General features: G+C 49.9%; 3 protein-coding genes and 1 pseudogene across 3 annotated transcripts in view; 2 read left to right on the top strand and 2 right to left on the bottom strand.

The window, feature by feature from the left end:
- Nucleotides 1-1,662, bottom strand: part of LOC106732546 (killer cell lectin-like receptor subfamily B member 1B allele B) — a 17,429-nt gene extending 15,767 nt beyond the window's left edge. The window contains exon 1 of the mRNA XM_089770606.1: nucleotides 1,578-1,662. Coding sequence (XP_089626732.1) covers nucleotides 1,578-1,662 — 85 coding nt within the window. The remainder of the gene's footprint in view (nucleotides 1-1,577) is intronic.
- A 12,238-nt stretch (nucleotides 1,663-13,900) lies between these two features.
- On the bottom strand, nucleotides 13,901-26,815 carry LOC142823290 (uncharacterized). The gene is made up of 7 exons (XM_089770605.1): nucleotides 26,341-26,815; nucleotides 22,842-22,870; nucleotides 21,413-21,489; nucleotides 17,325-17,420; nucleotides 16,797-16,966; nucleotides 15,026-15,129; nucleotides 13,901-14,802 (listed from the first exon to the last, which is right to left on the bottom strand). Exons 1-7 carry the CDS (start codon nucleotides 26,761-26,763, stop codon nucleotides 14,658-14,660), a joined length of 1,044 nt encoding a protein of 347 aa, XP_089626731.1. The 5' UTR covers nucleotides 26,764-26,815; the 3' UTR covers nucleotides 13,901-14,657.
- Nucleotides 26,816-29,429: 2,614 nt separating this feature from the next.
- On the top strand, nucleotides 29,430-29,548 carry LOC149522201 (5S ribosomal RNA; annotated as a pseudogene).
- Nucleotides 29,549-32,161: 2,613 nt separating this feature from the next.
- Nucleotides 32,162-63,439, top strand: LOC142823289 (E3 ubiquitin-protein ligase TRIM10-like). Its single transcript, XM_089770603.1, has 7 exons — nucleotides 32,162-32,945; nucleotides 39,111-39,194; nucleotides 53,625-53,858; nucleotides 54,179-54,201; nucleotides 54,878-54,993; nucleotides 56,471-56,530; nucleotides 60,176-63,439. Exons 1-7 carry the CDS (start codon nucleotides 32,409-32,411, stop codon nucleotides 60,679-60,681), a joined length of 1,560 nt encoding a protein of 519 aa, XP_089626729.1. The 5' UTR covers nucleotides 32,162-32,408; the 3' UTR covers nucleotides 60,682-63,439.
- Nucleotides 63,440-70,002: the final 6,563 nt, after the last annotated feature.

Raw genomic sequence — 70,002 nt, 5'->3', positions numbered from 1 at the left:
GGTGGAGGCTGGGTCACGTGATGAGCAACAGGGGAAGGATTCAGCATTGTTAGTGTTATTTTTGCTTTCCGAGATTTGAATTTCCCAAAGGGTTCCCATTTGCAATATTACTGTCTGGAAATGTTTTCCCATTTGTAAACACCTTGGCTGTGTCTACATTACACACAGACATTCTTGCACAAAAGCTTGCTGGCTGTCTACACTGCACGCACATTCTTGTGCAAGTAAATTTAGAGTAAAGTGTCGGAAAACAGGGCTTCTTCCAAAAGAGTTATTTTTCTCCCCATGAGGAATAAGCCCTCTTGCACAAGAGCTCTTCCACAAGAGGCCAGTGTAGAAAGGCAACATGAATCTCTTGAGCAATAAGCCCCTATGGTTAAAATGGCCATCAGAGCTTTCTTGCCATGTATGCCATGTCCACACTGCCATGTATGCTCTTCCACAAAAGCACATGGCACTGTGGATGCACTCTTGTGCAAAAAATCTTCCACAAGAGCTCTTCCGCAAAACGGTTCTTGCGCAAGAAGGCTGCAGTGTAGACGTAGCCCTTTGGTTTGGTGCTTGCTGTTTCCATTGTCAAAGTTTAATTGTGATGTTGCACAGCTGAGTTTGATTGGTCAGCTTAGTCACATGGTATTCTATTATTTCTAACTGACCTTCTTTCAGTCTTGAAGTCACAGACTCACAGAAGCGTGGGGCTGGAAGGGATTTCAAGAACTCATCCAGTCCATCTTCTCCTCCCTCACTCTGTGCTGAGCCAGGAGCAAGTTTGCCTCGGCCTTTATTAAACTAGTCTTTATTTAACCTAGTCTTGAAATCCTCCAGTGACTGAGAGTCTACAACCTCTCTAGCTGACCTGTTTCAATGCATAACTCTCTTCACAGTTAGAAAGTTTCCCCTAAAATCTCACCTACATTTCCCCTGCTGCAAATTAAGTAGGTTACTGTTTATCCCTCCTCCAGTGGCCACAGAGAGCATTTGTTCAACATTTCCTTTGTAACAACCTTTTCCATATTGGAAAACTGGTATCACAGCCCCTTGCCCCGGCCATCTCTTCTCTAGCTGGAACACATCCGCTTCTTTCAACCTGTCCTCACACGTCATGTTTTCAAAGCTTCTTCTAGACTTTTTTTTCTGTCTTGAGAACAAGACAGTTCCCTCTTTCAAAAACATCTCACTAACCTCAACTTCATACAGTGCCTGCAGGGTGGTGTCTGGGTAGGTTTTTATTCTTGTCAGGGCCCCAGGAGCCTGAGTCCATCCTGTGACTGTCTACAACTCCACAAGCCACCAGCCAGAGCTGTGGGATGTTGTTGGAGAAGGGCCGTCTGATGCACTCTCCCGACTGATGAATGGTGCCTGGACTTCCCTCTCTCCAGGCTCCTGCACCAACAGACTCCCACACAACAGTGAGCTGTGACTAGAAATGGATCCGAAGTATCCCAGCTACTCCCCAGAGGCCAGAGGGTCTCCCTGGCACACTCCTGTTCTGGGGCAGGCACTTAGAGCAACAGGCTGCCAAGCAAAATCCACCCTTGTGGTTAACAGGAATCCCTCAGGAAATAAAAGCCACTTACCGAAGGGCTGAGCTGAAAGGGAAGCCCTGGAGCCAGGAAAGCTGGGGGAGAGGTTCAGATCTGCATAGACGGTCTCCCCTGCCATGGTGCAAGCAGCTGAGAAGAGCTCACTCACCTGGCTCTGTTTGTAGGACAGACTGCAGCGCGTATATGCATGAGATTGACCTCACTCCCACACCAGGAAATGTCGCCTCTCAGAGAGCGGAATTCCACACCTCACATGTGACTGCAAAGGGTCGCTTCAGAGCGCAGATTAAGTTGTGCAGCCCTAAACCCATGTTACCACCCTTAAAATGCTAAGACTGATGCAATCTTGGACCAGAACTTTTGGATGCACCATAGCTATTTTAAACTCTAGTCACAGGGGCTAAACTGGCCTGGGAATGAAAAAACCTGGTTTTAAATCTATGTTCTGACCTGCTGTGTGAATTTCCATAGGTCACTTCTTTTCTCTACACATTTCTCCTCCTGCTTCATTTCTATTTAGACTGTGAACTATTTGTGATACAGACTTCTTGTGTGTCTGTGCTGTATCCAGCACAATGGGGCCCTGATCTCAGCTGGGGCAGAGACTGTCTCTCACTGTGTGTCTGTGCAGCACCCGGCACAACAGGGCCCCGATCCCCGCTGTGAATCATCTTCATTTCATAGAATCATAGAATCCTAGGGCTGGAAGAGACCTCAGGAGGGATTGAGTCCAGCCCCCTGCCCAAAGCAGGATTATCCCAGCCAGGGCTTTGTCAAGATGGGACTTAAACACCTCTAGGGATGGAGATTCCACCGCTTCCCTAGGAAACCCATCCCTGTGCTTCCCCACCCTCCTCGGGAAATAGTTTTTCCTAATATGCAACCTCAACCTCCCACCCCTCAACTTGAGCCCATTGCTCTGTCATTACTGAGAACAGCCTCTCTCCATCCTCTTTAAAACTTCCTTTCAGGAAGTTAAAAGACTGCTTTCAAATCCCCCCTCACTCTACGCTTCTGCAGACTAAATAAGCCCAAATCCCTCAGCCTCTCCTCGTAGGTCAAGTGCTCCAGCCCCCTAATCATTCTGGTTGCCCTCGGCTGGACCCTTTCCAACGTGTCCACATCCTTTCTGTAATTGGGGCCCCAGAACTGGATGCAATACTCCAGATGTGGCCTCACTAGTGGCGAATAAAGGGAAAATCACTTCTCTAACAGTTTGTAATTGGGTTCCTAAATACCTCCAAAGGTCTGGCTCTAAGTAACTTGCTGAGGCCACACACTAAGTTAGAGGCATAATTTTGTGACCCAGGTCTCCCAGGTCCCATTTCTGATTGTTAACTAGAAACCATCTTCAGTCTCGTTATCACATCATGGGAGGACATTCATTCCACCCCGGAATTATTTGCCCGGAGCTGCTGTTGTGCCCGGCATGTTGCTGAGGAAAGGGTTACTGAGATGTAGGATGACAGATCCACAGCACTGCCCTGGTTCCAAGAGTTCAGCAGAGGAGCTGATTTGGAGGAACCAACTAGCCAGACTAGTTACTGACTGACGTCTTGGATTATCTGTTTTGCAACCATGGCCTGAGCTTGCATCGGAAAATGTCACTGTCAAACCACAATGAACTAGGTGAGAAGGCTGCCTTGTGACAGTGGCTAACAAGCATTCAGAAGGTGCTTGGGCTTGATGCCCAGCTTCTGAGAATTGGCCCTGTTTCCGGTTGCATCAATCGGGCTGCAGCCCTAGCCTGTGCAAAGCAGTTTGTCGTGCAATGTGCAAAGTGATGCACACTGGGAAAAGCAATCCCAGCTACACAGACGCAACGATGGGGTTAGCACTGGCTTCTGCCACCCCAGAGTGAGATTTTGGCATCTCCACAGATTGTTCTCTGAAAATGTCCACTCAATGCCCAGCAGCTGTCCCAGAGGTTAACAGAGGGTGAGGAGCGGTGAGAGTTTCCTGGAATCCAGTTCCTTACCAGGCCTCATACTTACCAGGCAACTTGGCTGTAGGCAGGACAAAAGAGTCAGCCTTGAAAGGTTGAATGGTTCCTTGGGCCACTGGGTTGATGAGTTCGGGATCCACTAAGGCAGTAGTCTCCAACCTTTTTACACCCAAGATCACATTTTAAATCTCAGAACAAGCAAAGATCTACCACCCCATCCTTCTCCCAAGGCCCCACCCCTTCCTTGAAGCCCCACCCTCTCTATTCCCCTGCTCTCCATCACTTGCTATCCCTACCCCTTATACTCTCTACACTGCCACTTTTTTTTCCAATTCTCCTGGAAGAGGTTTTTCCAACATTTGGCCTGTCTAGACTGGACCAAATATCAGAAAAAACCCTTTTTTCAGAATACCTTATTCCTTGTGGATTGAGGAATATAGGGGTTACCGAAAGAGCATGGTTGCTCTTACACTAAAAAAAGTGGAAGAACAAACTCATACCTGGATGCGGAAGAGTTTTTCCTGGATATCTCTGGAATCCTGGAAAAACTCCTGCAATCTAGCTGTACCCTTGCTGGGTTGAGACAGGATGTGTGGACTCCGGGGTGGGAATGAGGGTGGGAATGAGGGTGGGAATGTGTGGGAAGAGGTGAGAGGTGCAAGCTCTGGGAGGAAATGTGGATGTAGGAGGAGGAGGAGAAGAGGATGCTGGCTCAGGGAAGGGGGTCCAGGATGGGGAGTGTTAGGGTCAGATGGAGGGTTGCGATACTAAGCAAGCCACAGGCTTATGGCTGTGAGGGTTCAGGAATTTGGGTTGGGGTACGTGAAGAGCTCAGGGCAGGGGGTTCCAGTGTATGATAGGCTCAGATCTAGGGGGTGCAGGAGTGTTATAATTCTGTGGCCAGATGGGAGCTTGACCCCAATTGGGAGTTTGTTGGCCAGGCTTCATTTTTAAATAAAATACTATGTCAAACACAAAGGCTACGTCTAGACGGGCATGATTTTCTGCAAATGCTTTTAATGGAAATGTTTTTCCATTAAAAGCATTTGTGGGAAAGAGCATCTAGATTGGCATGGATGCTTTTGCGCAAAAGCTCTTTTTGCGGAAAAGCGTCCGTGCCAATCTAGACGCTCTTTTCCGCAAGAAAGCCCTGATCGCCATTTTCGCCATCGGGGCTTTTTTGCGCAAAACACTTTTTAGCTATCTACACTGGCCCTCTTGCGCAAATACATTTGCGCAAGAGGGCTTTTGCCTGAACGGGAGCGTCATTGTATTTGCGCAAGAAGCGTCCGTGCACTACAAAGTCAGTGTTCTTGCGCAAATTCAAGCAGCCAGTGTAGACAGCTGGCAAGTTTTTGCGCAAAAACTTGCCAGTCTAAACGCAGCCTATATGTGTCTGAGCTGCCCTCCCCTGGGCACTGCCAGTGGGAACCCAGCTGCTGGGCCAGGCCCTGGAGATCCTGCAGGGCAGGGACATGCCGCCCCCTGCTGGCTGCACCAATCTAGCCCCCAGTCCTGCTCAGTGCCAGGCCTGGGACTGGGGCCTCTGATAAGTCTGTGGGGCAGCGACATTTAGGGGCTATTCTGGGTAATACCTGGCCTTGAAGATTTTCATAAGAATGTACAGCAATACAAAGCTGTCCATTTTTTCTCAGTGTGGGGGGGAGGGGAGAAGGGGGTATCACATCTCAATACACAGATTGTCCTATTCCTCAATATCTATGTTCTATTTCCATCCTCCTTGCCCCATAACAGGCTCCCATCACCCCCCCCTCCTCCCCCGGTTTCCTCTCACTGCTGGGTCCCAGGCTCCCCTCCTGTTCCAAATTTAATACCACCTCTTCCTCTACAAAACGCAGAGTCACAGCAGTCCTGGAGCCACCACAGAATCATAACATCACAGGTTGGAAGAGACCACAGGAGGTCTTCAAATCCAGCCCCCTACCCAAAGCAGGACCAACCCCAACTAGATCATCCCAGCCAGGGTGGGGGGAGAGGGAGCCCAGGGACCGTGCACCTGGGCCTTGCCCACCATGAGCAGCAGCTGGGTGTCAGGCAGGGGCCCTGACCTGTTCCCCACATGCCGACCTCACCTTGCAGTGGGGGCTGGGTTTCACCCTCTGTGTCCCCAGGGAGAATTGACCACTGCTCTTGTTTCACCACAGCCGCAGCACCTGGGACTGCAGGGCGCACCACCCCGCCTGCAACAGCCACCCGCACCTGGGCCAGCAGGCGCGCCAAGAACCAGGACTACCACCAGCGGCAGCACCTGTGGCTACTGGAGCACCAGCTCCACACCCAGGACCACTGGGTCTGGGAGGACCTGTGGCTGCGGCAGCGGAGCTTAAAGGTGCTGGAGGTTCAGGGCCATGCCCTCAGAGGTCACCTCCAGATCCAGGTGGACAGGTTCCTGCCTCCTCCTACTCCAGCCCCTGAGGCCACCCCAGCTCTCGCTCCTCCTCCCACCCTTGCTCCCCCTCCCACTTCCTCTGCACCCCCTGTTCCTCCTACCCCACCCTCCACACCCACTTCCCCCCCCGACGCCTCCGCACCTGCAGTGCTGTGAGATGGAAGAGCCAGCAGGACCCCCAACCCTGAGCTTTCCCTTCCCTTCATCCCCTTCCTCCCCCTTCCAGCTCCCTCCTCTCAGGTTTCCCCCTCCCCTCTCACACCCTCATTCCTCTCTCCCCCTACCCCAGTTATGTACAATAAAGAGAGGGGGTATGTGTGACGGACCAGGCCGTGTCTGGGCACAGCTGAGGGCGTCCGCTTAGGGCGAATTGCTCAAATCCGGGGCTCCTTACAGTCCCCCTGACTGGCGACCTCTCCAAACAGGCCACAAACCAGTCTCACAGAGCGCTTCAGCAGCCTGCCTGAAGCCTCCCGAGCAAAACCCCTCCGACACCCCAGCAATATCCGTGCCCCAGATGGCCCCGGGCCTATACACAGGTGGGGGGTCCTAGCACCCAATCCCACCTACCCCGAACAAGTTCTGTCCGGTTCCAAGAAACCAGCCACAGATCCCTGGTCAATTTACCCTCTGGACCTTACCACAAATCACGCTGGGCCAATCCTTTAGAATCTATAACTAAAGGTTTATTATTACAAGAAAGAAAAGCACGAGAGTAAGGTTATTAAAGTACAGTACGTTACATGCACCGAATCTCCCAGTCCTCGATGCAGGCTCTAGCAGAGATGTTGCAGCTGCTGGTTTAAAAGTCCTTATTGCACATCCTACGATCAGGATGGGTTCACAGGTCTTCCGGGCTCTTCAGTCCCTGCAGTGCTGCCTCTGGGATGAAGTGCTGAGCTGAGAACAAAATGGCACCGACCACATGGCCTCTTTATACCCCATCCCTGGCCTCTTCTGGTATGTAGCAGGTCACCTGGTCCTCAGCCTCTCTGTGTTCCCTTTCAGGTGACAGCCCCCATTCTTTGGGTGTGTCCATAGCCCATTGAGAGCCATTGTTCCACAGGTAATTAGCATGTCCACAGGCTCGGCCCTGCCCAATGCTTAACCACATGCAGGGAAATCTTCAGTGTCCACACAAGTACATGCTAATAATTGCACACACACACACATTATACAAACACAAGAACAGCATACATAGGATTATCAAATAATAAGCTTCTATTCAATACCTCACATGGCCCCCTTCTATACCATTTTTGGGGCCAACACCCCCACCGATGGGTGCATCAGGGATCAGTTCGAACTAGCGGGGTAGTGTAGACATACCCAGGGTTTTCTGGCAAAACAGGTATTTTTATTTTACATTAGGAAGGGGGATTAGGGAGGGGAAAGGGGAAGGAGGGGAGGGTGGAAGAAGTCCCCAGTGGGGCATGCAGGGAGAGTTCAGTCCTCCTCCTCCACCCAGAAGCTCTCCCGCAGGGCTTCCCGGATCTGGATGGCCTCCCGCTGGGCCTCCCAGACGGCAGCGGTGCAGGGCTGCAAGTACTGGCCAGCCATGCACTCAGCCTCAGCCATCCAGGCTGGCAGGAAAGCCTCCCCCTTCTGCTCACGTAAATTGTGCAGCACACAACATGCTGCCACCATGGGAGGGATATTGTGCTCGGCGAGGTCGAGGTGGGTGAGGAGGCACCTAAATCATGCTGTCAGTTGGCCGAAGGCCCCCTCAACCACAATGTGGGCCCTGGTGAGCCTGGCGTTGAAGGCCTGCTGGGAGGGGTTGAGGTGTCCCATGTAGGGCTTCATGAGGCAGGGCTGTAGGGGGTAGGCCGCATCCCCCACCATGTCCACGTCCCCGACCCTGATGTGGCGGTCAGGGAAGAAGGTCCCAGCGTGCAGCCTCCAGCACATGGAGGAGTTGCGGAACACCCTGGTGTCGTGTGCCTTGCCGGACCAGCCCACATTAATGTCCGTGAACTGGCCTGCACAATCACAGAGAAGTACCCCTTGCAGTTGATATACATGGAGGTCTGGTGTTCTAGGGCACGGATGGGGATGTGCATCCCATCGATGGCCCCCCCGCAGTTGGGGAAGCCGATGCCGCTGAACCCCTGGATGACCGTGTCTGGGTCGGCGAGGCGGACCACCCTGCAGAGCAGCACCTGGTTGATGGCCTTGACCACCTGCAGAGAGACACAGCAAAGCACGAATCACTGGGGCGCCCGGGTGGCTGGGAGTGTTCGTTCCCTGCACTGCCCCGCGCCCCACTCCCAGAAGCGACCCCCGCTGTGATCCTGGCTGCCGCAGGCAGCTTGTAGTACGGCCAGGACAGACCGAACCCTCCCGTGCGGGGCACTTTTGCCTCCTCCCCCCCCATTTTCCCTGGGGCGGCCCATTCCCTCCTTGCAGTCCCCCTACCCCCTAGCCCAGTGGTCGTACCTGCATGAGCACTGCTCTGATGGTGGATTTCCCAATGCCAAACTGGTTTCCGATGGATCGGTAGCTGTCCGGCTTGGAGAGTTTCCAAAGGGCGATGGCCACACACTTCTGGAGGGGGATGGCGGGCCTCATGCGAGTGTCCCGTCTCCACAGAGCAGGGGCGAGCCACTCGCAGAGCTCCAGGAAGGTGTCCTTCTTCATCCTGAGGTTTGGGGTCCACTGTTGGTCTTCCCAGCGCTCCAGGATGATGCGGTCCCACCAGTCGCTGCTGGTGTCCAGACACCAGATGTGGGGGGGCACGCTGGTGTGGGGGCACTGCTGCGGCTTCTCCACAACCTCCAGGGAGACCAGGGGGAGAGGCAGGGGGCTGATGTGCACCAGATGGTGCCAGGCAGCCTCTAGCCATTGCTGGCAGGCTTGCAGCAGCAAGTCCAAAAACTGGATCAGCATGCCCAGGGCGAGCTCTAGCTCCATGGTGCCAACTGCGGTGGCCCCCCCGAAGGGAAGCACCGACACAGACGGGTGCAGAGTAAAACGCTTTGCTGTCCCTCGGCGAGGTTGGCAAGCAAGTGGAAAAGCTGAGAACCGGCTGTCCAGGGGGGTCCCTTTAAGCACAAGTCTCAGATAGCCTCAGACAGCAGCTACACAAATCAACTACTGATCTGATGCCCTGCCGGAACCAGTTTGAGCTGCCCTTAAATGTGACCCAGTGTCCAATCAGTGTGGATGCGCTAATTTGAATTAGCAAAACGCTAATTCGAATTAGTTTTTGGGTCTAGATGCATTATTTCGAATTAGCTTATTTCGAATTAACTAATTCAAAGTAAGTTAGTTTGAATTAGCGCTGTAGTGTAGACATACCCTTTCAGATTATGCATATGCATGTGGTGACTAATGGTGGAGAGCTGCATTAGGGAAGACACTAAACATCTAAGGCATCTTGCAGTCAACATGGGAGCATAGATCTGGCTCCAACCCTCCTGCACCTAACTCACTGGCCACTACAGTTAGGGGAAGCAACAGCAACTGCTGGTAACAAGAAGACAGGATGGCTGTGTCTACACTACACCCCTTTTCCAGAAAAGGAATTCAGATGAGACAAGTCGGAATTGCAAATGAAGCGGGGGATTTAAATATCCCCCGTTTCATTTGTATAAACATGGCTGCCACTTTTTTCCAGCTCGGGATTTTGCCGGAGAAAAGCACCAGTCTAGACGGGATCTTTCGGAAAATAAAGCCTTTTCAAGAAGATCCCTTATTCCTGATTTTGAGAGGAATAAGGGATCTTCCGGAAAAGGCTTTATTTTCCGAAAGATCCCGTCTAGACTGGCGCTATTCTCCAGCAAAATCCCGAGCCGTAAAAAAGCGGCAGCCATGTTCATGCAAATGCCGTGGGGGATATTTAAATCCCCCACGGCATTTGCAATTCCGACTGGTCTCATTAGCATCCCTTTTACAGAAAAGGGTGCCAATATAGACACAGCCATGGTGAGGCAAGAAAATTGGGTGGTGCAAAAACCAGGTGTTTCTGGATCGGTTGTGGACACACCAGTAAGAAGATGGGGGTGTCACTATTGGACATCACTCCTCCTGGACTGTGTGCAACCCATGGATGGCATCTCACCGGACTGGCCCCTGACGAGCGGATATACCACACCATTTTGCCCCACGAATTGGAGTCCATTGATATTGAGGTGACCTGCATGTTGGACTTCTGCCTCAATCAAATTAACCAAAATTACCTAGGGTCTGGCCAGCCCCAGAGGGTGAGTGTGTGTGTGTTAAATTGGGTTAAGAATTAGATTTAGATGACGTGTTCAGTTTAATTATTGCTTGCAATGCCTTTTAATGTCTTTCACTGTTTTAATTGCTGAAAGTAGGAATAAGAGATCCTCCGGAAAAGGGCTTTATTCTGGAGGATCGCGCCAGTCTAGATGCTTTTTTCCGGCTTTTCCCCAAGCCGGAAAAAAAGCGGCGGACATGTTTATTTAAATCCCACGGGGGATATTTAAATCCCCCACGGATTTCCCTATTCTGACTTACCTGCTTTGCATGACTTTTCCGGCTTATGGGACCAGTCTAGACGTAGCCATAGTGTTTTAAAACTTGTTCCTGAATTGCTTGAAATAAAACTTGTTAAAGGTACAGATTGTTAATTGTGGGTCTCTTGTTCTGTGAGCTGGTTATAATACATGGTCAGGAGCTCTGCTTGGTTGGCAGCAGCAGTTAAGAATTAGATTTAGATGAAGTGACAAAAGCGTCACATGGGCTAGAACAGAGCGCGCTCTGGTCCCACCACAGCCCAGTGGCCCCCTAACAACTCCGCCCCCTTGACACCTTCCACCCCGCCTTCACTACGCCTCTGCAATCACTTCCCATTCTGTGTATGTGAAACGGAATGTTCCTTCCTAAGTGGAGCACTTTGCATTTGTCCTTATTAAACACCATGGCTGCGTCTAGACTGGCAAGTTTTTGCGCAAAAGCAATTGCTTTTGCGCAAAAACTTGCCAGCTGTCTACACTGGCCGCTCGAATTTGCGCAAGAACACTGACTTTGTAATGTACAAAATCAGTGCTTCTTGCACAAATACAATGACGCTCCCGCTCGGACAAAAGCCCTCTTGTGCAAGAATACTTGTGCAAGAGGGCCAGTGTAGACAGCGAAGAACTGTTTTGCGCAAAAAAGCCCTGATGGCTAAAATAGCGATCGGGGCTTTCTTGCGCAAACCCGCGTCTAGATTGGAACGGACACTTTTCCGCATGTAGCGCCCCCTCTCCACCTGGTTACCTTCTTTTAGAGCCAATCTCCTTTCAGGTTCGGATGGATAGGTCTGGGTTCTTCTGGATCCCGCCACCTACTCAATTTTATTCTTTCTGATTGATGTACTTGGCGGTGCCTCCACCCCCCTCACTCCTTCCTAGCAGGGTTGCCAGGGCAGCTTGGGAGGAAAATTCTAGCTCAGGATAATCCCCACGTATTCGCCAGATAGTTGGAGACTCCCAGAAAATAACACAAACACATACACTATAATAAACACAATTATATTAAACAGGAGACAATTATAACAGAACAGGGTAAAACATTATTTTTAGGGTCACCGGTGCCCTGCAACTGTGAAGTTAGTGTCCCGTTGGTACGCGTACTTTGTTGGGGCCCTTGATGACTGTTGACCACACAATCCTTCTCTGCAGAGGTTTAGCAGTGGGGCTGACTAGGTCCAGTACAGCCCAAAGGACTCACAAATGGGAGAAGGCAGTAAATCCCTCCACAGTTTAATATGCTGCAGGTAATAAAATCCCCAAACAAATTCCCTGCCTGACTAACTAACAATTGGTGCACTCACACACTCCATGGATGAGCCTCAGGTTGAGAGATGACTCAGTCTCTGCAGAGGGGCTGCTCTCTTCTCACAGGGGTCCTCTTCAAGCAGGAACCAGGCTGCTTCGGTCCCAGAATTTCCCCTCACCGCGAAGGGGTGCAGGGCTCAAGATGCAGACCCCACAACTGCACCAAAATTCAAACTACAGCCTCCCAGCCCAGCATTCAGACCCACACAGCAGGCAGCAGCCCTGAACTTGCTGCTAGAGCCCAGCTGACCATGCAGTGACTCTCTCACCCAGGGAGCTGGAGCCAACTCAGCCTGGCTGGGGAAGCCTCCCAGCAAACTCCACAACTGGGAATCACCAGTGGAGACATAAACCCAGCTGAGGGATCCTGCCTTCTGGTCCCTAGAGGCTAGTTCTCAGGGGGAACCCTGCATGCAGGCCTGGGGTTCACTAGCTCCCACACAGCCAGCTTCCCCTTCCCTGGCTGGCTCCAGACTCCCCTCAACAATGGTCTCTCCTTCCCCCTGGGAGGGGCATCTCACTCCCTATGGGTTGCCGGGCAGACTCTGGCCCTGGTAGGGAGGGGGAGCCAAGGCAAACTCAGAGCCTCTCCCTGAGCTGCCAGCAGACAGAGCCCCAGGAATTCAAGTAATCTCCTTGGGGGTTACACGCAAAAAGTGCTTTTGCGCAAAAGCGTCCTGCCAATCTAGACGCTCTTTTCCGCAAATGCTCTTTTCCAAAAATCATGCCAATCTAGATGCAGCCCTTTATTTTTCCTGGCACAGAAGTTAAACTGACTGGTCTGTAGTGTCTGAGTTGTTCTCATTTCCCTTTTTATAGATGGACCCTAGATTTGCCCTTCTCCAGTCTTCTGAAATCTCTCCCAACTTTCCTGACTTTTCAAAGATGAGAGCTAAAGGCTCAGATAGCTCCTTGATCAGCTCCATGAGTAGTCCAAGCCAGTGTTTCTAAACTATTTTTTTTAAAGTACCCCTTTTTCAAAAAAAAAACCCAGACCTCTCCGCTCTAACCCAATGCCCTTCCCCTCCCCTCCCCCAGAACCAGGCACCGGACGTATGCTAACCCTACCTTTGAAGCACCTGCTCCTGCTGCCCAGCCCTGCCTTGGTGGCTTGCCTGCAGGGAGCAAATGTCCTACCAGTGCTGGGCTCACTGCATGGGGCTGTGCATTTCCACCCCAGCCCAGTGTCCCCCTAGCATGGTGCTTGGGGTCAACCACCCACCCAACCCCGCCCCCCTTACTATGCCACTAATGTGGAGCAAAGCTTATTGTGCTGCTTCACCATCTTTGAGCTCCTACACGGGGAAAGGGCCATGAGGATGCATTTTACTGAGCTGCTAGTGGGGGTGGGGGTAGGGGTAACCTGTTTCTCCAGGTTCAGCCACCCTTGCTGCTGAAACACCCTGGGGAGGCTGCCAGAGAGGAAACCAACTAGGAGAGGTGGCTGTGGAAGTGATTTTTTTCTTCCTGCCCCCCCAACTTGAAACTTACTTGAGTCTCACCGGAGCCACCACCACTGTAGCCATGTGCTTTTTCCACCAGGCGCTGGGGCGCATGCGCAGAGCAGCTGTTAGTGTCCAGCCATGCAGCTCCAAATGTTCAATTTTACAGGCACGTGTTGCCGCCCTCTCCCTAATCCCTTTTGCAGGGCAAAATCCCAGACATTTTTTGCCAAATTTCACTTGTGTTGAGGTACCCCCCAGACTTCTCTCATGTACCCCTAAGAATACTTGTACCACTAGCCGAGAAATACTGGTCTAGGATGCATTTCATCAGGCCCTGGTGACCTGCAGACATCTCATTTTTCTAAGGGTATGTCTACACTACCCCCCTAGTTCGAACTAGGGGGGTAATGTATGCATACCGAACTTGCTAATGAAGCCCGGGATTTGAATTTCCCGGGCTTCATTAGCATAAAGCCGGCGCCGCCATTTTTAAAAACCGGCTAGTGCGAACCCCGTGCCGCGCGGCTACACGCGGCACGGACTAGATAGTTCGGATTAGGCTTCCTAATCCGAACTATCTGTACGCCTCGTTCCACGTTCAAATCCCGGGCTTCATTAGCAAGTTCGGTATGCATACATTACCCCCCTAGTTCGAACTAGGGGGGTAGTGTAGACATACCCTAAGTGATTTTTAACTTGTTTTCCTATTATAATTACTTTCTGTCTAAACCTACCCCGTTTCCACTGGCATTCATTAGAAGGACTTAAGGTTTACAAAATTAAAGCATCCCTGAGGGAGCTGATTTATTAGATATATTTGGAAAACTTTACATATTTTGTGCTATACACATATGTACATAATTACAAGTTATATACAAATATAAACACGCTAGGCACACGCACACCCGTCTGTCCTAGCCCGGTCCAGCATTCCCCTCATGCCCAGGGCTTCTTTCCATGCTCCCCCAGCCCTCTCACCAGGGCCTCCAATCAGCTGCAGGAGTTTGAGTCCTTCCCCCAGGCTGCAGGACTCACCAGGTCGCTTCGCTCCATGGCTGCAGGGACAGCACATCTCCAGCCAGCCCTGCAGTACATCCCTGATGACTGGCCCAGCCCTGCGGCTCCCACCCTGGGTCTCTGATAGGGAAGGACACTACAGGCTTGGCTGCTCCCTTCCAGTTTCCAAGTCAAAAGCTTCCCCTCCCTTCCCTCTGCCATAGGTCAGAGCTTGGGCTTTTATCCTCTGCGGCCGCTGCCACCTGTCCCACAAGGCTGCCTGTACTGGCTGATGGCTTTGGGACTGGAACACCCACAGGGCAAAAATGGTGGGGGCTGAGGGGAGGTGAAAGTAGGTGGGCACCCCAAATGGGCTAATGGGTGGCAGAGACTCACAGCTGGGAGCCCTCTGCTGTCCTTCAGCGAGCATCTCTCTTCCTTGATGCTGGGGCTGCCCCTCTTCGCCAGCACATCGAGTGCCGCCCACGCTGAGGTAGCTTGGGACAGACACACTGACAGGACTAGGCTGCCTCATACAGGCAACAGTGACTTCATTTCACTTTCTGGTTTCTGGGCAGGTTTGCTGCAGATCCAGCGTTGACTGTTCTGGCAGCTTGAACTGGCAACACCATTGTGGCTCAGAAAAGCGCATTGTTCATCTCCTGCGATTAGAAACCTGCAACAGCAACAAACCATGAACAACCCTCCCCCAGTGCCGGAGCAGCTTCCTAGCAGTGAAAATCCAGCCCTGAGCAAGTCACCCCAGGTCACACTGCAAATGTAGGGGGGAGTCAGGCACTGAATCCCCATTTCCCAAATCACGTAACCACAAGGCCAGTCTCTTATTTTAAATACAAGCTGCAACATTTACTGAGTTAATAGAAGAAAAGGGGACTCACCAGTTGTTGAAGTCGGTGCCACTGGCCCATTTCCAGGTCTGGCCCAGTTCTCTGTGGAGCCCGATCCAGTGGTCAAAGATTCCTTTACTGCGCCCCAGGAAATCCTTTGTTCAAAACATAAAAGCCAATGTACATTAGACAGCTGCCTCTCTGGGTTCTCTGCAACCTACCCAGGGGACTGGGCATGGGGCCCAGGGGCTGGGAATTCTGCACCAAGAAATGATACCCACATACAGTGGGAAGTTTGCATTTTGCCCTGATTCAGGACAGAAACAAATGTCAAATGATCGGAATTTCCCAGCTGATGCAATTTCCAATTTTCAACCAGCTCAGATTCTTAGCTTCATCCAGAACCAGAACATACCGGAGTTCTTAGCAAATTCTCCCGATTTTGCCAAGAGTCTCCTGCTTTTTGGTTCTTTTCTTAACTCCCAGCTCCTGCAGATTACAAGAGTCTCACCTTTCATTTAAAACTGTTTCTTAAACTATGTTCCACGAAACACTGGTGTTCCATGAACAACTTGCAGGTGTGCCGCGACCTGTTCTTTGTTTTTGTTACTTCTTTGTTTCTGTCTTTTTTTTTTTTTGTCTGACAATTTTTTTTTTTGAAGAACATTTTCATAGGTGTTCCGCATAAAAAATATTGTTTGGTGTTCCATGGTCTAAAAAAGTTTAAGAAACACTGATTTAAAAGGTGAGTTTCTAGCCCTAGTGGTTGCAGAGAAAACGTAACAATGTGACCTCCTAAAAGCTATAACACTCTCAGGTTGTGTCTACATTGGCACCCTTTTCCGGAAAAGGGATGCTAATGAGACACTTCGGAATTGCAAATGCCCTGGGGATTTAAATTTTCCGCGCGGCATTTGCATGAACATGGCTGCTGCTTTTTTCCGGCTCGGGGCTTTGCCGGAGAAAAGCGCCAGTCTAGACAGGTATCTTACGGAAAATAAACCCTTTTCCGGAAGATCCCTTATTCCTGATTTCAAGGGGAAGAGAAGGGTAAGTTTTCCTGGATGTGCCCAGAGTGGCTACCAGGGCTCCCTGGGAAGGGCTGGAGGCCCCCTATTTCAAATTAAGTGTCTATACAGCACTTAATTCAGAATAGCTATTTCAGATTTGGCATTACTCCTCATAGAATGAGGTTTACCAAATTCAAATTAAGTGCGCCACTATTTCGAATTAATTTTGAAATAGCGGTTTGCATGTATAGACACTATTAAAGTTAATTCGCTATAACGGCTATTATTTCAAATTAACTTTGCAGTGTAGACATACCCTCAGAGCTCATCTGAAGAAGTGGGGCTGTGCCCATGAAGGCTCATGATACCATCTTTATGTTTTGTTTATCTTTAAGGTGCTACCAGACTATTTGTTGTTGAAGTTTTTCCAATTATAGACCAACTCGCTCACCCCCTGAAATGCTCAGAGCTGTTCTTTTGAAGTCAGTCACATGGTTTTGAAGAGCCCCATGCACGATTACCAAATGCTGGGCTAGCAAGGCTGCTCCTGTCACATAAAAGAGGCTGGGAAGCATCTGGATTCCCTTGCTGGGATTTCCCCGGGAGCAGAGGGTCAGCACATGAGCCCCACACACCTCCACCGATTTCGTGCCCAGCATGTGGGGAGGATCAAGTGTGGGTAAAGCACTCAGAGTTCCAGCTGTCCTGGGCTGGGGGAAGTTGCCCTAAATTTAAGCAGCAGCCCCAGGACAAAACCTAGTCTAGAGTCACCTTTGCCACCCCTACACCTTGCAGCCAAGAATCTGTCTCACCATCTCCTGCTGCGAGTCAATCCCAGCCAGGGAGGCACCAAGGGCAGAGCAGTTCTTCTGGCTGTCGGTCCAGTTTGCTTCTGGCTCTGAGAAATAGTAACACTTCCCCCGGTACCCAACCCAGCCATCGGGACAGGCAGCACCAGCCGGGAATGGCTCACGTGTCTGGGCTGGAGATGAGAAAGCAGCAGGGTGAGAGATCTGCCCGTTTCCCTCTATAGCCAAGGGAACACGTCTCCAGTGACACCATAACAAGGAGCTGACCCTCTCCCCTCCACACATACATGCTGTACCCCAGGGTAGCTGAGCTTCTGCCAAGACATATTCCCCTTTACAGAAGGGAGAGGCCAGTGCTCCCTTTCCCTGCTACCCCTTAACCCCGCCTCTGCACACTTTGGGTTGGAGCCACATTTCCTGCCCTGGGCTCCTTGCTGCAGCCCCAGTTTTGCCCCCTGCAGGTGCAGATGCTGCCAGGGCAACCCTGAGCACCAGGCACAGAGATATGGTCAGTGCAGGCTCCACACTCACCTGGCCAGGCAATGAGGATGCTGATAAAAATGAGGTTGAGAACCAGGCTCAGCACGGCCAGGGGAAGAGCCCGGGATTTCAACGCAGAGAGCCAACCTGTAACAGACGGAGCCGTTAGCACTCACAGCATCCACTGGAAGTTGCTTGTGAAGGGGGATAGTTTGCAACTAGAGAGAAAAGCTCAGAGTGAATATTTTGATCAGCGTTCCTGCTAAGATTTACCATCCATGAGTGGAGTAAGCTTTGCCTTGTGCACCAATACTGAGGTGACACCCACCAGCACAAATAATAAATCAGCACTTTCACCCATGCAGCCACGTATTGACCACCCCTGCACGATGTGATTTGTCACCACACACCACGTGGAAGGCCTTAACGTCTGTAAGTAATGAATGGGTGTGGTTGCAGCAGGTACAAGAACAATCCCATTTAAATTGTTTAACTATAAAAAAATGTACTTAAGATCAGATAGCTGGACCATGAAAGGAAAAGATAGAACTTAACATTGTGCCAATATAGCAGTTATCAAAACCCAGGCCAAAAGAGATCTCGGTTGGAAAAAAAACTAATCTTGGTCAAAGCTTAAATATAAAAAGGAACAGCAGTTTAGACATGTAAGCAACTTAAATGAGTCATTTGTTCATAACTTGCAATTTACACACATGTCTCACAAAACTCCTTGAAAGTCTAAAATCATTTTATCAGATGCTTGTAGTAGAAATTTCCAGAGGCAGGTATAAATATGCAGACAAGAGTAATGCTAGAGATAACATGGTTAATTCAGTCAGGCAGGATGAGGCCTACTTCTAGCAGCTAATCTGGAGTTGTGAACACCAAGAGAGAAGAAACTGCTTTTGTAGTTGGCTAACCATTCACAGTCTTTGTTTAATCCTAAACTGATGGTGTCAAATTTGCACATGAACTGTAGCTCAGCAGTTTCTCTTTGAAGCCTGGTCTTGAAGTTTTCTTGCTGCAGGATGTTGCTGAATAAAAAAAACTAAAAAAAAAAAAAAAAAATCGTCAGCTAGGCTGATTCCACAACCAAGGAGTCCACTTGGACAGGGGCGGGGGAAGGAGAGAGATATGAAGAGAAATTCCATGTCTTTTGGGGGAACAAATTATTTTCTGTCTGCCCTTTCGATGGTAGGCTAAATGGATGCAGGCTTTTTCCATAGATCATCTGATGTTTCCATAATTGCCTTACCTATAGACAAGGCAATCTTCCTGTGTAATGTAGGGTGTAGCTTTCCTGTTTACCCCAAGAATAACCTTCCTAACTCAGATACCTCCTTCTGCCACTAAACTCCAAGCCCCCTTCCATCCAATAACCAATCCAAACACCCCTTCTACCTCTAAACCCAAACCAACCAAAAAAATCCACTTTAAAATAAAGGTAAAATGAAAAAAACCTCCTCCTCAATAGAGTGTTGACCCCCAAAAGGGGTAACTTCATGAACCCTACCGGTGACTTCACCATTCTTCTTGATTTGATGTGGAAGGTGCCCACATACTGTGGTGACGGGTGGCAGAACAAAACCCAGAGTTAGTTTGACCCGTCCCCTCATTCTTTAGCAATAGGACCAAAGTTACTCTGCCAAGTTGGGTGAGTTTTGGTCCTTCATCTGTTTTAAAGCTTCCTAGGGCATTATGCCTCACTGCTGGCGGCACATTTCCTTGTAGATATGGACAGGGGTGGACTGGCCCAGTGGGATACTGGGAATTTCCCAGTGGGACATCGACCGAAGGGCTGGCTTGCTGGCAGCTGCTGGAGGAGGAGCGGGATAAACCCAGAAAGCTGCTCCTGGGAGTGGCTGCCAGAGTTCTGGCTCTGCACCGGCAGCATGGCCCTTTCTCCCCCCACCCCTCCCCACTCCAGAGGTGTAGTGAAAGGGGGGGTAGGGGCAGTTGCCCCCCCAGGCACAATGTTGGGGTGCTGGGCTGGGGTAGGACCAGAGAGCACACAGTGCTCTTGGGTCCAGGAGCTGCCAGCCCACTAAGTGCTGCTGTGGCTGAGCGGCTCCCTCTGAAGCAGCCAGCTGGGTGGGAGGAATACTGGTTTTCAATCATGGTATGATCCTCCATGCCTGGCTGGGGAAGGGGGTTGATTGGAGGAGTGCTCCTCCCTGCCCCCTTCCCCCCGCTAGAGGGGCTCCGGGCTGGGGTGGGACCGGAGTGCACGCTGCTCTTGGGAGCTGCAGGCCAGCTAAGTGCTGCTGTGGGCTCCAAACTGCAAGTTGAAGCAGCCAGGTGGGTGGGAGGAGCAGTGGTTTTTAAGGTGTGTTCCTCTGGTGCCTGGTTCGGGGAGGGGGGGGAGGATTTGATTGGGGGAATGCTCCCCGGGGCACTGGGGATGCCTTGCTCTGGGGGAGGTGGGGTGAGTGCATGGGGGGGGGGCAATGCTCCCTCATTCACCTTCAAAGAGGGACCTTCCACAAGCAGGTGCTTGCTGCTTACTCCCAAGCCCTCCATAAGTCCAGTCTTCTTCCAATGAGCCCACTTCACAGGTCCCATTGTTCTTATTGTTCTTGAATCTGCCTTCCACCTTTCTCCAACCATTGCAAGTACCCAGAGGTGCTTTTCTTTCATGCCTTGTCCAGTCATACCTCATTCATTCAACAGGACAATCAGTTTAGGGGGAAGGAGGGTGTTATAAAGTCTACAAGATACAAGGTTTCTATGTAAAAAGGCTTAATACAAAGTTTCTATGTTCTGTAAAATTATACAAAGTTTCTATAAAAGGACATAATATGATCCACAGTAACAAATTCGGCCTTTGCCCCCTGGCGCAAAACACCCTCGCTACACCTCTGGTATGGACCCATTTACACAGCCATGCTCTGCATGGCAGGTCTGGGGAGGTGGGGACTTTTCCCCCTTCCCCCATGCCCCTTCCCCTCCCCGCCCTCCGTGTTCCTGCTAATAGGAGCCAAAGCTGGTGCAGGGACTTCAGTAAAATTAGTACCACATGGCCCAGCTCCAGGCCTGGCACATGGTCTGGAGCCCCAGAAACAGCTGGGGTCAGGGCTGTGGGGACTTCTGGGGCCTGATCACAGACTCCAGCCCTGCAAACTGGAAGGCAGAAGGTGGAGGGGAAGGGGGGAAATAGGGGGAAGGAGTGGGAGAGGAAGGGGCTTGTGCTGAGGGGAGGGGGACAGGTCAGGAGAAGAAAGGGGAAGGTACCAAGGGACGAGTTGGAGGAGAGACAAATGCCAGGGGGCCAAGTGGGGGTGAAGCAGAAGGGCAGACACCTGCAGGGGAGGGACCAGCACCAGAGGAGAGAGGCAGGGCAGGTGTGTAGTGGGAGGTGTTAGGAGAGGGGATGAGGAGGGGTAGCTCACATGATCAGAGTGGACCTATTGGAGGAGAGGACACAGGGGGGAGAGAAGGGCTGGTGGAGGGAGGCAGGTCTCAGGAGGGCTGAGGGCAGTGAGAAGGGCAGGAGTCAGGACAGCAGAGGAGGGTGAGGGGTTGGAGGGCAGCAGGCACCAGGGTAGCTGATGGAGCAAGGGGAGGAGACATGGCAGGAGAGGGAAAAGGTAGAGGTTTATAAGATATTTATTAATAACTTGGGTTCCACAGTGGCACATCCAATCAAGCCACATGAACTCAGTACTGGTGCACAACACAAAATTCATTCTGCTCATGGGAGGAAACTCTTAGAGGGAACACTTCCCCCAGCCTCTCCGCCCCTGAGTTAATGTCACACACATTGGGTTGATGCAATTGCAGGATAGTTGCATGAGGGGGGTTTGGTGGGAGCCAAACTAATCCCTGTTGGTAGGAGGATGGTGGGAAAAGTCCTTAGAGAGGGGTCACATGACACCTTTTACTTCCGGTCATGTGTTCATCTTGCCCCAAGAGTGTTACCTCCAGAGGCCTGGCAAATGAGAGTCAGGGGATGAGGCTAATGGGGGTCAAGGGACATGGTTAACAGCGGTCAGGGGTGTGGCTAATGGGAGGGTCAAAGAGTAAATTTAAAAAAAAAATTGATGTGAAAAAGTGGGCCATTCTAAACCCATTTCCTGGGTCTATTTTGATTTCCAGTCTGCCCCTGGCTGTGGAGAAATCAGGTGATTGTTTTTCTTTACCTTGCTTGTATGCTTCAGTCTGGCTCTCGGAATTTATTTTGCTTGGTTTCAAAAAAGTCTCCTTCTCTTCGTCACACCTGTCCAAGGCAGAGGGAAAAGATGTTATTCATCTGTTCCAGACTGCCATTAAGCCAAAGAGAAGGAAGGAGAAAGTTTGAAAACTCCCACTGCAAGTTGGGAATGGGTGTTATTTTATATCCCAATTGGAAAAAACATCCTATACAGTCAGGGTATGTCTACACTAGCCCCCTAGTTTGAACTAGGGAGGCTAATGTAGGCATTTGAAGTTTCAAATGAAGCCCAGGATTTAAATAGCCCACGCTTGATTTGTATCTTCCCGGCCAGTCGCCATTTTTGAAATTTACAAGTCCAGACTAACTGCCCGTGTCTACACCTTACAGGAGGAATAACAGGTAGTTCAAATTAGGGGCTTTAATTCGAACTACAGGGTCCCTGCCATGTGTAGACGCGGGCAGTTAGTCCAGACTTGTACATTTCAAAAATGGCGACTGGCTGGGAAGGTGCAAATCAAGTGCGGGATATTTAAATCCCGGGCTTCATTTGCAACTTCGAATGCCTACATTAGCCTCCCTAGTTCGAACTAGGGGGCTAGTGTAGACGTACCCTCATAGATCACTGGGGCTGCAGAGCAAAGAGACAGGAAATGGCAAAGTTACCATTCAAAATGGTTACTGGTATGAGCATAACCCTACTGTATTGGCTTGTGCCTCAGGAATAACTGTTCCTATAAGACACCTGGGCAGTCAATGAAAATAGGACTGGGAAGGCAAGCCCCCAGTCCCAGCCCCAGCTCTGCCCCTTCTGCTGACACGCCCGCCTCTCATGGGTGCCAAGCCATTTCCTTGTGCTCCCCATGGAGGGGGGGATAGAGGAAGGAAGTGGGGCAGCACGCTGCATGCTCACTACCACCATGGGGAGAAGAGGGCAGGTGGGTGCGTACACCCCAGCCTCTCTGGCCCTGAAGCATGGGGAGGGAGGAGAGCACATGACCCCTCTCCAGCCCAGAGCACTGGGGAAGTAGGAGAATATGTGACCCCAGCCATCCTGGCCCCAGAGCACTGGGAGGGCAGGTGCTGGGGGCAGCAACACTGCACCCCCAGAGGTGTTCTGGGGGCACAGTGTGTGGGGGGGCAGACTGGTGGTATGGGAAGGCAATGTCTTCCCTGCCTAGGATACTGGACACCCATGGAAAAGGAGGGGGGGCTATTAAAGTTAAAAACCTACAGCAGGGGCAAGGAGCCATTTTTGATCCAAGGGGCCATTGACCCAGAGATAAATCTGTCAGGGTCTGCACAGAAGCAGCAAAAAATCAAAAATGTAAAAAACAAAAATCAAAAAACCAAAAACAAAATAATCTTTCTACACAATAAAGATGTAATTAGAGAATGGAAGAGAAAGAACCACTCACCTGCTCAGGGTCCTGGGCCTTCTGGTAGCCTGAAACAGAAGGGAGAAGAAACATCCAGTTCTCATCCTACAGAAATGTGGATCTTAAGTCTCTGTTCTACCATCTAGGCACCAATGTTTGGGCAATGCTAGGGATACAAATATGCCAGCTCTCACAACTGTATTGCAAGTCTTGTGATATTTGGTGTTTTTCAGCTCTTGGAGTCATGTGATTCTATGAAACACTCAGGTTTAATTTTAAACATTTAATTAGGGATGTTAAATTTCGAGAAATTGACTAATTAAATAGTCAATGCAATTGGCATCGACGATTTGATTAGTCGATAGGGCACCTGTGCCTTTGAAGTGTAGCAACAGTCCTAGGGCTCTTGCTACACTTCAAAGGCAATAACTCTGCGGGGTGCACGGGGACAGTCAGACTGTCCGTTGCTGGTCCTGTGCTCTCGATGATGTTTCAAAGTTGCAGCACGGCATGAAGCCCAGGTCTATGCCACTCACCCTGGGCTCTTTGCCTTGCTGATGCTTTGAAACACTGTGGGGATCCTGGCGTCAGACTGCACACAGCATTTCAATGGAGCCTGGGGTCAGTGGGGGGTTCCCAGCTGATCCCAGGTTCTATGCAGTGCTGCTGCTTCAAGACACTACATGCAGCCTGGGGACAGTCCAGTTGGCCCCAGGCTGCACAGGATGTTTCAAAGCAGCAGCACAGTGTAGATCCTGGAGTCTGGCCCCAGGCTCACTTCTCCCACTCCCTGCTGCCTCTTTCTGATAGAGGCAGCAAAAGGAGGGGAAATCGACTAGTTGCCCATCCTGCTGATTATCTGATAAGTATTTGCTTATTGGATAGTCGACTGGTTGTTCACATCCCTACATTAAATGTCATGGATTCAGCAGTGTAGAGGCAGGAAAAGGGAATAAGGGAATTTGTGTGCAGCCATCTTGGTCTTGTTAACAAGAGAGCAAGAGTCAGGCTAAGTCTGTGGCCTGACAACGCGAGATCTGTAATTAGACGCTGCCTTCGCCTCTCGCCTCCATATGGAGATAAGGATAGAATGCTGACTCTGGCCTTGAGATAAGGAGCATCTGGGTGGAACTAAATAACTGTTAGCCACTGGTGTTTGTAATGGGAAGGAGACTAATTGTTATTGTTATTATATCTAATGGACAGTATATAAACGGCTTCATAATTGCTTGTATTCGAAGATCTGCCTCGGAAGGGGGGGCTCCCCTCCTGTCCGAACCAGTTTTTCCCTTGCTGCAGCTCGTAATAAAACTGCCTCTAGCTACTTGTTGCTTACAAATGCAGAGTGAGGACAATATTTTCTTCCACAGCAGAAATCCTGAAGACATGATCTCCCCTTTGCAGGTTTTTGTAGCTGCATCTAGATGACTATTTGTGGTACATTTTTGCCAAGAGTGTGTAAAAATATTAGTTGGATTAGAACTGATGACTTATGGGGCCTAGTCTAGGCACACATAGACACTTAGCAATTCAGTTTATTTAATTCCCACCTTTTGATTTTCTGGTGTATGTCTGTGTTTAGACACTTACTTTTGTAAGAAGTGCCCTACTGCCATTTTACATAAATCACTTTAAGAAAACTGTCTTAAAGAAGAGTGTCTACACACAGATTTGCGCAACAACCAACAGTGTGAACTGAAATCCAGTTAGTTATTTTGGTGTAAGTTTGGGTGAGGGTAAAAGGGGAAGAGGAACACATTGTCTGGATTTTGCAATTACTGGATACCAGACAGCAATGTAAAAATGTTGCGATTCCTTATTCCTGAAACCACTTAACCCAAGAAGTGTTATTGAATCATGTTTGTTAAGCGCTATTTCAACCCAGACCCAAATAAAATCCGTAACCCCCTGGCTGCGTCTAGACTGGCATGATTTTCTGCAAATGCTTTTAATGGAAAAGTTTTTCCGTTAAAAGCATTTGCGGAAAAGAGCGTCTAGATTGGCAGGATGCTTTTCTGCAAAAACACTTTTTACAGAAAAGCATCCATGCCAATCTAGATGTGGTTTTGCGCAAGAAAGCCCCGATCGCCATTTTCGCCATCGGGGCTTTTTTGCACAAAATAGTCCTGAGCTGTCTACACTGGCCCTCTTGTGCAAATACATTTGTGCAAGAGGGCTTATCCCTGAGCGGGAGCATCATAGTATTTGTGTAAGAACACTGACAATCTTACATTAGATTGTCAGTGTTCTTGCGCAAATTCAAGTGGCCAGTGTAGACAGCTGGCAAGTTTTTGCGCAAAAGCAATTGCTTTTGCAGAAAAACTTGCCAGTCTAGATGCAGCCCCTCAGTGTAAAAATCACATACCCCTTCAGTGTAATAATTCAACCTATCACATTCAAAGGGTAGGTACACAATTCCCATCTGGGTATTAACAACTCATGTGCATATAACACCCAAATAAACAGCGAAACATTCACCGACCCCAGCCAATCCAAACTTTGCCCTGTAAGGACACCCTAACAGCTCTAAAGCACATGAGCAGCTTGAACCATGAACCCTCAAAGGTTTTTGACTGGAGGAAGCCTGCAAAGGAGAAGTGGATGGTAACCGCAATACAGACAAAATGGCTGCCACTTTAGGTTTCATTTCTGAGATGCAGTCTTGTCTAGTGACAGGAAACCCTCGCCAACCGCGGTGGATGTGTCCCTGGCCCCACTGTGAATAACAGAATTTGCGATCACTGGGAGCTGTGCTTCCTTGACCTGGTGGCGAGCTCCCCACAGCTCCTTGCCCCTGCTTCTCTCCCTCCTCTCCCCCCGCCATCAGCCAGGCCAAGAGACCTCCACAACCACAGAACTGTGAATAGCAACTGCGGAAATTACAAGAGTCTCCCGTGTTTTTCCATTGCTTGCAGGGAGATTTAATATCTGTAGCTGTGGGGAGAATGAGGATGGGATTTGTGGCCTTTCCCTTTTAGGAGGCACTGGTTCCCGTCCTGTCCTGGGTGGAGGGGGGGGGGGAGGGGTGGCATCTGGCTGGCTCAGGGCAGGGGACACGGCACTTTCTTCTCCAGGGAACGCCGGTGTAGCAGCCAGGGAGCAGTTTGTGCTCCTACACCTTGGAGAAAAATTCTCCATGGAGTCTGATTCCGCACTGCAGGGCTGGGAACCTTTTTGGGTCGGGGGCTCCTGAGCCACAGAAAAGTCAGCCAGGGGCTGCACACAAGTGAGAAGCAAAAAAACAAAACCAAGAAAACCTCACAAAACCCACCCTCACTCACTGACGCAGCCCCCAACTGAGGGGACAGACACTCCCCTGTGCACCAGAGCTTGGGAGGCCTATTGGGTTTTGTGTGCCCCAGACCTTTGATGGGAGGGGGAAGGAGCAAGGATCTGGGTGAGCTGGGTCTGCATCAGGCCATGGCCTGAGGTTCCCCACCCCTGCTACACGGCCTTGGATGGACAGTGTGAGGCTGAGAGAATCTGGTTTGTCCTTGATTTCCAGGGCCCTGTCCCAAATAACTGTGAAATTTCCTACCTCTAGATCCTGAGCAGCATTCTCCAGGCAGATTATAGTGGGATCTTTGTGAACCTGGGACTCTTTGCAAACCACATATATTGGAGACTGAGCCTCTTTGCTGAAGGACTTTGCTGCGTCCCTGTAGATTTTCCATTCTCCACTATCTGTTACTGCGCTTTCTGGGGCTGCGGGAGACAGGCATTTGGCCTTCCGGGCAGCTTTTCTCAACTCTACATTGGGTATGAGCTCTGTCGCCGAACACGCATTCCTGCACTCAGGACAGGCAGCATGTTTGCCCCTCTCCCAGTACGGAACGATACAGCCTCGGCAGAAGTTGTGGCCACAGCTTGTAATCACTGGGTCTGTAAAATAATCTCGACAGATGGAGCAAATTAGTTCGTCCAGGAGCTGTTCCGTGTCCTCGGGGCCAGTGGCAGCCATGTTACCCCAGCAGACACAGAAATGTTCTGCACTTCTCACCAGAGAAAATGGAACCGCCTGTTTCCTGTACAAGCTTATCCTGACCTTTGTATTTCCTTTGCACGACAGTTTGCTTGCAGCAGCTGCCAAAATACACATGGGCCTGTAGTAGATCTGAACAGGGTTGTGGAAAACTCAGGACTCCCTGGCGTGGTTAATGTTTGCCTGACTTGTGAGAGAAAAGTTACAAAACCTGGGCATGTTTCAGAAGAAAAGAAAAAAAAAAAGAGAAAGGAAGACCAAGCCAGTTGTGGTAGAAGTAACAGATCTCAAAATATGTGAAGGACTATTATAGCAAGAAAAAAACAACAAAAGGTCTGGTAGCAAGTTATAGACTAACAAAACATGTAGATGGGATCATGAGCTTTCATGGGTACCACCGACTTCTTCAGGTGTGCCCACAAAAGCTCATGATATCAGCTACATGTTTTGTTAGTCTATAATGTGCTACCAGACCATTTGTTGTTTTTTTTCTGTGGCAGACTAACTTGGCTACCCCCTGAAGCTTCTGTTATACCGAGGACAGCCATTCTGCATGTGCACTAAAGGAAGGAGGAACAGTGGTGCCATTGCAGATTTTGCTGGGGCGGGGGACCTGTGCATGCTGTAATGGGGAGAAGAGTAAGAGCAGAGGAGACAGACAGGGGACAGCAGCTTCAGCAGTACTGCTGAGCATGCCCAGTACAAGTCAAGCACCAAATGGGGGGGGCAATTCCTCCTGCCCTCCTCCTTGCCCCTGCCCCACATCATCTCTATCTTGGGGCTACTAAGGCACTGGAAAACTGCTATTTTTGGCGGACAATTTAGCAGTTAGCTGGCAGGAGCACTGTGTCTAATTCTATAAAAAAGAAAGAAAATTAAATTAAATAAATATTAGACCCACTCAGCTCTACCACTAACATGTTCTGACATCTTGTGGCAAGTCACTGAAGGGACACTGGTTAGCCTTAACATTTTAATGTTTCAGACCCTGCCCCCTAGCTCGTTGCCTCAGAGCAGGGGAGGAGAGCGAGCTCTTCAAACTGCTGCTATGGAAAGGGCTCGCATCTTCCCCACATCTTGCCTAGTAGCTGGGGAAAAGCAGCAGCCACTAGAAAGTGTTGAAAGAGCTCCTGGTCTCCAGCAGTGCTGTAGAGGGGTGGGCAGCTGGGAGCCCTTTCAGCTCTTTCTATTTAAAAGGCTGGTGCCTTCCCCAGGGCTACTAGGCAATGAAGCAATTGAAAGGGCTCGCAGCTCTGCCCCACTGGCTGGTTGCCTGGGAGCTCATAGACTTTAAGGTCAGAAGGGACCATTATAATCATCTAGTCTGATCCCCTGCACAGTGCAGGCCACAGAATCTCACCCACCCCTCTTAGAATAATCCTCTCACCTATATCTCAGATATTGAAGCCTTCAAATACTTTGAAGGCCCCAAGATGCAGAGAATCCTCCAGCTGTGATCTGTACCCCATGCTACAGAGGAAGGCGAAAAACCTCCAGGGCCTCTGCCAATCTACCCTGGAGGAAAATTCCTTCCCGACCCCAAATATGGCAATCAGCTAAACCCTGAGCATGTGGGCAAGACTCACCAGCCAGACACCCAGAAAGTTCTCTATAGTAACTCCTATCATCCCTCCATTAAGGGCTTGTGCCTGCCAGGCAGCTGCCAGGCAACAGGTGAGCAGTGGGGGGCCTGGCTTTGTTCTCCTCACCTATCACAGATGTGGTGGACAGTGCTCCAAGTCACCTCCAAATGTAGCTTCTTGACTTGCAGGGCGATGCCTGGCTTGCAGAGCAATTCAAATCAACACCGCTTCTGGAATTTTATGCATCTCTCAGGGTGTATCTAGACTACAGGGTTTTGTCGACAAAACTATACCTGCGTCTACACTACTGCCAAGTTCTGTCAACAGAACTCGTCAGTTTTGTCGACGGCAGTAAACCTCATTCTACGACGAATAACGCCTTTTGTCAACAGAGTTCTGTTGACAGAAGGAGTTATTGCATCTACACTGTCCTTTGCATCTACACTGTCATGTTGACAAAGCGGTTTGCTTTGTCTACAGAACTGGATGTAGTCTAGATGCTCTTTGTCGACAGAAGCTTCGTCAACAGAATCTGTCGAAAAAATTACTGTTGACAAAAGCCTGTCGTCTAGACATACCTTCAATGAACAAAGCTTTCTGAAGGGCAAGGCTCATGGCCAAAAGATGCTTGTATTGTTTGGATCAATTTAGATCTGCGAGCAGGCATTGTCTGTGATGAAATTCAATAAATCTAAGAACAGATCTTCTATTACTGATTATTGCTCAGGTGGGCCCAGCGGGAGCGCCGCTCAGCTGGGCCTGGGGTGGCAAGCGGCCGTTTGGGGTCCACGCTCCCCACGCGTGGGGAGAGTGGACCCCCAAAGAGCCACTTGCCGCCGCTTGCTTCCGCGCTGGGGCCCAGCTGAGCACCATTCAGCTGGGCCTGGCCAGAGCGCCACAGCGCCCCATGCAGAGAGGGGAAGGGGGCGGGGCTGGCCGGAAGGGGGGTGGAAAGCAGAGCTGGGAGGGGATTGGGTGTTGTGGGGCTGGAGGGGACGATGGGGGGGGGGCCGAAGGAGCGCGGGTGGGGGGGGGGTGGCCAAACCACCACACCACGGAGGGGCCTACGGCCATACCGGACAAAACACCCTCGATCTCGTCCGATCTCGGAAGGTAAACTGTCCCAGGCCTGGCTAGTACTTGGATGGGGGATCCCTTGGGAATCCCAGGTGCCGTAGGCAGCTTTTAGCAGGCAAGCAGTGCTCACCCTGTTGCCGAAGAAGGGGGACCTCCGCGACCTACGGAACTGGTGTTCTGCTCCTCAGCACGGAATACAAGGTCGTAGCAAAAGCCATCTCGCTGCGACTGCGGTCTGTTCTGGCGAACGTCATCCATCCCGACCAGACTTACACCGTCACGGGCTGTAGCATTTTTGATAACCTGTATTTGGTCCAGGATCTCTTGGAGCTCGGGTGTAGGGACGGCTTGTCGTTCGCCCTCCTGTCCCTGGACCAGGAGAAGACATTCGACAGGATGGACCACAGGTATCTCCTGGGCACCCTGCAGGCCTTCGGCTTTGGGCCCCGTTTTGTGGGTTTTCTCTGGCTGCTGTACGCACTCACGGAGTGTTTGATCAGGCTCAACTTGACCCTGACCAAGCCGGTCAGCTTCGGGTGGGGGGTACGTCAGGGGTGTCCGCTCTCAGGCCAGCTGTACACTCTGGCGATTGAGCCCTTCCTCCGTCTCCTCCGTAGGAGGCTGACGGGGTTGGTGCTCTGAGAGCCGGAGCTGTGGCTGGTCCTGTCGGCGTACGCCGAAGACGTGCTCCTCATGGTCCAGGACCCAGGCGACCTGGCGCGGGTGGAGGCCTGTTGAGTCGTCTACTTGGCAGCCTCCTCCGCCCGGGTCAACTGGGTCAAGAGCTCTGGCCTGGTGATCGGGGACGGGTGGCGGGCTGGCTCCCTCCCACCCGTCAGGTGGAGCGCGGGTCCACTGCTCTATCTGGGCGTCTATTTATCCGCCACGTATCCTTCTCCACCGGAAAACTGGCAAGGTTTGGAGGCCAGGGTGGGTGAGCAGTTGCGGAGATGGGCAGGACTGCTCCGGTGTCTCTCCCTTCACAGGAGGGCACTGGTGCTAAATCAGCTGGTCCTGTCCATGCTCTGGCACCGGCTCAACACCCTGCGCCCGGCCCTGGAGGTCCTGGCCAAGCTCCAGAGGGCAGCTTTGGAGTTCTTTTGGCCAGAACTGCACTGGGTCTCTGCAGGGTTCCTGTCTCTCCCCCTGGAGGAGGGGGGCCAGGGCCTGGTCTGCGTGCGCAGCCAGGTGCGGACCTTCCGCCTCCAGGCCCTGCAGAGACTCCTCTTTAGTGCAGGTAGTCCGGCATGGGGCACCTTGGCGCGCGCCTTCCTCTGCCGCCTCTGATACAACCGGCAGCTCTTTTTTATCCACCCAAGGGGTCTTCCGTGAGACCTTTCAGAGCTGCCGGAATTCTACCAGGACCTCCCCCAGACCTGGAAGCTGTTTTCGGCGACCAGGTCCATTGTGGCCTCCGAGGGAGCAGACCTCCTCACGGAGCCCCTGCTCCACAATCCAGCCTTGCGCGTGCAGGTGGCGGAGTCTCCCTCGGTGCGCCAGAGGCTGATCCTGGCAGAAACCACCATGGTCGGAGACCTCCTGGACTACGACAGGGGGGACTGGGTGGATCCCCGAGCACTCGCTCAGTGCATGGGGCTCTCCACCCCCCGAACCGTCCTGCGCCTACTCCCTGCGTCTACTTGCTGCGGCCCGCTCTTGACTTCCTGCAGCGGTCCGTGCGAGAGGGTACACCCCGCCCCTCCCTTCCTGCAAACCCTCCGTCCTTTTTTATCGGGCCCCTGTTCTGCAGGCCCCCCTGGCCTTCCCATCCCTGGACCTCTAGCCGGCTGCAGAACTTACAGCCAGTTTGCTTTTGAACCGCGCCTAGAGAACATCTGTACATGCTCGTGCTCCACACTTTACATTTCCCCACCCTCGTGTCCCGCCCCGAAACCAAGTGGCGGGACTAGCTAAGATCCGGGAACCCTGATGGGCCAGCGTATATTCCACCTTAATCCTGCGGCCCATTGGGGACATCAGTTGGCGGCTCCTTCACAGAGCCATGAGCACGGGCCTATACCTGACGCGGTCCACCCCCATCCCATACACCTGCCCTTTCTACAGCGTGAGGGAAAACCTGGCGCACGCCTACCTCGAGTGTGCCAGGTTGCAGCCCCTATTCCGGCTCCTCCAGAACCTCTTACTGAGGTTCTGGCTGCACTTCTCCCCTCACCTTTTCATCTATGCACACCCTATCCATGGCCCCACAAAGTCGCGAGACCTCCTCGTCAACCTACTCCTGGCCCTAGCAAAGGCCGCCATATACATTACCAGGAGTAGGATGTTGGACAGGGGGTTCTCTGTGACTGTGGGACCTACTCTCGCTCCTCCCTTGCGTCATGTATCCGGGCAGAGTTCCTTTGGGCGGCGTCCACTGGCTCCTTCGATAGCTTTGAGGAGCAGTGGGCGCTGTCTGGGGTTCTCTGCTCGGTGTCCCCATTTGGTTCCCTTATTTTAAACCTGTGACCTGCACTCCTTGATCCTTTTGTCATTATTTGTCCCCCAGAATCAGTTGGACATGGGTCTAGTTGTCCATCCCCTAAGGCTGGGGAGGGGCTTTTAGAACCTTGCCATGGTTTTCAAATAGAACCACGCCACCGAGGGAGGGGAAGGGGGCGTGGCCGTTCACGTCAGCGTGTTACAGACCACAGACCCTGGGCTACTATACATATGATGGTGTCCAGGACTCCTTTTAATCAGAAACTTGGGGGGGGAGGGGGTAGCGCGGTTGGTCTGCACCGGTGACCTGAAAAACCAGCCAATGGCCCGGTAGCACTTTGTGGACTAACAGCGCCTGGACGTGGGCTCGTGAGCTCTGCTGGGCCCCGCCCGCTGCTTCCCACCCTGCCGCCGGTAGCACCTCCCCACGGGGAGCCGCTCGCTGGGGAAGGGGAGTGGCTGTTTCCCGAGCGCCTCTTCGCCCAGCCCGGACGTGACGGGGTGTCTGCCGCTGCCGAAGCGAGCATGGCCTCGGATTCGGATTCCGACTCAGACTCCGACGGCCTGGGCGGTGTCCTGAGGCAGCTCTCGTGCCGGCTCTGCCGACGCTATTTCAGGGACCCGGTGATCACCGGCTGCGGCCACAGCTTCTGCCGCGTCTGCATCAGCCGCTACTGGAAGCGGTGCCGCGGCTCCTTCCGCTGCCCCAAGTGCCGCGTCCCGTTCCCCGAGATCCGGCTGCGGCCCAACCGGCAGCTGCGAAACGCGGTGGAGCGCGCCGAGCGCCTGGCGGCCCGGCCCTGGGCGAGACGCAAGAGGCAGAGGGGGCCTGTGGAAGAACTCCTCATAGAGCGGAGCCCTGAAGGGGAACCGGGCCGGAAACGGCGCCGCTCCGGATTCCCGCTGACCGAGGCGGCCCCGTCCATGTGCCCGGAGCACGGGGAGCCCCTGGAACTCTTCTGCAGCCAGGACCAGCGGCCCGTCTGCGTGATCTGCCGGGACCTGCCCCAGCACTGGGGCCGCGACTTCCTGCCCCTCCGAAACGGCATCCAGCAATACCAGGTGAGGGCCAGCTCGCCTGGGTCTCTGAAAAGGGAGTGGGGTGCAGTGGTTAGAGCAGGCGTGGCTGGGAGCCACAGAGGCAGTAGCTCGGGGATAGGGTGGTGTCTGGGGATAGGGTGGTGTCAGAGCTTCCAGACCCAGCACGACTCGGAATTAAGTCAGGATGCCTGCCTAGCTCCAGATACACTTTTTAAATGCAGAGCCCAGCAGAGGTAGGTCCCAGACCCAGCACAAGCCAGGACTGCGCAGGGCTAGTCGTCAGCTCGCTAAATAATATACTGGCAGGGAGGGAATGAGTGTAGTCTACAGCATTAACTGATAAGCATAGGTGTGCGCAGCACATTTCATTAGGGTGTACACTCAATTTTTTTAAATGTACTCTTTGACCCTCCCCCCCCCCCATTAGCCACACCCCCTGACCCTCATTAGCCATGCCTCTGGAGGTAATACTTTCCAGGCAATATGGACACATGACCAGAAATAAAAAGTGTCATGTGACCCCCCCCCCCCAAGGACTTTTCCCACCATCCTCTTACCAATGGGGATTAGTTTGCCCTCCCCCACCGCACCCCATGCAACTATCCTGCAATTGCATTAACCTAATGTGTGTGCCATTAACTTGAGGGGGGAGTGGAGAGGCTGGGGGAAGTGTTCCCTCTAAGAGTTTCCTCCCATGAGCACAATAAATTTTGTGTTGTGCACCAGTACTGAGTTTCTGGCTTATTTGGTAGTGCCACTGTGGCACCCAAGTTATTAATAAGTATCTTATAAACCTTTACCTTTTCTCTCTGCTGCCTTGTCTCCTCCCCTTGCTCAACCAGCTCCCCTGGTGCCTGCTGCCTCCCCCAATCCCTCACCCACCTCTGCTGTCCTGACTCCTGCCCTTCTCACTGCCCTCAGCCTTCCTGAGACCTGCCCCCCCTCCACCAGCCCTTCTCTCCTCCCCTCTGCCCACTCCTCCAGTAGCCCCACTCTGATCATGTGAGCTACCCCTCCTCATCCCCTCTTCTAACACCTCCCTCTATACACCTGCCCTGCCTCTCTCCTCTGGTGCTGGTCCCTCCTCTGCAAGTGTTTGCCCTTCTGCTTCACCCCCAGAATCCCCTGGCACGTGCATGTTCCCTTACCACTGCACCCTCCAGGTGCCTCCCCCTTCCCTCACTGCCCCTGCCCCCTTTGCCCTTTTTTCCCCTGGTGCCCACCCCCTCACCACTCTCTGGCCCATGTTCCCTTCATGCCCCTGTGCCCTCACACATGCCTTGCTCCATCCTTGCCTTCCTCATGCCCACCCCTTCTTTCAAGCCTTCTCCCAGCACCTCCCCTTCTCCCCTCTAGCCCCCAAAGCCCTTCCCCTCTCCTCTGCTAGCATCATCCTGTCCCCCCCCCCCCCCACTGACACTTCCCCTCCTGCCCTTTTCCTCATTGTCTCCACTTGGCCCCCTGCCATTTGTCTCTCTCCTCCACCCTGTCCCTTGGTGCCTTCCCCTTTCTTCTCCTGACCTGCCCCCTCCCCTCAGCACAAGCCCTTCCTCTCTGACCCTTTTCCCCCTATTTTTCCTTCCTCCTCCAGCAGCTGCTAGCTGGTCTGTAACAGAGTTCAAGGGTTGCCCTGACTGTCACCCTTCTGGTGATCCCCTACTCTGTCTTTCTTAGGTTTCCCAGCCCCCTTTTGAGCGACAAACCCCCACCCTGCAGTCTCTGGTTGCTAAAGTTCCGGCAGTCTCCCCATCACTTGGGGTCTGCACCGGGTCCGACTCATAAGATTGCCAGGTGTCCGGTTTTCTACCGGACAGTCCGGTTTTTGGACCCTCTGGTTTAAAAAAAAAATCCAGAAAATACCAGACACGTGCAATGTCTGGTATTTCCTGGTTTTCCAGTTGGGCGCCAGACTGAAACCTGGTGGCAGCGGGGGGAATAACTGGAAGGTGGGGTGCAATCGGCACTGGGAGCCTCTAGTTGAGTCTGATGTCTTGGGGAGGAGGAGAAGCCCTGTCCCTGAGCATGTTGTGGAGCTTCAACTGGTAGGGTTACGAGGTAGACCACCCCCAAAAAAACTGACCCACTTGATCATGGACTGGGGGGAGGGACTTGATTGGGTGGGGGAATGGCCAGGAGGAAGGGGGGGCAGGAAGCAGAGCTAGTGGGGGTCAGGGGCTGCAGGGCTGGCCGGGAGGAAGGGGGGGCCCGGAGGAAGGAGGTGCAGAAAGCAAAGCTGGGGGAGGAGGGGTCGAGGAACTCCGGGTTGGTTGGGAGGAAGGGGGGGGGGATGGGAAGCAGCTCGGGGGGGGGGGGGGCCAGTCTTGCTGCCCCCGACCCCGGGCCCAGCTGCGCTACTCCTGACCCGACCCTCCTCTCTCCCCCATCGCCCCCTCCAGCTGCGTTTCTCCTGATCCCCTGCCCAAGGCACACCACCCACCTTCCTGCCCAGGGTTTAAACTTACCCCGCCTCCCTGGCAAGGGAGATGAAGATGCTGCTCCCTGCCGCCTGTTTTCATGGGGTCCTAAGACTCACCGGTTTTGGCCCCGCATGCGTGGCAAACCCGGCGCAGCATCCTTTCCTCAGCGCACCAAGGCAGCCCTTTGAAACATTAGAGTGTGCTTGGGCACACCTGGCACACCCTGGCTACGTCTACACTGGCCCCTTTTCCGGAAGGGGCATGTTAATTTCAGCGATCGTAATAGGGAAATCCGCGGGGGATTTAAATATCCCCCGCGGCATTTAAATAAAAATGTCCACCGCTTTTTTCCGGCTTTTAGAAAAGCCGGAAAAGAGCGTCTACACTGGCCCCGATACTCTGGAAAAAGCGCCCTTTTCCGGAGGATCTTATTCCTACTTCAAAGATCCTCCGGAAAAGGGCGCTTTTTCCGGAGGATCGGGGCCAGTGTAGACGCTCTTTTCCGGCTTTTCTAAAAGCGGCGGACATTTTTATTTAAATGCCGCGGGGGATATTTAAATCCCCCGCGGATTTCCCTATTACGATTGCTGAAATTAACATGCCCCTTCCGGAAAAGGGGCCAGTGTAGACGAGCCCCCTGTGTGCACGCCTATGCTGAAAAGCTTTTCCTTATCAGTTAATCGACTATACTATTATATCCCTAGAGTGCATGGCTCTCACAATCTCTTGTGACTTACTCTCTTGGACTTTTTCTGCGCCTCCCTTCCCCAGCAGAAATCAGCAGCAGAGACGGGCTGGAGATTTTTTTTTTGGGGGGGGGGGGGGGGGAGGAAGGTGTACACAGAGCCAGGCTGGGAAGAAGGGGAAGTTAAGGAAAATAAAAGATGGCAGCCCACGATTAACAGTATGTCTGTGTCAACAGAAAACTGACACTAAAACATGTTTCAGAGGGTTAACGTGTCAGTCTGTAACTAAAAAAACGTAATAAGCAGCAAATGGAACTGCAGCACCTAAGAGCCGTGGTCACCAACCCGTTGCTCACGAGGCGTTTGGGCCTCTCCCATTTTCCCCTCACCCCCGAGAAGCCCCACTCCCTACCTCCAGCATAGTGCTGGCTTTCTGCGGGGTGGATGGAAGTCATGCCTGCAGCTTTGCGCCACTTCCGGGAGTTCCAGAAGTGCGCTGGCTGCTCCCCTGCCACAGCTCTGTGGCAAGCCGGGCTCGCTGTGGGAGGAGGCGTCGGCCCGGGAGGTGTGGGGTGGCTTCCCTGTGCCACAGGAGTGAGTCAAGCACAGGGCTTTCCCTGTGCTGCGGGATGGGGGTTTGGCCCTGGGGCAACCGTGCACGGGGGTTTGGCTGCACCTCAGGAGGCATGTGCCGGCCCCAGAGGAGGCACATGCCGGCTTCCAGAGGGGAGGGGCGAGAATCCTGGGAGGAGGCCAGTGCAGGGGACTCTGCCCCCGAGCCCTCTCTCTCCTGTTCCCACTCCCCAGCCTCAAAAACCTGTCCCCTACCCTCAGCCACAGAACTCTGTCCTCACTGGCACCCTGTCCCCTGCCAAAGCACCCACTAGCACTCTTCCCCAGTACTATGTCCCCTGCTCCCATCAACACAGTTGGGGGCCACGTTAGTGAAGCTTGGGGGGGAGGGGTTGGAGGAGGGTTTTTTTGCATCTCACTTGTGTGGCCCCAACTGACTTTTCTGTGGGTCAGTGACCCCTGACTCAAGGCAGGTTCCCTGCCCTTCTCCTAAATAAAGACAATGCAGAAACTTTTTGTATTTGACATAGTATTTTATTTAAAAATGAAGCCTGGCCAGCAAACCCCCAATTGGGGCCAAGCCCCCATCTGGCCACAGCATCATAACACTCCTGCACTCCCCTTTCCCCCAGACCCTAGATCTGAGCCTATTATATGCTGGAACCCTTTGCCCTGAGCCCCTGATATACCCCAACCCAAATTCCTGAACCCTCACATCCAGAAGTCTGTGGCTTGCTTAGTACCCTAACCCTACATCTGACCCCAAAACTGCCTGGCCTGGAGTCCCCTCCCCAAGCCAGCGTCCCCTTCTCCACCTCCTCCTGCATCCAGATTTCCTCCCAGAGCTTGCACCTCTCACCCCTTCCCACACCCAAATCCCTCATTTCCTCCCCAGAGCTGACACATCCTGCCTCAATCCAGCAAGGGTACGGCTAGACTGCAGGAGTTTTTCAGGATTCTGGAGATATCCCAGGAAAAACTCTTCTGCATCCAGGGATGCGTTTGTTCTTCTCCTTTTTTTTTTTTTTTTTTTTTTTTTTTTTTTTTTTTTTTAGTGGAAGAGAAAACATGCTTTTTCGGTCACCCCTATATTCCTTTTTCCATGAGGAATAAGGGGCTTCCAAAAGAAGGCTTTTTTTTTTCCTGACATTTAGTCCAGTCTAGACAGGCCAAATGTTGGGAAAACCTCTTCCTACAGAAGAATTTGGGGGGGAGGGGGGAAGGAAGCAGCAGTATAAGGATTGGGGATAGCAAGTGATGGTGAGGAGGAGAATGGGGGGAGGTTCAAGGAAGGGGTGGGGCAATTCAAGAAAGATGGGGAGAAATTGGAGAAGGTCCAGAGAAGAGCAACGAGAATGATTAAAGGTCTAGAGAGGGAAGGAAGACTGAAAGAACTGGGCTTGTTTAGTTTGGAAAGGAGAAGACTGAGAGGGGACATGAGAGCAGTTTTCAGGTATCTAAAAGGGTGTTATAAGGAGGAGGGAGAAAAATTGTTCTCCTTGGCCTCTGAGGATAGGATGAGAAGCAATGGGCTTAAATTGCAACAAGGGACGTTTAGGCTGGACATTAGGAACAACTTCCTAACTGTCAGGGTGGTTAAGCTCTGAAATAAGTTGCCTAGGGAGGTTGTGGAATCCCCGTCTCTGGAGATATTTAAGAGTAGGTTAGATAAATGTCTATCAGGGATGGTCTAGACAGTATTTGGTCCTGCCATGAGGGCAGGGGACTGGACTTGACCTCTTGAGGTCCCTTCCAGTCCTAGTGTTCTATGATTCTGTGATTCAAATGTAGTAGTTAACTATTTAATTCTTTACCTAATTTTGATACACACTCTCAGAAGCACATTCATGCACGTCAATTATTTCAAAATAGCAGTCCACCTACCACCTTTTCAAAATAACAATTTCAAAAATAAGCATTATTCCTCATGGAGAGCAAGAGGTTTGTGTTTTTTTTTTAATTAAATAACCAACCCCTTATCATATATATATATATATATATATATATATATATATATATATATATATATATATATATATATATACACACATGTATGTATGCCCAATATCTGTGACTGTGTAACGCTGAAATGCTGGCTGTTCCCTCTGGGCGCTGCTGTTGCCTGAGTCACGTCCTTTGCCTCCCGCCATGGCGCTCAGCTGACTTCTGCGCCATTCAGCCATTTGGGATCCGCGGTCCCTCGAGTGAGAGGCCGGAGGGTGAGGAGGATAAGAGAAAGAGCTAGTGAGAGGCAGGAGGTGGAGGAGAGCTGAGAAAGAGGGGGGGAAGCAGCAGCAGGAGGAGGAGGAGAGAAAGAGAGAGGTGGACATGAAGGAGAGACCCGAAAAACCCGTCTATGATGAGCTATTGGCTAATTGAGAAATAATGGGCTTAGTAATGTGGACTCTTTGCTTGTTGTTTTGAAATAAGGGGAGTGTATACCAGGACCCCGTTCCATACCCCTCTCAGTCCTCACAAGGAAACCTCCCAGCTCATTTCTGTTTTTTCAGAAAAAATGTGTGGCCCGCATGAAGACACTGAGGAAAGAGAGAGAAAAGCTGCGGCGATCGAAAGCAATGGGAAAGAAGTATCTGGTAGGTGCCTGTGGTTATGAACCAGCAGGGATGGGGAGTGGGAGGGAGGATTGTTTGGGGGCAGACTCCTCTGTGGTCTTGGGGAAGGTGGTATATTTTGTTTCTCTCTGATCATGGATTGCTAGGTTAGGGTCAGATGTACACAGGCTCTAAACTTCCATTTCAATTGATATGGGGGTTTAGCAGGGATCAGTTTTGGGATGGGTTCTGTTCAGTACTGTCATCAACACTTTAGATATCGGCACAGAGAGGAAGCTTATTAAGTTTGCAGATGATCCCAAGCTTGGAGGGTTTGCAAGTGCTTTGGAGGACAGGGTCAGAATTCAAACTGATCTGGACACACTGGAGAAATGGTCTGAAGTCAATAGGATGAAGTTTAATAAAAATAAATTATGGCTCAAACAGAGACATCACCTAGAGGAGGATCTATTAATAGAGTTTCCCTATGTTCTAGTCAGGATGACAGGATGGAAGTATAGGTCAGATCAGATGAGACACAATCAAATGAAAAAGTCTAACACATCAGGAAATGGCAGACAGATAAATAGTGACAAAGTGCTTATACGCAAATGCTGGAACCTAAATAATAAAATGGGTGAACTAGAGCTCCTCGTATTAAAGGAGGGTATTGACATAATAGGCATCTCAGAAACCTGTTGGAATGAGGACAATGAATGGGACACAGCATACCAGCGTACAAAAACTGTCAGAAGGACAGAACAGGTTGGGGAGTTGCACTATACGTGAAAGAAAATGTAGAATCAAATGAAGTAAAAATCTTAAATGAACCAATATGTTCTAAGGATAATTATTCCATACTCCAGTAATAAGACTGTAGCAGTAGGGATCTATTATCAGCCCCCTGGTCAGGACAGTGATAGTGACTATGAAATGCTAAGGGAGATTAGAGAGTTTATCAAAATAAAAAATGCAATAATAGTAGGAGATTTCAACTATCCCCATATTGACTGGGTGCACGTCACCTCAGGATGAGATGTAGACATAAAATTTCTTAATAGCTTAATTGACTGCTTCTTGGAGCAGGTGGTTGTGGAACTTACAAGGGAAGAAGCAATTCTCAATTTAGCCCTAAGTGGACCACAGGATCTGGTCCAAGAGGTAAATATATTTATTTTATTTACATATTTTTACCCCACCTTTCTATTTAAAATATTCAAAGCAGCTTACAAAAACAAACAAAAAAATATATATATATATAAAATTTTAAAATATGAGAATTTAAAATGAGACCTCAGAGGGACATAACCAGCTAGAGAGGAGGAACACACACATACAGACTCAAACATTAACAAAAGCATGAGTAAAAAGGGTGGCTTTAGCCTGACGCCGGAACAACGCTAGCATTGGTGCCATGTGAATATCCCGAGGAAGAAAATTCCACAGCCTGGGAGCAAAAGCTGAGAATGCCCTGTTCCGCGTAGATGTTGTTATCCCCACAAGTAGGGGAACACGAAGCAAAGCCTCCCCAGCTGACCTCAATCCCTGGATAGGTACATATGGGAGAAGACGGTCCTTCAGATATCCAACTTATGTAAGGCTTTATACATCATAACTAAAACCTTAAATTGTGCCCGGAAACATACCAGAAGCCAGTGCAGCTGCCGAAGCACTGGCATAATGTGCTCCGTATCACTAGTGTTAGTTAAAACTCGAGCAGCTGCATTCTGGACCAGTTGATGTTTCCGAAGGCTCTTTAGAGGCAGCCCTACATAAAGTGCATTACAGTAATCCAGTCGGGATGTAACAAGAGCATGGATCACTGTGGCCAAGTCATGTTTGTTCAGTAAGGGTTACAGCTGGTGGATCAAATGAAGTTGCCCAAAAGCACTCCTGGCCACCGAAGAAATCTGGTTTTAATGGGACCTCTTGGATATAGTGACTATAATGTAATAAAATTTAACATCCCTGTGTTGGGGAAAACACCTCAGCAGCACAATACTGGCATTTAATTTCAGAAAGGGGAACTATACAAAAATGAGGAGATTAGTTAAACAGAAATTAAAAGGTACAGTGACAAAAGTAAAATCTCAGAAGCTGCATGGAAACTTCAAAGACACAATAATAGAAGCCCAACTTAAATGTATGCCCCAAATTAAAAAACACAGAAAACCAAAAAAGTGCCACTTAACAACAAAGATGTTAAACGTGTGGTTTAACAACAAAGTAAAAGAAGCAGTGACAGATAAAAAGGCATCATTTCAAAAGCGGAAGTCAAATCCTAATGAGGAAAATAGAAAGAAACATGAACTCTCTCAAATTAACTGTAAAAATATAATGAGAAAAGCCAACAAGGATTTTGAAAAACATCTAGCTAAAAACTTGAAAAGTAATAGCAACATGTTTTTAAGTATATGAGAAGCAGGAAGCTGGCTAACCAACCACTGGTGCCCTGGACAATCAAGATGCTAAAGGAGCACTCAAAGATGATAGTTATTGTAAAGAAACAAATTCTTTGCTTCAGTCTTCGTGGCTGAGAATGTTAGAGAGATTCCCCTGAGCCATTCTTTCTGAGTGGCACATCTGAAGATTTGTTCCAGATTGAGGTGTAATTAGAGTAGGTTTTGGAGCATTCACCCAAGAGTTCTGAAAAGTCAAATGTGAAATTGCAGAACTATTAATTGTGGTTTGCAGCCTGTCCTTTAAATTAGTGTCTGTACCTAATGACGGGAAGATAGCTAAAGTGATGCCAATATTTAAAAAGGGCTCTAGAGGTGATCCTGGCAATTACAGACCAGTAAGTCTAACATCACTATTGGGCAAATTAGTTAAAACTATAGTAAAGAATAACATTGTCAGACACATAGATGAACATAGTGTCTGTGTCTACACTGGCCACTTATTCTGGAGAAGCAGCCGCTTTTCTGGAATAACTTGCCAGCTGTCTACACTGGCTGCTTGCTTTTCCGGAAAAGCAATGACGATTTAATGTAAAATCGTCATTGTTTTTCTGGGGAAAAACTATGCTGCTCCCGTTCGGGCAAAAGTCCTTTTTCGGAAAAACTGTTCCGGAAAAGGGCCAGTGTAGACAGCACAGTAGTCTTTTCTGGTAAAAAAGCCCCAATTGCGAAAATGACGATCAGGGCTTTTTTGCGGAAAAGTGCGTCTACATTGGCCACAGACGCTTTTCTGGAAAAAGTGCTTTTCCGGAAAAGCATCCTGCCAGTGTAGACGCACTTTTTCCAGAAATACTTGTAACGGAAAACTGTTCCGTTTTAAGCATTTCCAGAAAAGGGTGCCAGTGTAGACGTAGCCTTGTTGCGGGAAAGTCAACATGGTTTCTGTAAAGGGATATCTGCTAGAGCTCTTTGAGGTGGTCAACAAATATGTGGATGGGGGAGAATCTGGTGGGTATAGTGTATTTAGATTTCCAGAAAGCCTTTGACAAGGTCATAGAATCGTAGAACACTAGAACCGGAAGGGACCTCAAGAGGTCATCGAGTCCAGTCCCCTCCCCTCATGGTAGGACCCAGTACTGTCTAGACCTTTCCTGATAGACATTTATCTAACCTACTCTTAAATATCTTCGGAGTTGGTAATTCCACAACCTCCCTAGGCATTTCATTCCAGTCTTTGACCACCCTGACAGTTAGGAAGTTTTTCCTAATATCCAACCTAAACCTCCCTTGCTGCAATTTAAGCCCATTGTTTCTCATCCTATCCTAAGAGGCTAAAGAGAACAATTTTTCTGCCTCCTCCTTGTGACACCCTTTTAGATACCTGAAGACTGCTATCATGTTCCCTCTCAGTCTTCTTTCCAAACTAAACAAGCCCAGTTCTTTCAGCCTTCCTTCATAGGTCATGTTCTCTAGACCTTTAATCATTCTTGTTGCTCTTCTCTGGACCGTCTCCAATTTCTCCCCATCTTTCTTGAAATGCAGGGCCAAATCTGGACACAACACTCCAACTGAGGCCTGATCAGCGCAGAGTAGAGCCGAAGAATTACTTCTCGTGTCTTGCTCATGTTGAAGCAAAAAAATGCTCCTCTCTGTTTAGGCAGCTAACAAACAGCTTTATTAATTAATAAAGCACAGCATGAGCCAAACGTGGTCCCAGCAAAGCCGGGCCCAGTAAGGCTGGCTAATACAATTAATCCTAGTGTTTGGTTAAGGGTATAAAATAAGTCTGACGTCAGGGCAAGAAATCAAAGCGAACTTCAAAGAGGAATTATTATCATCAGAGAAAGAAACAGGTTTAGAGGGAGTTGGAGCTTCAGCTCAAAATAGTTCATTAACACATTCCAACAGCGCATCCTTCTGGCCTCTTCCCAGCTCGGTGAAGGCCAGTTCACTCCCTCTAGTATACGTGCAGACACAAGAAACTGAAATGGCTTTTGTTATACAGAATGGCTTCTAGCTAAATATGAAATGGTTTCTACAACTTTTAAAGGCTAACTTTGAAGCCATTTCAGGCCTCCATTTCCATCAAAGCATTCATGTACATCTCTTATTCCTTTCTTGCTCATCATATTTTAACATCATGAGTTCCACATTCCCTTTGGTAAGGGTCTGTCTTGTGTTTTCCAGAATATAAGAAATACAGCAATTGATTAACAAGAAACAAAAATAATCACAAAAGAATATAGTCAATACTAAAACTACACCTTGCAGAATCCAAGTTCCCACATGTCCAAACCAGCCTCCCAACCAACCCCAAAGGGTCCAGTTTTCCTCCTGTCTTAGGCTTTCCACAGTTTTTTTTCAATCGCTGAGACATCTTCCTCTACTTTCTTGCTGGTGTCAGTGATATACACACAGCATTCTCTTCCCACTAAGGCACAAACCCCGCCCTTATTTGCTAGGACGTAGTCTAGGGCCATTCACTTTTTGGCTTTTTCCCACCCTGGCTCCTGAAACATTACATGTCCAGCAGTAATTTCCAATTGGGGTCAAGGCTAGGCGGATATACCCTGGGTTAGTAAACCCTTTATCCTGCCAAGTATCATTTGGCTTTAGTTCACCAAACAGTGTGCCATATTTCTACTGCTTCTGCATTCTCTAGGTGTCACGCACAGTGCAGTGCTTGTCTGATAGAGTAGTACTTTGCCAGTTTTTGAACAATTTGTCTAGTAAAGTGGGTACCTTTATCACTGGAGATCACAAGGTGTATTCCCATGATGGGATGTAATGATTTAGAACTTGCTTTGCCACTGTGATGGCATCAGCTTTCCTTCAGGAATAAGCTTCTACTCCTCTCAAAAACAAGCAAACAATAACCAGCACATATTCAAAGGATTGACATTTAGGAAATTGAATAAAGTCCAATTGTAAATTCAGAAATGTTCCTAAAGGCGGAGGTCTGGTTGCCGGAACTGTCTTTACAGGTTTACCCACGTTGTGGGCTGGGCAGACAGGGCAAGCCAGACAGTAATCTTTGGCTGCTTGGGAGAATTTGGGAGCAAACCAATTTTGTTTTAAGGATTGCTACCATCCCCCCTTTGCCAACGTGACAATTCAGAGAGCACGGGGGCAAGGTGAGGTAGCAAGACCACTGGGGCAACAATGTGGCCATCAGAGCTGCACCACAAATGGTCTGGGTGCAAGGTGCACCCTGCCAGTCTCCACTCCTGCTTTTCTGATTCTGGGGCTTGGTCTTGCAGGAGGGCTAGTTCTGACAGAGATGGCAAAGGAGCTGGCGGTGGTGGGAGAGAAGGGTATAATGCTTCAGCCAGAGGAGGACATAGGGCGGCTGCCTTAGCAGCCCGATCGGCCATGTCATTTCCTAATGCAACTTCATTAGAGGAAGAGGAATGGGCTTCACGCTTAACAATAGCAAGAGCCGAAGGGAAAAGAACTGCATCACGTAAAGCAGCTACATAAGGTCCATTCTTTATAGAGTGGCCAGAGGAGGTAAGAAAACCTCACTGCTTCTAGAGTGTACCAAAATCATTAATTATGCCAAAGGCATACTGGGAGTCAGTGTATAGTAGCAGAAGCTCCCGCAGCAATATAATAAGCATGCAAAAGAGCCATAAATTCAACCACCTATGCAGAAAAAAAACAGCAGGTAAAGGAGCAGATTTCACTATATCCCAGACAGTACAAACTGCATAGCATGCTACTAAAATTCCACTAGAATTATAAAGGCAAGAACCATTTATATAAAGCATAAGGTTAAGATTATTCATGGGACTTCAATTATTTTTTCATTAAAACAACAATATTGTACACACAACAATGTTTGAAATACATATATCACAATTAAGACACAGAAGACAAATCTGGACAGAACACAAACTTATTATGTCATGACACAGAACCATGCTTTTTTTTCTTTTTCCAGTTAATTTTCAGCTGATATTAGCGCTTTTTGATGAGCTTCACTTTCATCCCTCAGGACTTTAATTTTTCCTCCTTTCCAATCTGTTAAATGCTTACAGGTCCTTGGACCATTATGCACGTACATGTAGTACACAGGAGTGCATTCCGGCAGTGTGGGGGAATGTTTAGACCAGTGGTCCCCAACCTTTTCAGGTTGTCGGGCCCCAGGGGGCGGGGACACGTGCGCGCCTGGGGGTGGGGCCCCCACCCTCAAGCGCCGCGCGCCCGGGGCCGGCGCCCCCCCCCCCCCCCCTCCCCCCGCCGCGCGCCCATGTCCCTTACTAAAGTTTAGGTATAACAAATCCACCACAAGACTCGTTATTCTATCAAAGAAAGCTATCAGATTGATTTGACATGATTTGTTCTTTACAAATCCATGCTGGCTGTTCCCTATCACTTTATCATTTACTTAGTTACTTGTTCCATTATCTTTCCTGGTACCAAAGTGAAACTGACTGGTCAGTAGTTTCTTGGGTTGTCTGATTTCCCTTTTTATAGATGGGCACTATATTTGCCCTTTTCCTGTCTTCTGCCCTTTCCCAACGTCCATGATTTTTCAAAGATGAGAGGTAAAGGCTCAGATACCTCCTCTATCAGCTCCTTGAGTATTCTAGGATGCATTTCATCATGGCTCTGGTAACCTGAAGATGTCTAACTTTTCTAAGTGATTTTTAACTTGTTCTTTTTTTATTTTATCTTCTAAACCTACCCCTTTCCCACTAGCATTCACTATGTTAGGCATTTCTTCATTAGACTTCTCATGGAAGTCTGAAAAAAGAAGTCTTTAAGCATCTCTGCCATTTCCAAGTTTCCTGTTACTGTTTGTCCCTCCCCACTGAGCAGTAGGCTACTCTGTCCTTGGTCTTTCTCTTGCTTCTAATATATTTATAGAATGTCTTGTTACCCTTTATGCCTGTAGCTAGTTTGAGCTCGTTTTGTGCCTTTGCCTTTCTAATCTTGCCCCGCATTCCTGTGTTGTTTGCCTATATTAATCCTTTGTCATTTATCCTAGTTTCCATTTTTTTTATGATTCCCTTTTTATTTTTAGATGATGCAAGATCTCCTGGTTAAGCCAAGGCAGTAGAATAGCTTGCTTTTTGGCCCTTAATAATGTCCATTTGAAAAACTGTCAGTTCTCTTCAGTTGTCTTTACTCTGTCTTACTTCCCAAAGGACCTTACCTATCAGCTCTCTGAGCTTATCAAAATCTGCCTTCCTGAAATCCATTGTCTCTATTTTGCTGTTCTCCCTTCTACCATTCCTTAGAATCATGAACTCTATGATTTTATGGTCACTTTCACTCAAGCTGCAGTCCATTCTCAAATTCTCAACCAGTTCCTCCCTATTTGTTAAAATCAAATCTAAAATAGCTCCCCTCCAGTAGCTTTTTCAACCTTTTGAAATAAAAAGTTGTCTCCAATGCAGTCCAAGAACTTATTGGATAGTCTGTGCCCTGCTATATTAGTTTCCCAACGTATATCTGTATAGTTGAAGTCCCCCATCACCACCAAATCCTGTGCATTGGATGATTTTGTTAGTTGTTTAAAAGAAGCCTCCTCCACCTCCTTCACCTGGGTAGGTGGCCTGTAGTAAACCCCTAGCATGACATCACCCTTGTTTTTTACCCCTTTTAGCCTGACCCAGAGACTCTCAACATGTCCATCTCCTATGTCCATCTCCACCTCTCCCCAAGTGTGGACATTTTTAATATATAAGGCAACACTGCCTCCCTTTTTTCCCCTGTCTATCCTTCCTGAGTAAGCTGTACCCTTCTATACCAATATTCCAATCATGTGTATTATCCCACCAAGTCTCTGTGGTGCCAGCGACGTCATAGTTGTATTTGTTTATTATCACTTCCAGTTCTTCCTGCTTATTACCCATACTTCTCGCATTTGTATATAGGCATCTAAGATATTGATTTGATCTTTCCTCCCAGTTCTGCCTTGTCCCTCCTTTCTCTTTGCTATTATAGCCCACACTCCCTCCTGTGTCTGACTCATCTTCTAGGTCTCCATGTTCTCCACTTACCCGTGGGCTTTGGTCACCCCTGTCAAACCTAGTTTAAAGCCCTTCTCACTAGGTTAGCCAATCTGCATCGAAAATGGTCTTCCCCTTCCTTGAAAGGTGAACGCCATCCTTGCTTAACAGTCCTTCTTGGAACAGCATCCCGTGGTCGAGGAAGCCAAAGCCCTCCTGGCGACACTATCTTCGCAGCCGGGCATTTACCTCCAGGATGCAGCTGTCTCTGCTTGGGCCCGACCTTTGATAGGAACAATCGAAGAGAATACCACCTGCGCTCCAAACTCCTTCTCCCCTAGTCCCAGAGCCCTGTAGTCACTCTTGATCCGCTCAGTGTCACATCTCGCAGTACCATTAGTGCCCACATGGATGAGTAGCATGGGGTAGTAGTCAGAGAGACGGATAATCCTCGACAGTGCCTCCATAACCTCTTGGATATGGGCCCCTCTCATGCAGCACCTCCCAAGATGACATGTCAGGGTGACAGATGGGCACCTCCGTCTCCCTCAGAAGAGAGTCTCTGACCAACACTACCCTACATTTCCTATTTGCAGTGGTGGCAGCAGACCTCCCAGCCTTGGGGGCACGAGGCTTCTCATCCTCTGTTGTAGGGGATGATTCCTTGTCTCCTGTATCAAGAAGAGCATAACAGTTTCCTAGTCCCATGAGGGTTCAGAGCAGGGGTGGAGCACTGCCTGCTGCCAGAAGTAACCAGCTGCCAGTGTCCACCCTGAGCCATCTCCTCCTCCACTAGTGGAGTGTCCGCAGTCTTGTGTACTGGGACAGTTACCTCAGCTGTCTCCTCATGAATAATGTCCAGGAATTGCTCGTAGATTTGGATGCTCCACAACCTGTCCACCTCCTCCTGTAGCTCTCCCACCTGCTGCCTGAGAGATTCCACCAGCAGGCACCTTTCACACTGGATGATGTCTCCAGCCTGGATATCAGTCAGTGGGAATTGGAAATTACAGTCCCTGCAAAACCACCCCAGGATCTGGGTAGAAGCATCCATGCTCAGGCGCTCTGTCTGGCTACAGGCACAGATGGAGGAGACCGAAGCAGTGCTGGCACAGGTGTTGCGGGTCTTCCTGACCGTTGTAGGCCTCCTTCTGTCAACTCCCTCTTAAACTCCCTTGTCTGCAGCCCCGGTTGCTCTGCCTCTGGCTTTTAAAGTCTGCTCGCCTAGGTCAGGCCTACCCCCTCATTAGTCACACAGGGGAAGGCTGATCAAGGGAACAAAGGTCAGGCATTCAGTCCCAACTGCTACAGAAACTGAACCTGAAACTGGAATCAGAATCAAAATTCAAACAGTCGAGCAAACTCTCTCACACCAAAAGCTCGTTCTCTCACCTGGCAGCCTGTGCAGTGGTGGGATCGCCTTCTCTCCCTCTTAAACTCCCCTGTCTCCAGCCCCCTGTCTGCTACATCGTTTGGTCCCCTCACCAAAGGCACTGAAGGAAAGTGGGTTGTCATGGGATAAGAGGGAAGGTCCTTTCATGGATTGAGAACTGGTTAAAAGGCAGGAAACAAAGGGGAGGAATAAATGGTCAGTTTTCCGAGTGGAGAGGGGTAACTAGTGGGGTCCCCCAAGGCTCCATCCTGGAACCCATCCTATTCAAAATATTTATAAATGATCTGAAGAAAGGGGTAAACAGTGAAGTAGCAAAATTTTCAGATGATACCAAACTGCTCAAGTTACTTAAGAGCAAAGCAGACTGTGAAGAACTTCAAAAAGATCTCACCAAACTAAGTGACTGGGCAACAAAATGGCAAATGAAATCAAATGTGGATAAATGTAACGTAATGCACATTGGAAAAAATAATCCCAACTGTACATACAATATGATGGGGACTACGTTAGCTACAACTACTGAAGAGAGAGTTCTTGGAGTCATTGTGGATAGTTCTCTGGAAACATCCACTCTGTGTGCAGAGGCAGTAAAAAAGGAAATAGAATGTTAAGAATCATTAAAAAATGGATAAAAAATATGACAGAGGATATCTGAGGGTATGTCTACACTACAGCGCTAATTCGAACTAACGCATCCAGACTAAAAAAACTAGTTTGAATTAGCGTTTTGCTAATTTGAACTAGCATGTCCATGTTAAGTGGACCCTGAACCGGGGTTAAGGATGCCCGGAAGCAGTGCCGGCAGGGCATCAAATGAGGACTTAGAGCGTGGAGCTGCTGTCTCAGGCTAGCCGAGGGCTGTGTTTAAAGGGACCTGACCCCCACCCCAGACAGACAGTTCTCAGGGGTTCCCGCTTGCAAAGCAGTCCTGGCTTGGAGTGCCCTGAGTGCCCACACTGGGCACATCACAGCACTCGGCCATCAGCCCGGCTGCACTTGCCGCAGGCTGCCATCTGTGGAGAGAGGGCAATTGGGGGGCTGCAGAAGAGCTTCCACCCCCAGAAGCCCGCAGAGCCAGCCCAGTCCTCCCCATTGGGGGATCGTACCCCATTCCTCCCTCACCTCCTTCCACTTACCCCTCCCTAGCCCCCCTTCCTGATGTACAAAATAAAGAAAACGTGTGGTCAGAAATAGAATCTCTCTTTATTGAACAAAACTCGGGGAGACTGGGAAAAGGAGGTGGGAGAGGGGAAGGGAGAGGGGAGGGCAACTACAATGATCAGAGGTTTGGAACAGGTCCCATATGAAGAGAGGCTAAAGATACTGGGACCTTTCAGTTTAGAAAAGAGGAGACGGGGGGGGATAGGATAGAGGTCTATAAAAGCAGGAGTTGGGTGGAGAGGGTGCATAAAGAAAAGTTCTCCATTAGTTCCCATAATGGACGGACTAGAGGACACCAAAGGAAAGGAATGGGTAGCAGGCTTCAAACTAGTAACAGAAAGTTGTTCTTTACAATGCAAATAGTCAACCTGTGGAACTCCTTGCTGCAGGAGGCTGTGAAGGCTAGACCTAGAACAGAGTTTAAAGAGAAGTTAGATCAAGTCATGGAGGTTGGGTCCATGGAGTGGTATTAGCCAGGGGGTAGGAGTGGTGTCCCTGCCCAAAGTTTGTGGAAGGCTGGAGAGGGATGGCATGAGACAAATGGCTTGGTCACTGTCTTCAGTCCATCCCCTCCAGGGTCCCTTGGGTTGGCCGCTGTCGGCAGACAGGCTACTGGGCTAGATGGACCTTTGGTCTGACCCAGTACAGCCATTGTGAGCTCAGGGTCGGGGGTCTCAGTGAACCACCTTGATTTTCATGCACACCTGCTCCTGGGTGGCCAGGCTGGCAGCTCTCCTGCCCTAGACAGCCACTTTCCTGTGCCTAGTGTGGAGGTCGTGGATGAGGTCCACGATGTCCGCACTAGACCAGGCGTGTGCCTGCCTCTTGCGGTCCCGGGCAAGCTCCCGGGAGCCTCCAGCCTGGTCTCGGGAAGAGTGGGAGGGCTGGGGGGCATCGGGTAGCTGGCTCTAACCATGCTAGGTGCAGGGTCTGCTGGCTGGGTGCTGGCAGGCTTGCACCTGGCACGGGCACCGTAGCCAGCCCGTGCCCCTTTAAGGGGTCCGGGGCCGGGAGGGGGGCAGACGAGTTTCCCTGGTGTTGGCCAGAGTGGCCACCAGGGAAAGCTGGGAAGGGCTAGCCTCCCACTAGTTCAAATTAAGGGGCTAAACACCCCTTAATTCGAACTAGTAAGTTCGAACTAAGCTTAGTCCTCGTGAAATGAGGTTTACCTAGTTCGAACTAAGCGCTCCGCTAGTTCGAATTAAGTTTGAACTAGCAGAGCGCTAGTGTAGCGCCTATCAAAATTAATTCGAACTAACGTCCATTAGTTCGAATTAACTTTGTAGTGTTGACATACCCTGATTGCCTCTATATGAAACCATTAGACGCCCACATCTTTAATACTGCATACAGATGTGGTCACCTCATCTCAAAAAAGATATATTGGCATTGAAAAGAGTTCAGAAAATGGCAACAAAAATGATTTTGGGATTGGAACGGGTCCTATATGAAGAGAGATGAAAGACTGTGACTTTTCAGCTTAGAAAAGATGAGACTAAGGGGGGATATGATAGAGTCTATAAAATCATGACAGGTGTAGAAAAAGTGAATAAGGACAGTTATTTTCTAGTTCACATAACATAAGAACTAGGGGTCATGAAACAAAATTAATAGGCAGCAAGTTTAAAACAAACAAAAGGACATTTTTCACGCAGCACAGAGTCAACCTGTGGAACTCCTTGCCAGAAGATGTTGTGAAGACTGGGACAATATAACAAGGTTCAAAAAAAAGCTAGATAAATTCATGAAGGTTAGGTCCTTCAATTGCTATTAGCTAGGATGGGTAGGAATGGTATTCTTAGTTTCTATTTGTCACAGGCTGGAAGTGGATGAGAGGAGAGGGATTAGTTGATCAATACCTGTTCTGTTTACTCCTTCTGGGGCACCTGGCATTGGCCACTGTCAGCAGACAAGATATTGGGCTAAGATGGACCTTTGGTCTGGCTCATGCTGGCCATTCTTATGTTCTTATAAATACAAAGTGCTCCACTTAGGAAGGAACAATCTGTTTCTCTCACACAGAATGGGAAGCTACTGTCTAGGAAGGAGTCCTGCAGAAAGGGATCTAGTGGTCAGAGTTGACTACAAGCTAAATATGAGTCAGCAGTGTGATGCTGTTCCAAAAAAAGCAAACATGATTCTGGGCTGCATGAACAGGAGTGTTGTGAGCAAGACACAAGAAGTCATTCTTCTGCACTGCGCTACTCTGTTTAGGCCTCAATTGGAGTATTATTTTTAATTCTGGGCACCACATTTCAAGAAAGATGGGGGGAAACTGGAAAAAGGTCCAGAGAAGAGCAATTAGAATGATTAAAGGTCTAGAGAACATGACCTGTGAAGGAAGACTGAAAGAATTGGGATTTTTTAGTTTGGAAAAGAGAAGACTGAGAGGGGACATGAGAGCAATTTTCTGGTACATAAAAGGGTGTCACAAAGAGGAGGGAGAAAATTGTTCTCCTTGGCCTGTGAGGACAGGACAAGCAGCAATAGGCTTATACTGCATCAAGGAAGGTATAGTTTGGAAACACTTCCTGCCTATCAGGGTGGTTAAACACTGGAACAAATTGCCTAGAGAGGTTGTGGAGTCTCCACCTCTGGAGATATTTTAGAGCCGGCTGGACAGACACCTGTCAGGGATGATATAGATCAGGGCTATACAACTTTGGAAGCCCCAGGGGCCACAATGGTACTCTCAGCACATACTGAGGGCCACAACTTAAATGCAAATATATGCAAATAAATTAATCCCCATCAGTGTGAAAAGTTAAGTTCATTCTGCTGCTATTAATAAAATGCAGTATTTTATTTTCCCGATTCCCACCCATACAAGAGCACTTTTAACAAGCAATGATGGTCCAGGAATTTAACTACTAAGATGCATCTCAACAGAGGACCATTCTATTGAATCACCACTGTCGAGCATTTTCCCAGTGGAGGCCACGTTCAAAGGATCCTGCCTGCGGGCTCCATGTTGAACCCTGCGTAAACCCAAACTGCACTGTGGGCTGCAAACAAATGGCCTGTGGGCCACATGTGGCTCACAGGCTGCATGTTGAGTAGCCTTGATCTAGATGGTGTTTGATTCTGCTGTGAGGGCAGGGGAGTGGACTTAGGGACCTCAAGAGGTCATCTCCAATTCTAGTGTTCTGTGATTCTGTATTAATGTTGAGCTCTTGTCGTCCCCAGAAATCCTCCCCCAGTGAACTAAATGTCCCTGTGAAGGGCTGTCTGCTGGGTCTGGTCATTTTGTGCATTAATGTGTTTGTTTCTTTTTTTCTCCCCCTGCATCTCTGTCAGGGTGGGGCTGAGTCCTGTCTCCTGCTGCTCTGGGCCTGAATCCCCAGAGCCCATGAATAACAGAACCTGCTGCCCATGCCAGGCCTGGAACCGTCCCTTGCAAAGGGACACAGGGGCAGCTGGGAGAGCCTCCTCTGCCTAGTGCCCACAGGGCACCGACAAATGTCACAAATCTGATTGTTTGCTGCGCACTCAGCTCCCCCTGAAAGGGCCCTGGGCTCCATCCATGGCCCTGACCAGCCTTTTCCCTGTTTTCAAACAGAAACAGACACAAGACAAGAGGCAGAAGGTTGTGGCCGAGTATCAGCAGCAGCAGCACCATTTCCTGGAGGAACAAGAGCGACTCCTGCTGGCCCAGCTGCAGAAGCCGGATGAGGAGCTTATGAAGCACCAGACCCAGAGGGGCAGGAAATGCTTGGAGCAGATTTCCCGTCTCAGCGAGCAGATCGGAGAGCTGGAGGGGAAGTGTCAGAAGCCAGCGAGTGAATTCCTGCAGGTGAGACTGAGGGGAAATAGCCCAGCCCCCCACCCAGAGAAGAGAGGCTCCTGAATCACAAGCTCTGGGGTCCAGCTGTCAGGTCTGGGTGTAGCTCGGTGGGTGCTTTGCTGCCATGTGAGTGACTGTTGGGCTTTGCAGAGTTACAGGCACAGACCTGTTAGAGATGGCAAAGCCCCATTCGCTCAGGGGATTCATGGCCCTGGGGCCAGGCCAGGGCCTCTCTTCCCATGTTTACAAAATCCCTTCCCTGGGGTCCCATGTGTGTCCATCGGAGCTGAGATTCTTTTCTCTCTCTCTCTCTCTCTCTCCCCCCCTAGGACATCAGAAGCACCTTGAGCAGGTAGGTGGCTCTCTCTCACCTCCTCACACTGCACAGTGCTGGGGAAGAGCTTGGAGCTGATGTTGGGGTCGCATCTCCCCAGGGCTCTGAAGCACAGTGTGTGGGGAAGGTCACACACTGGATACAAATCTCTCTGACTCATTTCATTGTGAGATTCTCAGCCTTGTTCAGATGAAAGTGTTTCCTAGAGCTGCCACCTCCCTGGGGACTGGCTGCCCCAGCACTGAGGGGTGGGACGTTGGCCTGTCCCTGCTGAGCACTGGGATCCACAGGGATCCAGGGTCTTTCCTGCCCTCGGGCTGTTTGGAGACCAGTGTGGGATGAGCTGGAGAGAGGGGAGCTGGGGTCTCAGTCTAGTTCTTTGTGGGCAGATTCTACAGCCCTTCTCCTGGAAACCTCCTGTCCCTCAGCGCCTGGAGGCCAAGTAGTGAGTTGGCCATGGAGACTCAATTCCCCTTTGTCCCCAGGGCTGGTCTCTCCAGGCCAGATGTGAAGGATATTAACGGGTCCTTTCAGGGGAAAGTTGCATGGTCATGGGTGATGCTTCCCCTGCTCTTAGGCTGGGAGAATTGGAGGGATTCTAATTCCAGGCCCATCAGAGCAGGGACTCACTGGCCAGAGGGTAAGAACTGAGTCACTCAGTGCAGGGTCACCAGGGAACGTTGTTTCTCCCCAGGTGTGAGGAGGGGCAGGCCCAGCAGCCAGAGGAGATGGCTATTGAACTGGAAGAACAAGTCCAGGATTTCTCCCAGCAAACTGCTGCGCTGTCAGAGAGTCCAAGGGTGTTCACAGGTACCTAGGACGGGTGGTGGAGGGGGGAGTGAGTTAAGCATCTGAGATTGTGGAAAGAGAATGGTGTTGGTAGGCTGGTTCATAATTAAATGAATTGTCTGTTTAATTGGGGGGTGAATGGCACACTCTCGGGATCCAAGACACTCAGGGTATGTCTACACTGCCACCCTAGTTCGAACTAGGGTGGCTAATGTAGGCATTCAAAGTTGCAAATGAAGCCCAGGATTTAAATATCCCGGGCTTCATTTGCATCTTGCCGGGCATCGCCATTTTTAAATCCCTGTTAGTGCGGACTCCGTGCCTGCGGCTACATGTGGCACGGAGTAGGTAGTTCGAATTAGGGTCTCTAATTCGAACTACCAGTACACCTTGTTCCACGAGGAGTAACAGTAGTTCGAATTAGAGACCCTAATTCGAACTACCTACTCCGTGCTACGTGTAGCCGCAGGCACGGAGTCCGCACTAATGGGGATTTAAAAATGGCGACGCCCGGCAAGATGCAAATGAAGCCCGGGATATTTAAATCCCGGCCTTCATTTGCAACTTTGAATGCCTAAATTAGCCATCCTAGTTTGAACTAGGGTGGCAGTGTAGACATCCCCACAGAGTGACTAATTCAACCCCTTACTTGTTGCAAACACAGGCTAGGAAATTACAGTGACTGAGCATGAGAAATGACAGACATAGAGAAAGAAACATGCCCAGTTCCCTTCTCCTGGGGCACAAGCAAGGCATTATGCCTGTCCCTGAGAGGGGTGGGGCTGGGGGGGAGGGGGAGGACGTGGGCAGTGTAACTCTGGGCCTCTGGCTCCCTGCTCCCTGGCTCAGGCACCCAGGGCCATTGTAACAGGGATGTGACTCTGGCTGAGCCTGAGCCGAGCTCGGCCCCGGCCCCTGCAGCCACTGAGCAGCGGGTCACATGTGGCCTCCCCGTCCTGCTCTGCCGGCACAGCGTGCATCTGGCCCATGGAGCCCACCTCCTCTGCCTCAGTTTCCCCAGAGATAAAGTGGTTTTCTCCTTATTCCGATTGTTGCCTCTGGCGGTCGAGGGCCCGTTGTGCTGCTCTGCATAGAGACACTGAGCAAACAGCCCTGCAGCTCCCAGCGAGAGCCAGGAGTTCACATACTCTGAGTCTCGCATCAATGCAAGAGAGGCCAAAGTGGGTGAAGTGACTTTTAAGGGAAAGTCTTTGCAGGGCCTGTGTCGGGTCCTGACAAAGGGCGTGAGCAACTGAGGCAAACCCACTGGGGTCTGAGGGGTGGGAGGGGATGCGGAGGGAACAGTCAATCTCACCCCCAGCTTGTCCGTCCTGGGACAGCCGTGGGGCTGCAGGGGGGTCGGGTCCAGGGCTGGGAGGTGCCAGAGTGAGAGCAAACAGGAGATTTCAAACCTTGTCATATGAGTGTGTATCTGCCACATGACAACCCGGCTCTGGGCTCCCCGTGCAAACCTGACTCTCCCTCTCTCCTCCCCCAGGCACTCTGCCGGATGCACTGGAAGCACAAAGTGGGGACCCCTTAGGAGTGCATAGCCCAGGTGAGCTGCTTTGGGCCTCATGCCCCTCTCAAAGCCAGGCCTGCTGGACACTGCCTGGCGCAGTGCGGTGCCCCAGGACAGAGAGGCACCGGGCAGGCTGCTTGCCAGGAGCCAGCCATGTAAGCGACTCCACAAACTGCTCCTCCCAGCTTCGGGCGGGGAGTACGTCAAGGCTGCCCTCTGTCAGGCCAGCTGTATACTCTGGCCGTGGAGCCCTTCCTCCATCTCCTTCTCGAGGTTGATGGGCTTGGTGCTTCATGAACTGGAGATTTGGCTGATCCTGTTGGCGTACGCTGATGACATGCTCCTCGTGGTCTAGGACCCGTGCGACCTGATGCTTGTGGAAGCTTGCCAAGCTGTCTACTCGACAGCCTCCTCCACCTGGGTCAACTGGGTCAAGAGCTCTGGCCTAGTGGTTGGGGACTGGTGGCAGGCAGGCTCCCTTGCATCCGCACTTCAGGCCATCAGGTGGAGCGTGGGTCCGCTGCTCTATATCCGTGTTTTCCTTTCTGCCTTGCATCCCTCCCCACCAGAAAACTGGAAAGGTTTAGAGTCCAGGGTGGTTGAGGGTGCTGGTACTTAACCAGCTGGTCCTGTCCATGCTCTGGCACTGTCTCAGCACCCTCGTCCTAACCCCAGGTTTCCTGACCCATATCCAGCAGCTAATGCTGTGGTTCTTCTGGCCAGGACTGCACTGGGTCTCTGCAGGGGTTCTCCATCTTCCCCTGGGGGAAGGAGGGCAGGGCCAGATGTGTCTGCACATGTGGATTCATGTCCTCTGCTTACAGGCACAGCAGAGGCTCCTATTTGATGCAGGTAGTCCGGCGTGGAGCACGCTGGCGCACACTTTCCTTCACTGCTTCCAAGGGCTCTGATATGAGCGGCAGCTCCTTTATTTGAGGGGTCTTCTGTGAGACCTCTCCAAGCTGCCGGCCTTCTACCAGGCCCTCCTCCAGGCCTGGAAGCTGCTTTTGGCGACCAGGTCCTTGGGAAACACCAGGGGGGCAGACCTCCTCATGAAGCCCCTGCTACACAATCCCCATCTCCGTGTGCAGGCAGCAGAGTCCCCCTTGGTGCGTCAGAGGTTGGTTCTGGCAGAAGTCACCAGAGTTGGAGACCTCGTGGACTATGACTGGGGAGACTGGGTGGATCCTACGGTGCTCGCCCAGCGCATGGGGCTTTCCACCCTACATACTCCCCGGCGCGTACTTCAGGAGGTGAAGGACGCTTTGCCACCTACTGCTCAGGTGTACCTAAACGAGGTCCTGTGAGAGGGTGCACCCCACCTGTCCCTCACCCCTGTCCCTCCCGATCTCTCCAGTGGCCCCATTCCCATGTACCTTCCCGACCTCCTCCCCAGTGTCACCTGAGCCGGCTGCAGCCCATCCTCTTCCAAACCGTACCAAAGAGTCACCTGTACACACTCGTGCTTCACACGCTGCACTTCCCCATCCTCGTGTCCCACCCAGACACCAAGGGGCGGGACTGCCTACCAGCAATAGAGGGTGGGGAGCCCCAGTGGGCTAGCCTCTCTTCTGCCATGGCTCCACAGCTTGCTGGGTACATCAGCTGGAGAAGCCTCCACAGCGCTGTGAGCACGGGCGTGTACTTGGCGCACTTCACCCCCCATTCCTGATAGTTGCCCCTTCCGTGGTGAGAGGGAGACCCTGGCGCACGTGTATTTCAAATACACCAGGTTACAGCCCCTCTTTTGCCTCCTCCAGAACCTCTTGTTAAGCTTCTGGCTGCACTTTTCCCCTCACCTGTTAATTTATGCATACCCCATCCATGGCCCCACAAAGTCATGGGACCTCCTAGCTCTGGCCAAGATGGCAATTTACAAAACCAGGGAGCAGGGGTTGGCTGAGGGAGGGGCCTGCAACTGTGGGGCCTGTTTCCCCTCCTGTGTCCACTCTCACATCCAAGCAGAGTTGCACTGGGCGTTGTCCGCTGGCTCTCTCAAGATGCTGGCCGAGTTCTCTGCTCAGGGTCCCCGTCCGGCTCCCTCGTTTTGGCCCTATGACCTTCACCCGTTTTCTCTTTATTTGTCCCCAGTGTCACTTGGCATTCTGGGCTCTGTGGCCCTCCGCATAGGGTTTGGCTGGACAGGGTGAGCGGGAAGGGAAGGGAAGAGGGAGACCGTGGGCAGGAGAGAGCCTGGGCAGAACAGAGGTCAAGTATGAGCAGGGCCACAGGCTTCACTGTTGCTTCCCCAAGCAGAAGCTTCACCCATCGCCCATGGGAGGGAGAACCAGGCCTTTAACAGATAAAACAGAGAGAAAGTTAATGAACCAAAAAAGCCTTCTCAAGCTCTGTTCCCAGGCTGACCGCATTCGGCAGTGGGGAAGCCATTTGCAGCCGCCTACATGTCCCCTTCCTCCTCCTGGTCCACTCCAATTCCCCAGCCATGTAACCCTCCCCGTGATTTCCTTTTCCATCCCATCCAATGGGGTTCTGAGCACCGTCTCTACCCCTCTCCCCTAACCCTTGCCCCTCCCTCCTGGCTGTGTGTCTCTCTGGCAGGCTTGGCTTGGCCTTGCCTCCTTGGCAGCTCTTAGCCTTGGGCTTCCCTTGTTCTCTGGCAGCAGGGTGGGGTGTCCAACAGGGGAGTTTCTCCTCCCCCCGTGACTATGGGACTGCGCCCAGCATGGACTCTGGGGCACTGGGGGACGTTGCTCTTTCTCCTGCCCCCCGCAGAGGACCCAAGAGTCCATGGGAGGGTCCCTGCTCTGCCGGGGGAAGGGATGGATCAGACCCCAGAGCACCAGGGCCCAGGGCACAGACAGGGGCAGTCCTGGGCCCATTGCAGGCAGCTGGGGAGCTGCTGAGAGCAGAGCTCTGGTCCTGTTTCCCTTTCCTCTCCCCCCGTGTGAGCTCAGCTTCTCTCTCCATCCGCCCAGACCCCGCTGGGACCCCCCTCAGCTCCCTGGGCCCCCTCCTCCTTCTGTCACCCCTGAGTCAGCCTCCTGCCATGGCTGGGACAGAGACACCCCCGTTCCCTCCGCACGGCGCCTGGGCACCTCCAGGGCAGGACTCGCCTTGTTCAGCCTCTTCCCGCCCAGCCCAGCTGGGGCCGGTCCCTGCCCCTCCCTGCTGGCTCTGCGGGGTCTGGGCGCTGGGCCGGAGGCTGAGCAGCCTGGTGGGGGGCAGGTCGGAGCTCGGCCCAGAGCCCCAGCGCGGCGGGAAAGGAGCCGAGCCCAGACGTGCCGTGCGGGGGAGACGTGTCCCAGGGGGAATCACAAACCCTGCCCAGAGGCAGCTGGGACCCAGGGACATTTCAATGGGGAGGGGCCCAGCCGAGGGCAGGGCCTGGATCCAGCCAGCCCTGACCAGGCAGTTTCCATCCCATCCCTCTGGGGTCCCCGGCCCAGAGTCGCTTGTCCCCGGCCCAGGGCGAGGGGGCAGATTCCCAGTGTCAGGGCCCCTCTGATCCCTTCTCTCTGCCACGGCCCCTCCCTGCCGGGGAGTGAGCTGCCCCTTGGGCTGGGCCGAGACCTCAGGGCTGCTCCCCACTCAGAGCCGGGCGCCCCTGGAGGCAGGAGAGTCCCTGAGTCACTGCCCAGCGGGGGCAGATTCTGTCCCTGACGCCTTCAACCCTCCCCAGGGCCGAGCTCTGCCCCTCACGCTCTGATTCTCTCTCCTCAGCCAACGTGACTCTGGATCCAGAGACGGCGCATCCCCAACTTGTCCTGTTGGAGGATGGGAAACGTGTGGGACAGGGACAAACATGGCAGCAACGGCCCGACACCTCGAAGAGATTTGACATTAGACCCTGTGTGCTGGGCCGTGAGAGCTTCACCTCGGGGAGACATTGCTGGGAGGTGGAGATGAGGGGGCGATTCTGGGCTGTGGGGGTGGCCAGAGAGTCTGTGAGCAGGAAGGGACAGATCAGCCTGAACCCCAAGGGTGGGATCTGGGCTGTGCGGCGGTGGTGGAATGAGTTCCAGGCTCTCACTGTTCCTGTGACCCCCCTGTCCCTGAGCCCCCCCAGCAGGATCCGGGTTTGTCTGGACTGTGACCAGGGGCAGGTGACATTTATTGATGCTGGAACTGAGGTCTCGATCTTCACTTTCCCGCTGTGCTCCCTCCCTGGGGAGAGAATCCGACCCTGGTTCTGGGTGAAGGACACAAACACCGAGCTCCGACTGTGAAGACACCTTTCACTAGAGGACACCAAATGAAATTAATAGGTAGCAGGTTTAAAACTAATAAGTGAAAGTTCTTCTTCACACATGTTGCATGGAGATGTGGGATGGACAGAGACAGAACTAACAGCCAGAATGGAGACAGGCAGGCTGTGTCTACATTGGTGCGATCTTGCGCAAAAGCAACTGCTGTAACTATGAGTATGTATTAGTGTTAGTTGATGTCTTCTCAAGCTGGATTGAAGCCTTCCCCTGCAGGAAGGCAGATCCCAAGTCTGTAGTGAAACTTTTGCTTAAGGATTTTTTACCAATGTTTGGTATGCCTTTTAGTATAAATAGTGATCGTGGTACTCATTTTGCTGGACAGATTGTAAAAGAGTTATGTGCAGCTTTGCAGATTCAACACAACCTCCACTACCCCCACCACCCGCAGTCTTCTGGGACAATGGAACATCAGAATGCGTTTCTGAAAAATAAACTGGCCAAGATGTAGGGATGACATATTAGAGTATTAAAAATGATTTCCCCAAGTGGAAGTGACTCCCCATAATTTGTTCCCCACAATTTAAAGTCTAAGTAGCATAAGCATATAAGTGTTTAGATTTATTATTATTATTTATTTATTATTTGTTAAGATTGTTAAATGTTTAGATTTATTATTATTGCCCCTTTAGAAATTAATTTGTTAGGAATGTAATATTAGGTCATGTAACTTAGAACTGTTAAGAATATAATTATGTAGCCAGAAACAGCTCCCCTCTCTGTGCCCCAGGGAGCCAAGCCATGTAATTGATTAAGGGCATTGTTACACAATTTGACGCCCCTTCTCTTCAAAGCATTGTGAACCAATTAGCCCTAATCGCAAAGTGAAACATTGTAACTTTAACAGTAACTAACTCAGCACTCAGAGAATGTTTTAAGAAGTGCCACCCAGAAACTTTTTTGTAACTACAACTCTTGAATATGTAAAGTTATTATTATACAAAATACTGTAAGGGAAACATTAATTAGGGAATGTATGTAAGAGAGTGAGTGCTTGATGATGGATGAATGGTTCTGAGAGATACCAGCCTGAGAATGCAGCAACAAAGGGCTGAAGAAGGCATCAGGTGCCAGTGCAACCAAAAGGTGTCAAGTGGAGAAAACCAAGTACTGGAGGTCCACCCTATGAGATCACTGACTAACGAGCACCTGGCAGCCACCCTGGACGTCAGCATGATGCAGCAATTTCCATAGAATGGCATAGGAAGAAATTCCTATAAGAACTGGACTAAAAGACCATGGAGTCAGAGTCCAAGGTTCTGCTTCCAGCCTACCAGGAGCTTCAGATGCGCATCTGATCAGGACTTCGCTCCCCACTACCATCACTTGTGTACAGAATACCTGGCCAGAATACCTGGGGATAGTTTGAACTAGGGGGGTAGTGTAGACATACCCGTATTGCCGTTACAAACAACCAAAACCTGTGGGGCCGATTCCCTTGATTTGAAAACAGAGATACAATGCCTAATTAATATAGAAGTTTAGAAAGTTAATTGTGCTACAAGCACAAAAGCGAGGAATGTGGTAGGCATTTTGCTTTTTGATTAGCCTAACTCATGCTAACTCTGAGACCTAGCAACGCAGAGTACTGTGAGAGATGTTGTTTTCGCCTCTCGTCTCTCTTGTGCTTGAGATAAAGATCGAATGCTGACTCTAGTGAAGACCTTGAGATAAGGTAGCATCTGAAGAGAATTGTTTTGGAAAGGGGAATAATTGTTTATTGTTATTATGTTGGCTTCTAATTATTTTGTATTTGATGATCTGCCTAACTGTGGCTTCTTCCCTTGCAATATTGTTTGAATAAACTGTGTCTGACTACTTGTTGCTCACAAACGCAGAGTGAAGGCCTGTTTTCTTCCACAAGCACTAGGGGCATGAGGTATCTCAGTTGGTGTCACCTCACCTGACATGGGAAAAGGAGTAAGGGGCTGGAGGCAGGAATCCACAGGGTCAGCACTAGCAAAATGGCTCAGGTGTAATTACACTGGTCTACAATTTTTATAAGTCGTCTGCTTCAGAGATAAAATGTGCTATTTATTATGTATTTTGATGTGCTGAATTCAAATATGAAAATTAAAACAACTGATTGGCTACTGTTTCCAAGATATTTAAGTTTTTACATTTTATGTCTATGTATATTGTTTAGATAGAGTTTTAATCATAAATTGTAAACCTAGGTCTTTTCATGTGTTTTTGGTTGCTTTACATGATATTTCATCTGTCCTGTTTATGTAACACTTCAAAAATCAGCAAAAAGGTTATGTAAATAAAATTTATTATACAAAAGGCAAACTATTACAGGCAGTCCCCGGGTTACGTACAAGATAGGGACTGTAGGTTTGTTCTTAAGTTGAATTTGTATGTAAGTCGGAACTGGTACATATTGTAGGGGAAACTCTAGCCAAACATTTTTTTTTAGTTTTGGATAGCATAGGGAAAGGTTAACTCCCCTCTAATGTTTGTTTTGCTGTCTGTTCCCCTGTTCAGAAGATTTCACATCTATTTCTGTCCCTGTGACAAACTCAGGACTAAAGGAGTAACTCATCAAATACCAAACAGCTCTGCACCATGCTTTGAGCTAATAGCTTTATTTCCACACACCACCCAGGGTTCTAGGAGGAGGGTCCTTTTTTTGCTAACACAATGAGGCCAGCACTTTGTTTGTTTTGGTGGAGTCTTTGTTTGCCCAGGGAGCCCAGCATGTATAGGGGGAGGAGGGGCGGAGAGGCTGCTTTTGTCTGCTGTTCGGCAGCCTGTTGCTCAGGGGAGGGGGCAGCCTGTTGCTGGCAGGGGGGGAGGGGGGAGGCGTGCAGGATGCGAGGCCGCGGGGGGGGGGGGGCAGCGGGCGTGGGGAGGCACTTTTCCTCTGCCCGGCAGCTCTGCGGGATCCCTGTCCCTGTGGCCAGCTGCTGCAGGCAGAGGCCAATTGGAGCCGGCCGAAGAGGAGGAGGAGGAGGTGGATTCTAGGACCCAGGTGAGCGAGCCCCGGGGACGCTGCTGCGCTCCAGGAGCCCGGCATGTATAGAGGGGAGGAGGGGCAGAGAGGCTGCTTTTGTCTGTTCGGCAGCCTGTTGCTCAGGGGAGGGGGCAGCCTGTTGCTGGCAGGGGGGGGGGCAGCGAGCGTGGGGAGGCACTTTTCCTCTGCCCGGCAGCTCTGCGGGACCCCAGTCGGAGCCGGCCCGAGGAGGAGGAGGATCCTAGGACCCAGGTGAGCGAGCCCCGGGAATGCTGCTGCACATGTGCGGGAGTTGCCTCACCCCGTTCGTATCTAGGGATCCGACGTAAGTCGGATCCACGTAAGTCGGGGACTGCCTGTATGTACATAGTTTAATCCTATTCAGTGTCTACTCGGCGCTTCTTGGCTTGTCTCTTGTATTCATTAAATGGAGCATCTCTTGTCACTGTCCAGCAATAGACTGCAAGCATTGATGGGCTCCATTTGCCCTGATAGCATTTCTCCATTGTTGCAATGTCCTGGTGAAATCGCTCGCTGTGCTCGTCACTCACTGCTCCACAGTTCGGTGGAAAAAAATCTAGATGAGTGCAAAAAATGTATCTTTAGTGACATGTTGCAACCAAGGCTTTTGTATGCCTTGAGGAGGTTTTCCACCAACAACCTGTAGTTGTCTGCCTTGTTGTTTCTGAGAAAATTTATTGCCACTAACTAGAAGGCTTTCCATGCTGTCTTTTCCTTGCCACGCAATGCATGGTCAAATGCATCATCTCAAAGAAGTTCACAAATCTGAGGACCAACAAAGACACCTTCCTTTATCTTAGCTTCACTTAACCTTGGAAATTTTCCATGGAGGTACTTGAAAGCTGCTTGTGTTTTGTCCATGGCCTTGACAAAATTCTTCATCAGATCCAGCTTGATGTGTAAGGGTGGTAACAAAATCTTCCTTGATTCAACAAGTGGTGGATGCTGAACACTTTTCCTCCCAGGCTCCAATGACTCTCGGAGTGGCCAATCTATCTTCATGTAGTGGGAATCTCTTGCACCACTATCCCATTTGCAGAGAAAACAGCAGTACTTTGTGTATCCAGTCTGCAGACCAAGCAAGAGAGCAACAACCTTCAAATCGCCACAAAGCTGCCACTGATGTTGGTCATAGTTTATGCACCTCAAAAGTTGTTTCATGTTGTCATAGATTTCCTTCATATGGACTGCATGACCAACTGGAATTGATGGCAAAACATTGCCATTATGCAGCAAAACAGCTTGTGGAAGAAAACATTGTCCTCACTCTGAGTTTGTAAGCAACAAGTAGCCAGAGGCAGTTTTATTACGAGCTGCAGCAAGGGAAAAACTGGTTCGGACGGGGGGGAGGGGGGGGGGAGTTCCCCCCCTCCCCCACCGAGGCAGATCTTCGAATACAAGCAATTATGAAGCAGTTTATATACTGTCTATTAGATATAATAACAATAGCAATTAGTCTCCTTCCCATTACAAACACCAATGGCTAACAGTTATTTAGTTCCACCCAGATGCTCCTTATCTCAAGGTCCTTACTAGAGTCAGCATTCTATCCTTATCTCAGTATGGAGGCGAGAGGCGAAGGCAGCGTCTAATTACAGACCTCGCGTTGTCAGGCCACAGACTTAGCCTGACTCTTGCACTCTTGTTAACAAGACCAAGATGGCTGCACACAAATTCCCTTATTCCCTTTTCCTGCCTCCACAATCCCCCCTTTTGTGCCCACAGCACAACTATCCCTCCAAACCTTTACCTTCATTAAACATTACACAATTAGCACAAACACAAAAGCTATCTCTACCACCACATCCCTTACAACAACAATCAAATATGAAACTTTTAATAAGCAAAAGCAATATAATCATTAATATCCCCAATATAATTCTATGATGGGGCTGTTCTATAATTTTAGTAACATCAAACAACATATCATTAGTAACCAAATTAGGGAGGGCAGGTACATGCTGATGGTACCTGTCCATAAGCACAGAGTCCAGATCAGAGAGAGAAACCCAAACCACTCCCACAAGTTTCTCCTTGGCAATATACAATACTTTGCTTCTTTCACCAAGGTCAGTTCTTAATGTCCTTTTGTAGTCAGAAATCTTTGGGCTTTGGCGGTGTCAGAGGAGCGGACTTTTCCTCTTTTTTTTTCTTGAAACAGTCGTGGTTCAGCATCATGCAGGGGAAAGGTTACCAGCACATCACCCTGTAATATTTTGGTTCTTCTGGTGTCCAGCAGGTAGGAAAGCAGAACCAGAAGAGAGAGGCTTATCGGTAATCAGGGTAGGATCATTTCGAGATGGAGGGATCTTTTTGCAGTGAGAAGCATTGGCCAACAGTCAGTTCTTGGCACTTCACAGCAGTGTTGGTGGTTAGCAAAACTTGGTAAAGGTCTTTCTAGAGCAGTCTTTCGCTGATGGACATACGAGTCTCTATTCTCTGAGCTAAAAGCCAGCTAGCTCCTTTGGAACCAAGGTTATTTCCTAGAAATAAAGCAAATTGTAAAAACAATCCCGCGTGGTTGTTTAGTTGTTTGGTGCCAGCCTTATCAAAGTGAAGCCCTTTTGGAATGTGGTTGCCAGGGGAACCAGGGTCACAATAACTGTTGAACTGTTTTACTTCCCAAGCTGGCCTAATACTTTGAGTTTGTCAGTTCTCAGCAAGATACCATGGACTGCCTCAGTTTACTCCTATAGTTCCTTTCTCTTGACTTTGGGGTTCTCCTTAACCCACAAGGTTAAATACAATTTAAGGGGTTTTAATTTACTCTGGAAGTACAAGTACAGCACCAGCACTGTTATAAATGTTATAATCGAAACTTCCCACATAATTTGACACACACTATTCAATTCCATCTTTAAGATATTTCATCGCCTTACTGGCGCTGCCCATGATTATAGGTTTGACCTCTACTGCCTGGTTGAGTGCTGCAGAGGTAGGTGTTTGGCATGGTCCACGGTGTTTCCCTATCTGTGTGTGCCTCAGACGGCCAGCCCCGACATATCTTTGGGCATTGGCCACCAACTCCTCGATCTTCGCTTGCAGGGCCAGTAAACCCTCCTCTAGGTACTTACTTCCGCCGTGCCACTCAGGATCTCGTGTTAGGTTACTTATCACTGCCGAAGTGCTATAGAGCCACATTCCATCAACGGTAAGGATCATCCAGCGAGGGGCTGTTATACACACAGACGGATATGTAGAGGGGCAGGATGGAGTGATCTGTCTGGGTAGTCAAACACCAGTAGGTACCGTTTATTTGGACCAGCTCGATGTTTTTGTTTCTCTGAGACAACCACATCAAACCTAGGCAGATTCGTCATGATGTTAAAAGGGCAGGTACATAAAATTTCCTTATCAAAGTGGGTGCAACAATCCCTGGGTATAGGGAGGCTCCCACACCTTCAGAATAAGCGATGCCCTCGATCTATCTATATGTTCCTGCTTTGATACAGGCAGGGAGGTTACCATTCTGATCTGATCTGAGTGAGGAATCCCCAGAGGGGCCAAAAACAAACTGTTATACTATGCCCTGTCCAGGTGAGCCTTTGGGTCCTCATGGATTCTCTACTTCCCCACTCCCATGGGTAGGCATGGAGGAGATGGGGACTCACCACCATAAAGGCTGCGTGGTTAAAGCTATCCTATTCTTCAATACTGGCCTTCTAATACCTTTAATTTAGTTCCATTAATTAACAATCCAATTAGTCTCTGGTCCAAATATCTGGTTAGGTTTAGTGAAATGGACACAGAGCTGGACAGATCCTTCAAACTATTCAGGATCAATCGGTTGGCTTGGCTGGTGTCTAGGCCTTTACAGGCACTGGATATTACTGCATCTACCAGCCTGGATTCTCATACAATTTCTGGGCTATGACATAAGTGTTGCTGACAGAGTTTCCAGGCCCAAACCAATCTGCGATGCTATCTGCTAAGCCCCTTCGTTGCCTAATCAGGCACTTGCCAATTTGATTAGCCAGTCTAGCACACAGCTGGTCTATACCAGTGTGGAACATCACCAAGGTAAGGACTAGTGACAGTTGTCCTGGTTCTGGGACAGGTCTGTTCAGGGCATGATGCACAATTGGGAGGCTCTATTTTGTCCTTAAGAACCTGGTTAATAATATCCAAATCAGGGCAAGTTAGCAATGGCCATTGTTTAACAAATAACAGCCATGCCTCAGGGGTTACCTCTGTCTGGGCTTTAAGTGGTAAGCCCCAGTGGGAGTCAGTAGGTCCAACTTCAGTGGCCTGATGTCAGTGTTTAGCTTCTTTCCCACAATATTCCATATAAACCTTAACTCAGAGGCCTGTGTATTCTTTGTCCTCATAGTGTTCATGTTGTTACAATAAACAAAATAAATGTGTGAATGAGGGGAGGCCCAAGGCCGTGTATTCCCCATTGCTATTAGTGTGTATTTGTTCTATGTATGTGACTTGAAGGAGGTTACATTGACTAGAGTCACTGTTTCTCTTATAAGACCAAGCATGGTTCACAGATGTTTAATTGTTAATAGGAACCCATGCAATTCCATAATTCTTGAGGCCTTTTAAGGCATCAGGCACCAATGAGTAGCAGGGCAAGTAGCTGTTATTGCAATGGTGAGGTTACTAGTTTCCTCGTTGTGGGCATCTTTACTTAAATATGCTGATGTCCCACTTGCCCGTGTTGTTTCTTATAAATTTCTTATTATCTCTGGCCAAACCACTTTATGGTTAGTGTGCAAATTTACAGAAGCTAAATATTTCATTTGTGTAGCCATTAAAGCAAAACCAATCCGGTGGGGGAGAGGGCTGGTACCCCACTCCCAGTCCTTCTGTTCACGTGATGCACTCCTTGCTTCCTTCCAGTTCCTTTTTTGTTCACCTGTGGAGACATTGTTAACATTGTCCTAGCCTAAACAATTTCCAAACTATTATCCTTTCACTGAATTTTAAAGTTGCCAATTGATTGGGCCCAATTATTAATTTGGATGGTTTAAATTAATGCTTCTGCTTTACTCAAATTATCCTTTCATTAAAACAATATCCTACACACAACAATATTTGCAATACGTATTACAATTAAGACACACAAGACAAACTTGGACAGAACACAAACTTATTGTGTCATGACACAGAACCATGGTTTTTTGTTGTTGTTGTTGTTTGTTGTTTTTCTTCAGCTGGCACCAGCGCTTTCTGATGATCTGAAAGACAAGAAAACATTTCTACCCCTGTCGGGGTGGTTCATTATAACTTAAAATACTGCCTAAGATCTGTTAGGGGAATCGGTTACAGCTAGTTCCTTACCATTCCCATGGGCGAGTGAGCTACAACTTTACGAGAACAAGAGCGCTTCATCGGTACTCGTGACCTTCCACTCCCTCGAATTACCTCTAGAGTTGCTAGCCCTCCCCAACAGTGGCATGCCTCAGTTTCCCTCTTGTACCACAGATCAGGCTTAATGTGTGAAGCTATAATGCTTCTCCTTAGCACAAGGTGTTGGTTAGTTATTGTTCCAGCAAGCAAAAAGCTTTTCTTTTCCTGAAAAGAATCATATACAGTGTTACTTATTAAGACTATAGTAATAATAATATTGACATTAAATTTTGTTAAATGGGAGCTTATAAATATTTTGTTTGTATTTGGACAATTTACTTGAGGGGAAAGGTGTTTTATATTCCTTTGAAATAGCCAGGCAGCCTGTATTCACATATAATGTTGGATTTGAACGCAAGCCAAAAGTGTTATCAACTCAGCCTTGAACAGAGACACAGTGAAGTTTCAGGGCTTGGATTCTTAAAACAAAGATTTGTTTTCTTAAAGAGTAAATTTAACCTTAAGGATTGAATGTATAGATTTCATTCTTTTATACAGTTAACCAGTTAAGTGTCAATAGAATTCCTTATTTTCCTTTTGAAGATTTAACAAAAGTGTCTGTAGTCAAATAATTAAATTTAATTATTTCTTTGCCTGGATTATTGAAAAAGGCTGCAAGAAACAAGGAGTCACTTTTTAAAGCAGGTTTCCCTTCATATATTACAACAATCGCTTAATTCCTTCTTATGATCTGTCCTGATTCCTGCTAAATGACCCTTCCCAATGACACATGTTTGTCCAGTATTAATGTGGTAAGGAGGATGGGCTTTCCCATTAGCCCCTCACCTCCTAATTCTTTTCAATAGGTAAATCCAAATGTGTATTATTGCAGTCAGCTATTACTAATTTTAAACTTCTCAATATAGGGTTTTCATAACATCCATGCTGCAGCAGTTGATCTATGCTGCTGACTCTGGGGTGGATCACTCGACCATGCTCTGTAAGGAGAT

The sequence above is a fragment of the Pelodiscus sinensis genome, chromosome 19 (genome assembly GCF_052426305.1).
Source record: "Pelodiscus sinensis isolate ZL-2025 chromosome 19, ASM5242630v1, whole genome shotgun sequence".
NCBI lineage: Eukaryota > Metazoa > Chordata > Testudines > Trionychidae > Pelodiscus > Pelodiscus sinensis.
The sequence above is the reverse complement of the archived record's forward strand: the minus strand, read 5'-3'. Positions and strand labels throughout refer to the sequence as shown.

Coding starts and splice junctions, on each gene's coding strand:
- LOC142823290 (XM_089770605.1), bottom strand. CDS start 26,763: ATGGCTGCCACTGGCCCCGAGGACACGGAACAGCTCCTGGACGAACTA. Junction 16,967..17,324: donor CATCCTCATTGCCTGGCCAG/GTGAGTGTGGAG, acceptor TCTCATCTCCAG/CCCAGACACGTGAGCCATTC. Junction 14,803..15,025: donor GGCACCGACTTCAACAACTG/GTGAGTCCCCTT, acceptor TTGCTGTTGCAG/GTTTCTAATCGCAGGAGATG.
- LOC142823289 (XM_089770603.1), top strand. CDS start 32,409: ATGGCCTCGGATTCGGATTCCGACTCAGACTCCGACGGCCTGGGCGGT. Junction 32,946..39,110: donor ACGGCATCCAGCAATACCAG/GTGAGGGCCAGC, acceptor CTGTTTTTTCAG/AAAAAATGTGTGGCCCGCAT. Junction 56,531..60,175: donor CTTAGGAGTGCATAGCCCAG/GTGAGCTGCTTT, acceptor CTCTCTCCTCAG/CCAACGTGACTCTGGATCCA.